Source organism: Ursus maritimus, unplaced genomic scaffold, assembly GCF_017311325.1.
Source record: "Ursus maritimus isolate PB19 unplaced genomic scaffold, ASM1731132v1 scaffold_2, whole genome shotgun sequence".
Lineage (NCBI taxonomy): Eukaryota > Metazoa > Chordata > Mammalia > Carnivora > Ursidae > Ursus > Ursus maritimus.
The window spans coordinates 102,578,209-102,639,156 of NW_024424452.1; the positions used below are offsets into that span (position 1 = coordinate 102,578,209).

Sequence of the window (60,948 nt, forward strand, 5' to 3'; positions counted from 1 at the left end):
TTGGATTAATCCTAGGAATGCAAGATGAACTTAACAGGGGAAAACTGATGAATATAATTCACTGTATTAACAGAATAAAAGCAAAAATCTATTATAAATAAAAGCCACTTGACAAAATTCACAGTCCCTCTTATGGAAACTCTCAGGAAACCAGGAATAGAAGCAAACTTTCTTAGTCTTATAAAAGTCATCTGTGAAAACCCTACAATAAATAGCATACTGAGCATTGAGATGTTGCAAACATCAACTTATAGGCCAGAAACAAGATAAAATGCCCATTATCCCTGCTTTTATTTACCACTGTATTGGGGATCTTAACTACCACAGTCAACTAGAAAAATAAACAAAGGCATAAGGTTTGGAATGGAAGAAACAAGACTTACTTGTGTAGTTCGTATTATCGTCTATATAGAACTCTGCAGAGTGATCATTACAATGAATAAGAGGGTTTGAAAAGTTTGCTGGACACAACACCAATATCCAAATGCGAACGATATTATTATCAGTTAACAACCATTAGCTAGAAAATTTAGTTTTAGAAAAGAGAAATTTATAAAGTAATCAAAAAATTTTAACATATAGAATAAATATAATTAAAAATGTATGAGATTTTTAAGAAGAAAGTCATAAACTTTTATGAAGATATATTTTAGAAGTATAAGTCAATAAAGGGATATACTACATTTATAGATCGGGAGACCATATCACAAAGATATCAATTCTCCCCAAATTGACCTATAGAGTCAATGAGACTCTTATCAGAACCTAAACAGAATTTTTTAATCGAACTTGGCAAGACAATTCTAATTAATGTACATGGAAAAGTAAGGGCCAGGAATAGCCAAAATGTTCCTACAACAGAGAGCATAGTACATAGAAGGATTGGCCCTACTGGATTTCAAGACTGATCATAAAGCTTTAGTAATTCAGTCAGTCAGTTCCGGGGGCAGGGATAGAAACATAGATCAAAGAACAGAAAAATGCCCATGCACATTCAGAAATCTATTTGTTAATATGAAAAAAATAGATTACTGAGGAAATAATGAAGGGAATTTCCAAATGGAAAAAAAAAAAGCAAATAGGATCCCACCTCACAGCATACTCAAATGTCAATTTCAGAAAGATTAAAGACTTAATGATAAAGAACTATAAAACTTTTAGATGGCAATTTAAGAAAAGATCTTTTGCTCTTTTTAAGATCTTTTTGATCTTAGACTAGAAAAGGATTTCTTTTTTGTTTTTTAAGTTTTTTTTTTTTCACCTAGTGTGGGGCTCAAACTCACACCCCTGAGATCAAGAGTCACATGCTCTTCCGACTGAGCCAGTCAGGCACCCCTAGAAGATTTCTTAAATAAGATGCAGGAAGCACAAACCATAAAGGATAAACGTAGTGAATTTAACTACATAGAATAATACTCAAGGAACGAAAAGCCAAACCTCAACCGGGAAAAGATATAGCGAAACCTGTAACTATCAAGGATCTGGGTTCAGAATATGTAAAGAACCCCTACATTTCAACAAGAGAAAGACAAACAACGCAACAGGAACATGGGCAAGCGACACAATAGATAATTCACAAAAGAACAAACATAAACAGCTTGCAGACATAGAAAGACACTGAAATAAGAAGTAATTAAGGTGATGGGGGTTTAAACCAAAGAGAGATGCCATTTTACACCTCTCAGATCGGCACAGAGGAGACGGTAGGAATGGTGAGCGGGGCTGCGCTAGGAACTCCGCAATGGTCTGGAAGAGTTGTATGTCCACTTTGGGAAAACATCTGCCCGCACCTAGTAAAGCTGACCTTGCACGGTCCTCAGATTCTACACATATGTACCAATCAACATGCTCAAAACTGTTCACAGTAATGTTGTCCACGTGAGCCCCAAACTGGAAAGAACACCGATGCCTCTTGATGGCAGAATGTGTAAGTCGTGGTTTAGGCACATGGTGGGATACTCTCTCTCCAGCAGTGAAAAGGAGTGGGTTCCAGCTAAGTGAAGATGAGAAGCCGCAGCAAACACCACGCAGTATGTTTCTACATATGTAAGGTCAAAGACAGTCTAGACTAAACAATATCTTGTTTAGGAATATACACACAGTAGGTAAAACTCAAAGAAAATGAGGGACTGAATAACCAAACTCTAGCTAGAGGGGTGTAGGATGAGGGAGGGGTGCATCAGGAGCTTGGAAAGTACTGGTAATGTTATGTTTCCTTACCCGGTGATGGATTCATGGGAGATACACAACATACCAACATACTCTTTTGTCTGCATGGTAGATTTCATAGCCAAAACAAAATAAGAACCATAGAGATTCAGCTCTCACTACCTAGGTATTCGGACATGGGTGCAGGTGGGGGCAGGGGACTATGGGCCTACCAGGAGAGCTGGTGTATCCGGCCCCCAGAAGGTAAAGGAAGGACAGAGAAGGGAAGAGGAAGGGGAGGCGTGAGTGCCCATCATGAAGAGGGGTTGACGCCACCTGACAGATGAGTTGGTGAGCTCTGTTCCTTTGCCTAAAGTCACATGCTAGTAGTGGAGCCAGAAGTCAGCTCTGCACTCCCCAAAAGGAAACTGCACGGATGTGGCGTATTTCCTTTGAGTTGAGACCCCGAAGGAAGGGAACGTGTGCGAGAGCGGACCTGTGCCCTGGGCTGAAGACGAACAGATTTGTGAAGGCCTGAGCACGGGCAGGGTGCAGAAGCAGAGAAGTCCCCCTTGACAGGGATCTGGGACTGGCTGTACTCGGGTGACCCATCCCCATCTCGAGCTGCCTGCCGGAGTGCCACCCCAAAACCCAGCTTGGGCGCGTGCAAGGCCAGATGGACCATTAGGTGATGCGTGGATTTTCTTCACGGGATGACCAAGCTTCAGCCCAAAGCTGCAAGGACCGTTTGGATGGCTCGGTCATCCAGGTCACTGCGCGCTCATGCTCTTCTGGCCCATCTCGGCCCCTGTAGGCCTCAGTTCTGTACTCAGAACTGGGTGAGAATCAGTCTTCGGCTTAAATTCCTGTATAATGAGGATACTATTGTCCCTGCCTTATCTGGCAAGTAGGAGCACTAGCTGACATAGGGCAAGGGAGGGGCCTGAAACAGGATTTAATCTCAAAGTGAGCCCTCAGTACCCACCTGGGATCTGATTCGCATTTTCACGCTGAGCAGCGAGGCAGAGCCCCGAAGAGCAAGAAAAGCTCTTCTCTGCTGCCATCCAGTGTGAATCTTGGGAATGACACCTGAGCAGAGGCCCGCGGGAAAAGCTCTCTGGTGAGGTGAGGTCACCTGGGACCCCCGAAAACTGCCCGCCAGAGTGTGGTGAGATGTGATGCAAGGCCTATCACGCCCCAGATGGGCCACCTTCTCACCTGGCTTGGACCTCTGCGTGCCTTATGTTACCCTCTCCTCCTAGCTTCCCGACCTCCCCAGTTTTGAACTAACAGTGTGCTTAGAAGACTCTGTAAGTAACCACACCCAGGGGCAGTGGGGTGCAAACCACAGATTTATTTTGCAAGTGAAAGAGGCAGCCCAGGAGGGCCCGAACAAAAGGAACCAAGGCTGAGAGCAGAATACTTGGCTATCGAAAGACCACAGAGAGGTCCGTGGACGGGAGCTGGGGAGGCAGGCCGTGGAGTGACCCCGGGCCCTGGCCTGGTGGCCGGGGCTCCACGGGCCTCAGGCGCTTAGCTCCACGTGCAGCATTTGCAGGAGGAGCTGAACACCAGGCTCGGTGGGCAGCTCTGCCGGAACAGCCTCCCTCCTGCACAGCTGTAGTAGCCGCCCTGGTCCTGGGGGTTAGGGTAGAGCCCGTCGGCTTTGCCCTGGCAGAAGGTGTCCTGTTCAAGGCTGGGGCCGTGCTCAGGTTCAGAAGGCTGGTCTGGTGTGGGGACTTCACTTTCTGGGGTGTCTAAAGGCATACAGGGAAACAGGGAAGGTTCAGCCAAGTCTCCCCCAAGAGATCCCCACCCACCGGCCAGGCACACAGGTGATGCCTACAGCAGAGAACAGCCCTACAACAGCCACACCCACAGCTGCGGTGCAGCTCAACAGGGACACGTGGGGCCACACGTGCAAGAGGCAGTCAACGGCATTCTACCATCTGCACAGACCAGCCATATACTGGCGAGGGCCACGGGGAGTGGGGGGGGGGGTCGCCCTGCAGGCTGAGTGTGCAAGCTTTCTCTGCAGAGAGGAGGGAGCTGCAGGCTGAGGGCCCCTAGAGGGAAGCCCCGGTTACCAACACCCCCCAAAGTCATTGCCACAATCAGAAAGGGGAAGAAGAGCCTGGAAAGACAATAGTTTCAACAGTTTCCTTAGCCCCTGGGGGCGCATGAAATTTGGGAAATCGCAGTGTTGGGACAAGGTTTATTTCCTCAGAAGGAGCCCGGACCTGCAGTTCAGGGAGGGGGTGTTCGTACCCTAGCCCCGAATTCTGCCTTTGGTCCCGGGCCCCTTACTCACTCAGCTGCAGCCGCAGCGCCTTGATGAGGGGGTAGTGGCCTTGGTTGCAGAAGAAGGCAGCAAAGTCGTCCATGTCCAGTGCCCAGACCATGGCCCCGCCCAGGCCCTTCTGCTTCAGGTAGCTGGCCTGCGAGGGGAGCGGAAGCAGGTGCAGGAGCCCAGGGCAGCCCGGCCAGGCCGCCCCAGAGCCCATCCTCTGGCTTCCTCATCGAGACAGGGCTCTTGTTTCCAGCACCCCCAGGCCATGAGTGGTCCAGGCTTCTGGACACAGCCTCGGGCTGGAAGCCCAGGTGACTGAGTCCTGATCCCTATCAGGCATAAGTCATTCTGGAATCTTCCTGCCTCAACAGGAGCATGGCCTGGGGTGGGGGGAGGGTGGAGGTGTGAGGAGTGGATGCGTGTGAACTTCCCTAGGTTGGAAGCTTGAACATCTCTGTCTTTTCTGGGCTGAGCTGCTGCGTTTGGGGGCACTGCCAGTTGTGATGAATCCAGTTACCATAGGGACAATGAATCTTCCCCAGAGATCTGAACAATTTCCTGTCTTTAGATCTTTGTCCTCCCTTGAGGGCCTTCTCTCCTCCACTAGATCCCCAAGTTGTCCCCAGGAAAGGGTAGTGTGTTCCCTTACGAGGGCCTCTCTGTCCCCTAAGCCTGCCAGGGGGCCCTGGCATGAGGCAGGGGTTGGAGGGTAGGGCCTGTCTGGGGCCCCGCCCACCTTCTCTGCTTTCAGACTTTCTCAAAGACCTTTCCACGGTGACCCCTTCTCCTGTCTCCCGTCTCCTCCAGCCGGGATCACACTCCCTGCTCAATTCTCCCAGAGCACTTGATCTGCCCCTCCAGGAAAACCTGCCACTGTCTGCCCTGCATCAGAAGGGGCGTGACCTGTTTAGACGAACAGGCGCGGGTGCCTCTGCAGGAGTTCACAATCTCATGGGGGAGAGAGGCATGGAAATACATAAATGCAGGGGAGGGGGTGGAGGGATGGGCTAACTGGGTGATAGACCTTGGGGAGGGTATGTGATATAAGGAGCATGGGTGTTTTATAAGACTGATGAATCACAGACCTGGACCTCTGAAACCAATAATACATTAGATGTTAATAAATTGAATTTAAATTTAAAAATTAAAAAAAAGAAATACATATATGCACGAGTTTTGAGCCACCAAAATCGGGTAAGAGCCAGAGGGGGGATGGTCACATAAGTAAATCGAAAGGTCTATAATTTGAACATGCACCAAATATGGTCAATGAGCTGAATAAAAGGGTACGTCTCGCTGTATTTCTCCTCTTCATATGTCTGTAGAATTTGCATTTCGTTAACTACAAATACAAGTATGTAATCAAATACAAATTCTTTCAAGAGTGGTACTCAGTGTAGAGCAACTTTCTGTGATTGTGTCTTTCCTTAATCAACTGGCGGTAAAAATACCAAATGCTATCGCAAGAAGATCTGGAACATACTGGGATATTTTAAAGGAGACTCCCCCTTGAAGAGGTTCTAATGTTATGGACAGGCTCGGGCCCAGCCAGGAGCACCCCCCTCCCGGCAGGGCTGGGCCTCACCTTGATTTTGAAGCTTTCCACATCATCGAAACCCACCCACTGGTTGCCCTGGAAGGCATAGGGCACCTTCTGGTCCTCGAGTCTGTGCTCAGCGGCCCCCTTCCAGGAGCAGACCTGTAGGAGCAGAGGGCAGAGCAAGTGGAGACTAGAATTGGAAAACTCCTGTTTAAGGGAGCTTGCAGGACCTAGGAGCTTCTAGACTGAGTGACCCAGAACGCTGTATTCAATGAGGCACTGGGGCTTAATGATAGTCCAGGATGACCGATACGGATGGAATTCACCAGGTCAGAACTCCCGATGCCTGGCATCCTCATTCTGAGACTATGGGAGAAGCAGCAACCCCCACCCCACTCCGTCCTACCTCATAGTAAGCCAGCAGCCCTCCCTCTCTGGTGAAGGGGCCAGGGGATCCAGGCCCCGTGGCTGGGGCCCCCACTCCAGTGTCTGATGGGGAGGCCAGGGTGAAGGATCGTCCGTAGGTGGGCATGCCAAGGATCAGTTTGTTGGCAGGGGTCCCCTTCTGCAGCCACAGCTGCACGGCAAAGTCCTGGTGAAGGACAAGGAGGGGCAGGGTTAATTCACTTTGCCTTTGGCCTGGTTCTGGTCGTTCAAATCTGGGGGCTTCAGAGGAACTTCACAGGCCTTAGTAGTGTTCCGACGCTGCCCTGTCTTAGATCCTGGAGCCCAGAGAGAGAGAAGCTGCACTGCACCCTAGCCAAGACCATGAGCTTTGGAGTCAGACAACCATTCATGCAGCCAGAATTTACTGACGGTCCACTGTGGGCCGGGCGAGATGCTTGGATGCATCCGTGAGCAAAGCAGCCGAGATCCCTGGCTGGCTCAGCAACGTACTACCTAACCTTGCTGAGCCCCGGGCTTCCTGTCTGTAACATAGAAACAACGAAAATTGCTAGAATTAAAGATATAATGCAGGTATAAGTTCCAGCAAAACGCAGTAACGAGTTGCTGTGATCACACTCCGCTCATCGTCGTTCGAAGTTTCACTGAGTACGGGAGCAGGGAACGCGGTCTGTTTCATTTATCTCTGGTCCCTGTGCCTGGAACAATGTTTGACACTCAGATGCTCAAACAGAAAGAACAAGTGAGCACACGGCATCCTCATGGGTCCCTGGCCAGGGCCTTGCCCTCACATATGACGTGACGTGACACCCCCAGCCCGCGACACGCAGAGGTACCCAATCTAAGGATACGGACTAAATGGACAAGGGAGACTCCTCCCTCAAGCCAGGACTACAGGCTCGCTTCCCCCAGGAAGCCGCCCTGTTCAAGTCCAAGTGCTCCCGTTACTCCGCACCCTCTTAGCCCTTAAGTAAGGAACACTTCTCACTAAAAGCATCAGTATTTATTTCCTTTTGTTGGTCTCCATGATTTATCTCTGATCAGACTGGAGCTTTCTGATGGCAGAGGGCGGGGCCCCCTGCTGAGCTCAATGGCACTTCTGGCCAAGTTTGGAAAAGTCACCCTCTGGCCAGAAGCAGTCCCAAGCACACAGGGCAGAGAGCGGAAGGCCTCTTTGTAAGAGGAGAAAGGCCTCCCTTCCCCCACGTGGATCCAGGGCACACAGCCTGGAGAACACAGTGCTGGTGGGATTTCAGGCCCCTCACCTCTCAGCTGAACGTCTCCGGGTATTTCCCGGCCGGGCTGACTTCCCCCCGGGACCCACCCAGCTTTCCAGATGGGGGTGCAGGGGCTGGGCTCAGTGTGAATGACGGATGCTGACTCAAGCGCCCAAAGATGTGTCCCTTATTTGTGAAAGAGCCCCAGAAATCTAAGATGTTCTGCCCCAGCTGGTACACTAAGATGCATGCTCCCCAAAATTAAAAAGCATTTTTATTTAGGGGTTTTTTTTGTTTGTTTATTTTATAAAGAAATAATAGGGTTGTTCTTAACTTTTAAAACTCAGCGTGGGCTTATAAAAAGCCTCTGGGCTGTTCCACCAGGGTGAGCCCGGCAGGAAACCCCCACCCAGACCAGCCTGAAACCAAACCTGCCCTTTCCAGGGGCTGGGGCGGGGGTGGAGGTGACCCTGCCCCGAGGGACATCCCCTGATGTGTTATCAGCTTGGGAAAGCTTCCGCCTCCGAAAGCACCTTCCAAAAAGTCCATCAGAGTGACCAGGAGGGAAAGTTTACCCATTGTCTGGAAGGAAATGGGGTGGGGGTATGAAGAAAGCAAGAAGTCCTGTTCGCCGGACGTTCAAGCTCAAAGACAGCCTCCCAATGAGCCACTGCTTTTTTGCTGTCGTCACACTGGTTTGCAGCGTCTAGTATCAGCCAAGGTGCTACACAGAAGTAAGGTTTCCCCTCAGCGCAGGCACAGGAGAAGAAAAGAAACTAGCAAAGAAACAAAAAGGTCTGGCTACTCGGCCCCGTGCTTGGTGATCCTGCTTTTCGTTTCCATTATTGCCTCAAGGCTCTAAAGAGGCTGCCTGGGGGTGCCTGGGGGCTCAGTCCGTGAAGCCTCCGCCTTCTGCTCAGGTCATGGTCTCAGGATCCTGGGATCAGACTCCCAGCTCAGCAGAAGAGTCTGCTTCTCTCTCTACTCCTTCCCCCCCCCCCAGCTCCTGCTCTCTCTCAAATAAATAAATAAAATCTTTAAAAAAAAAAAAAGGCCACCTGGGGATGGGGAGTCCTGCCTCACCCCTGTAGCCACTCACCACGTTCAATTCGGCTGCTGCCCCGCTCTCCCCCTGCCTCTTGTAGAGGGGGCTGTGATGTCCTGTGGTCCTCTCATAAGAGCCATGGAAGTCGTAGGCCATGAGGCTAATGAAGTCCAGGTTCCTGCAGGAGGCGTGGAGAGGGGCGTGGGGCTCGTGAGCAGCCCGTCCTCGCTCCTTCCTGCCCTCACTGTCGGGCCTAGGGCAGGCCCGCACGGTAAGAGGCAGGGGTGCAGGGTCACCCCCGGTCTGTAAGAGGTGATTAGACAGCACTCCCTAGTTCCCCCCAAGTCCCCAGTATTGAGGTCCTTGTCATTCAGCCTGTGGGGTTGGCAGCTCCCGTCTTTGGCACCCTTCCCACGGCAACCTCAGGATACCTCCCGCTCTTACCATTTTGGAGGGAAATCTAGCTCGTGTGCGCGTGAATCGGCTGGGAACCTCATTCAAACACATTCTCTAATTTAAGAAGCCTGTGGTAGGGCCTGAGCTCCCGCATCTCTAACAGGCACGCAGGTGCCAGTCCTCGGGTGCAGGACTCTAGACGACTCATCCTCTTGCCTTCACTCTTGCCCTCCCAGGGTACTTGATGTTAAGTCCGAGTTCCCAAGGAAAAGGGCAAGGATGCCGAAAGGGAGGATCTGAACACTGGAGTAGCAGACAAAGTGAGCAGATCCCTCCTGGATCTGCTGCTGGAGGGGCCTGGCTTTCCCAAAACGGTACCTCGCAGGTGAGCACCTGCTCTCCTCCCGGGGCAGCTCAGCCTGCCGTGGCCTCTCCCACCTTGGAGAACACTGGTTCTGTACTGTCTGCCTGAGACTCACTGAGTAATTTTGTCCACCTCGTAGCCAGCATCTATGTGCTTTCTCCCGGCCGGGACGGCTGCGCTCAAGAGGAGGCGTTCCTTCCCTGAAGTCTGGGCTTCCTGCTGGAAGGCGTTGGCCAGGTCCTGCAGGCGCAGCTCAGAGTGAGCACAGAGGCAGGGACCAGACAGACCCTTGGGGACCCCAAGCAGATGTTCACTCCCAGGAGTCTGAAAACCGACTGCAGGGCTGGTCTGTGCTATGCTAATACACGAAGCAGTGGCCCCGGGGACAGAGCAGCACCGACATGTCCCGTGAGGCCACCGATCTGGGCCCCCCTGGCCAGCTGGGTGACCCCCTACCCCACGCAGCCATACCTGCACCAGGGCTGTGAAGCGCTGCTTGTCTGAAGGAGGGCTCCCCCGGCTTCCTGGGTACTCCCAGTCCAGGTCAAGGCCATCAAAACCATAATCGCGCAGAAACTTAAGGGCTGAGTTGACAAAGATCTGACGGTTGCTGGCTGTAGCCACCATATCTGTGAACCTGCGGGGTGATGAAGGGCAGTGGGGGTCTGCCTTGCTGACAGGGGGTTCCTCTCTCCCTCAGATGCAAGCGAGAAAGTCCTCAGGATATTGGTGGCCGGCCGTCGGGGCCGGGAGGATGCTGGGAGGGCTGCTGCGATTTTGGCCTTGGAGTTACCAGCCTGGCCTCGGAAAAGAGACAGTCCAGAAGTGCGTCCTGCCCCCAGGGCACATTGACTTGCCTGGAGCTCTGCCTCCCAAAATTCCCTCCACCAGCCTACTGCCAAGTCCCTATTCTGGAATTGTCCTACCCTGCATCAGAGCTGGCTGTCACCCCAGCGTGGAGGTTTAGAAAAGAAGAAAAATCAGTTTCTAAAATGAACAGAGAGAAGTACAGCAAGGTTAGTGAGGATCCGGGTAACCCGAGAGTCTGCTGCTCTCATTCCCTGGTGGGTTAACACGGTCATTTTCTTCAAACTCACATTCGTAAAATGCTTCGCTATGACACTAGTCCAGAGCTCCTCGAAATCCCGAGCTGCCCGAGGAACCCCCTCCCCACCTCCTCCTGATTCCCAGGATCCCTCTAAGAAGTGTCTCAAGGTCTTTATAGACTGATCCTATTTTAATTAGTTTTCAATTGATTTATTACTTTAATTAATAGCAGCAGTTCTTAAGTGGGACCCTTGTGCTGGGATCCCCAGGAGAAGAACCCCTGTATTCCAATTAAAAATCTGCATATAAACAGTACGTGGGGAAGGTGGGTCATAAACTTCATCACCTGATGAAGTTCAAAAGGGCTCGTGATCCAAAAGTTTTAGAAATGGGACGTCTGGGTGACTCAGTTGGTTAAGTGTCTGCCTTCGGCTCAGGGCATGATCCCAGGGTCCTGGGATCGAGTTCTGCGTTGGGCTCCCTGCTCTCCAGGGGACCTGCTTCTCCCTCTGCCTGCAGCTCCCCCTGCTTGTGCTCTCTCTGTCTCTCTGACAAATAAATAAATAAAATCTTTAAAAAAAAAGTTTTAGAAAGAGTAGTTTAGAACTCTGGGAACCTTACGTTCTGGACTTTCTAGGAAAAGTCTATGTTCAAATATCTCATTCCATTATCTCCATAATTCCTCAAAAATGTCCTAGAAATGCCAATATTTTTGGCAGCCAAGCTCACTCTCACAGACTACCTTTGACACCCAGAAGTGGGACAAAAATTCTCAGATTAGAGAGCCTGTCTCAGAGCTCTGGAAATATAGACACTGTATGTTGTCTGGGATTAGTTGGGAGTCTCCCTCTACCCATTTCATGCAGGAAGAGACTGAGAACTGGAAAGAGGCCAGAATCTCTCCTGTGCTCCTGGCAAGACTGAATGTGTAACAGTCTGGAGCTAAGCCCCCTCCACGGTCCTCCCAAATAGCTACCAAGAGCCCAGGAGGAAGGTCAGTCCCCAGAGTCCAGGCCCCCTTCCGACCCCCTCACCCTGACTACGCTTCAGCCGGGTCTGATTCCCTGACCAGGGCTCTCTCTTGCCAGTGAGTCAGGTCCCCACCCAGTGGCTCTCCATACGGGTGCCCATGGCCAACTCACTTCTGGGTGCCGAAGTTCCAGCCCCCGACGGCCAGCAGCGTCTTCAGCTTGGGATTCCTAGGAAAGACAACACAAATGCTGGAATTTACAGAATTTAACGCCCTGCCAGCTCCCGGGGCTCACCTCACTGCTGGAGAAAGCAAGGGGTGGTGGGTGCCCCGATGGGCGCTGCTGGGGTGGGGGTTGTGTAAGTCTCTATGCACAAAGCCTGGTTGGGGGCAGCTCTAGACTGGGAAAGAAAAGGCACGCTCCTGCCTTCAAGGGCCTCCCCCCGGCTGGGAAGATATACACACAAAGAACTTAGGAAGTGAGAGATCAGGGTGAATCGCAGAGGGGCTTTGTCAAGGTGGTGATAACGCTAAAGGATGGATAGACTTTAGGAGGAAGAAGGGCGTGCATTCCCAGCAGAGGGAAACAGTTTCCCAACCCCGATCCCGCTTAGACCTAAACTAGAAGGGACCTTGAGGACTCCCTATCTACCCCTACCTCCTCCATATAAGCACGGGAAAGCCCAGAGAGGTGATGCGACTTGCCCAAAGCCACACAGCAGATCTGTAGCCGAATTACCGTGCTGGGGAAGATTTCTGGCTGTGAGAAGAGGTACCTGCCTTCTCTACCTCCCCTCCCCCTCCAGAGCTGCTCACATCTTCTTCAGGCCATTGAACTCCCGGTACAGCACGCTGTCGTCCCACTCCACAGGGCTGAGCTGGTGATTGTTCATGCCCGCAAACGCGTAGATGAGGTGCGTGCACAGGTTCGGGTCCACGTCCTTGGGCGAGAAGTGAGCGGCCCCCTGTCTGTACTGGGCCCAGTTGGTGAAGTAGCAGACGAGCTTTGCGGCAGAGCCTGACCATGAGGGGCCAAGGAAAGAAATGGCGGTCATAAGGGTCTGCTGAAGAGTGGCATCGCCCGCCCGGGGCAGGACCTACATAATGCCAGAGGGTGTTAAATATGACTCTTGACCTGCTGAGGCCAGGGAGGCAGGACTTTCAAAAAGCAGCCTGGAATACCTCAGAAGGTTAATTAAAACGCAAATACATGAAGTAGCAGAGAAGAGACCCCGGTTACATGCCTGCATTTATGTTTTGTCTTGCTTTAAAAAGTTTTATTTCTTGCAGAGAATCTATGTGTATTAATATCACTGATAAGTTTCTAATAAAGAGCTTGTTTCATCTAGGAAAAGGCAGCTTGTTTCTGGAATCCCCAGAAAGTTTGGGAACTTGGGGGGTCGTTTGTTCCTAGCAGGTTGATCTAGCAGTGAGGGCCCCTATGCTAGGTTGACCAGATAACCAGACAGCGAGAAGGCTGATTTTTATTCCTGCATCTGTCAGAAATGCACTTTGGGCCGATTGCCTCTTCAGCTCTGGCCCAGGGTCCTCATCTGAAAATGACTGTGCGGTCTCTGAGGTCTCTTCCAGAACTTGCGGTCTATGAGGGTGCAGTCTGCACGAGCCAACACTTTATGCCAGGGATTTGGCAGAATCGTGAGTTTGTACTGGAGTGCATCTATGACCAGTGTCTAGACCTTAGGACTTCCTTTAGGCCTGACAGTGTCTCTCTGCAGTTCCCTTTGGCTTCCATGTGGCCAGTGAGAGGTCAGGGGAGGGGGGGGGTGCAAAGTGGCTGCAGGTGGCTGTGTGGAAACCCAGAGCACGAGGGGGCTGTCTGGGACTCCCCTGGGCAGGCCGATGGTTCCGAAAGGAGAAGCTGGAGTCCTTGGGTTGTCGCTGGCTCTAGCCAGAGGCCACTCGGGAGTAGAACTTGCTACGGGGGGCTGGGAGTGTAGCCTGCAGTGATATAAGAGGATTGGTGAACTCCCCAAAGCAAAGGGTTAACCTGGGGAACAACACATCCTAGGACCATCTAGGAGGAAGCATGGAAGCTCTTCTTACATCGTATCCTCTTCTATCAAATATCATGCATGGATTTTTGTACTATGAGACAGTGAAGTGTGAGGGTCTCTGGAATTTTAACGCCTGGGTTGAAATCCCAACTCTGCCACTTTGCAGTCAGGTAACTCAGCTTCCTGCTCCACACCCTGAGAACGATCATCGTTCCTACCTCAAAGGACTGTTGTACGGATAAAGAGTTAGTATGTTAAATATCAGAACACTGCTAGCAGATAGCAAACTCTGTGCTAAGTGCTTTACATATACTAACTGTTACTTCATTCACACGAGACTCTGCTGATATATCTACCACACCGTACACCCAGGAGGAGCTTGGACTTAAGCTTTTAGGGAAATCTTCAACCTTTCTTCCCCATGTTTGTTATTTCTGTGGCCCCTGGCTGTTGCCTCCTGTGAGACCAAGAGGAGAACAATTTGTCTAATGTCACAGCCCAGCCTCAAGGTGCGGGTCTGAGGAGCCAGCACTCCTGGGGCCACTGATTCACACGGAGTGTGGCGTGGTGGGAAGGGACCCCAGAATCCAAGTTGCTGAGCATCCCCCAGAGAACTCTCTCCTGTCTGACACGGTAAGTCGCCCCTCCCGGCTCCCCCGAGCCCTACATGCCATCAGTCCAACAGAAACGGGAGTGAGTATGTTGCCCAGGCTGAACTAAGGGACTGGGACACGGAGCTGGGTAAGAGTTGGGCTCCTTCCCCCCAGTAGCTCTCCGCCTGGTCGGGGAGACCAGTAATTATGCCCAGAACTATGCCAATGATAAGCATCATTGACATACGTACTGGGAAGTGTGCTCAGCTCTGAGAGAACAGAGAGGTTGGAGCCAGTGACCTCAGGGAAGCCCTGAGAGAACTTGACAGTGAAGCCGGCCCCACAGACATGCAGTTCGGCTAGCGGGTAAGGCGGCAAGAACCTTCCCTGAAGGGGCGGCAGGGCTGTTTGTGGCACAAGGACACGTGCAGGGGGCTGAGCTTTGGAGGAGAGGCCCCACAGAAATCTGCCAAGAGCTCTTGATGTGGGGGTGGGGTAAGGTTGGGGCGTGAGCTGGGAGGGGAGCAGAGCCCAGGGAAGGGGCTGAGGGACTCTAGGGCTAACCTCAAAAAGGTGCCCCTTACCCTCCCCCTTCCCAAGAAAGGGCGCATCCAACTCTTGATCTCAGCTCAGGTCTTGATCTCAGGGTCATGAGTTCAAGCCCCCCGTTGGGCTCCATGTTGGATGTGGAGCCTACTTCAAACGAACAGTAAAACAACAAAACGAAAAAGAAAGGCTCCACCTACCCCACTGGATCGTCAGCAGCACTATCAGACCTAAAGCGGCACAAGAGAGAAGGCAGAGCTTGAGCGGTCATTCGTATTTTCCCCGGACCCCTGGGACGTAAAGGTGGTCAGAGAAGGGTAGGCCCAGGATGGTGTCCTCCAGATCGAACTTCTTCTGTCCAAAAGGGACCCAGCAGGACACTGCACCCATCCCTTCACCCCGGCCAGATGGCAGGGGCCCCTCTTTGGCCTGGACTAGTCCCAGAGCTGATGGAAGTTTCTGTGAGGCGAGGCTGCCCCTGTCCAGGGCGTCAGTGGAGGGCGGTGTGTATTTAGGAAGTTTCTAGGAAAACCCGCCCGACTCCTGAGGTTTCAGAGAGAACATTTCTCTTTTGCAACAAGCAGAAAACCTGTCCTGGGGCTGGAAAGAGCCAGTGTGGAAGGGCGAGGCCACAGACGCCATCTCTCGGTGAGGCCTCTGCGCCTCTGCTCACCTCCCCTAGTTCCCTCCTTCCTGCTGCTCTCCCGCCACACCTCACAGGAGCTTGGTTGAGTTACCAGCATCTTGGAGACCTAGGGCCCAGTGGGACTCCATTAAAAAGGTCTATTTCACCTTTCTGGTGACCTTGGATTTTCCTGTTAACCTAATAGGACCTGTGTGAACACTTGCAAGGACACCCAAGGTCATGGCCCCCAGGCTGCCCTCTTTCTTGCGGGACAACCCGCACAGGGTTGGGGAAGAATCTGTTGGCAGTGGGCATCCCTTGGAAAAGGCCAAAGGCAGAAGCCTAAGAACCTGGGGAAGATAAAACCACCTGCCCCAGCGGCGTTCCCTGACTCTGGGCTTGCAGGACAGGAGGAGGAAAAGTCCATTTCAGCCTGTTGAGAAAAGCCTTCCCTTGCAACACAAAGGCTCTTGGATTGAAAGAGCCTGGGGGGGCCCCACTGGAATGGAATGACCCTCTGAAGTTCTCCCAAATGTTCCTGCTTCTTTGCAGACAGCACCAAGAAGCCACCTAATAACCACATCCTCACCTCTTCACAGCTCCCAGGGCCCAGCCCACTCTCCTAGACGGTGCCCACTCACCTGCCCAGGCCACGGACCGTGCCATGGTGCTGGCTCAGCCTGTGCCACGGCCTCTCCAGACCTGCTCTCCTTTTATCAGGCTGCCCTGTTCCGCCGTAGCCTGCAGTGTTGAAATCAGGGGGTGGGGGGGGGGTGCTGGGGTATGGCGTGAAGGGCTAGGGTGTCACCCAGCATGGATCGGGCAAACCTAACACAATGGCCTTTAGCAATTCTTGGTTTTCTGGAACAATCACAGAGTGTAAACCGGGCCCTTGCCATGACCAAACTGGGAGGCAGAGAGAGGGAAGCAGGAAGTGTTTCTAAGCCTCCTACTGGACGAGCACGGTTCTGATTTCCTTGGTGGGGGGTGGTGAAGACCCTGAGTGACCTATAACTTAATGGGCTTGGGAGGGAGAGGAATGACTTACAAGTCAGGGGAGCTGGGCTCCTGACAGCCTGCTTGCTTGCTTGCTTCTCCACTGCCCCTTCTGAATTCACTTGCCCTCTCTGTAAGATGCTGGGGTTGCAAATAGAATATGTGTTTCCTGAAAGTCCTATTTTATTACTCTTCACATGATAGTAATACATTTTATACCCACTGATTGAGAAAATAATCTGATGACAAATAGCAACTATGAGCTCAGGTCATGATCCCGGCGTCCTGGGATCGAGCCCCACATTGGGGGGGGGGGTCGCTGCTCAGCGGGGAGTCTGCTCCTTCCTCTTCTTCTACCCCTCCCCCCCACTCGTGTTCTCTCTCTCTCAAATAAATAAATAAATAAATAAATAAATAAATAAAATCTTTTAAAAATGTCATTTCTCCTCAAGTTAAAACAAAATAGATAGTAATGATGTAATGATGAGGACATACCATACAGCACTTACTACAAACCCATTGGGATCGAAGCATGAAATTGGCACCAGAAGTAAGAGGTAGACCTGAGCATCTATGGAAAACATATGTCCAACAAAGGCAATGTTTCAATTGAGCAGGAAAAGGATGTTTCATAAAGGTCAGTGACTTACTTGTCTACCAAACGGAAAGAATCAAGGTTGGGTCCAGCACACTGTATGTCATAGTGAAGACGGGGGTAGGAGGAAGGGGTGCCCTGGAAGTAAAAGGGGGTGGCCAGAACCCAGCCAGAGAGGGCAAGGGGAGGCTCGGGGAGTGGTGCTTGTGCGGCGCTTTGGGAACTAGCAGTGTGGCAGGCGAAGAGAGACAGGCAGGATGGTTCTGGCAAGCAAACCGGGTAGTCACTGATGGGTCGTCGCAGACAAAACTGTCCATCCTGCTGCAGGGACAGTGGGACATCAATTGTGAAGCACTGACTGAGGAGAGCAGGCTGGGGTGACCTCTGCTAAGGGGCTCTGGGTGGGAGGCCCTGGACACGCTGGCAGGGGAGGAAGGGGTGCATTGCTTTCCCAACCTGGACTTCTTTTGCAATTATGTCTCAGGCTAGGTAGAGGACATCTGAGGCTGACCTGATAGGCCTGACCTAGACTGCAAAATATCGAAGAACAGAAAGCTGCAGGCTGGAGGTCAAGGCCTGGGAAGCAGAAGGCAGACCCATGTCCTGTGAAGCTGGGGAGGGACCTTCCCCAAGGACCGACCCAGAACACCCACCCTTGAATTTCTCACTCAAGTAAGCAGGTCTCGACCTCCAGTGCAGGTGGCCCATGTCTAAGCTGAAAGATCCCTGGTACCTTCAGCAAGTTCAAATCAACAGCACGCCATGCCTCTGCTCCTTGACCTTCTCCCTCTTGGGGCAGCCTTCCTGGCCCCTCACATCTTACAGGGATCCGTCTGAGTCAAGCCTTGCCTCCTCCCCAGTCATGCTGGTCCACACCAGCTCCTGCCACCCGGGAGCTATTCCTTCCAATGGGGGCAGGAACACACCCTGCTTGGAGACCTACGGTCCAGGGTGTGCCTCAGTGATCTCCCAAGAGATGACCTCAGGGACCTTTAAACTTTCCTTCCATCCCCTTGGCTTCTCTCACCCTCTCTTAGCCACACCCCCCCCCAAAAGCCAAATTCAGGTAAGACCAGTGTGCTCGATACACAATAAAACTTCAAGGTAAACCCCCAGTGCACCCCGCCCTGGAGCAGACGTCTGTAGAGAAATCCTGCCACCAGCTCTGGTTCCCATGCGCGGGGTGTCTGAGCCCGGCCAAGTTACAACCTCTCCCCGCCTCTGTTTCCTCATCTGCAGAATGGACATAACACTACCTATCTTCCTTGGGAAGTGAATCAAGTAGAGAATGTGTGGAAGGGCTTGTAAGTGACAGGCCACCAACCGGATCTCATCATGACACCACGATCACAATGGCCGGAGTCACGCGGTTCTGCCCTTGCCGCCCGCGGGCGTCCCATCTCGGTAGCTGCACGGTCCCCAGCCAGGTGGGTCTGGGCCTCTCCCCCGACACCCTGGGCCTCCCCGTGCTGAACCTGTGAGGAGCCTTCACATAAGTCCGTTAACTGCTTCTTCCCACATTCCAGCCAGTTCTTCCCCACCACCCAGCCAGTTCCTCCAGTCACCCAGGAAGTGTCCCCGATCTCCTCCCTTTTCCCCCACCCTCACATGATTGGGTGCTACGAGGAGTCCTCCCTCCTGTTCCATGTCCTCCGCCACCCCCAACCCCCGTCAGCTCTCGCCTTGTCCCCTGGAAGCCTCGTAACTGTCCTCCCTCCTTCCTTCTCTTGTCCCCTGCCCTCCATTCTCCACACAGCAACCAGGGCGGGCTTGGAGAAACTTCAATGCGATCCTGTCACTCTCCTGCTAAGACCCCCCCCTGTGGTTTCCAATGAACTCAGAATAAACTACAACCTCCTTAACTTGGTCTCTTGAAAATTCCAAGCCTGTTCTTTCATTAAGGCCTTTCCTCCTGCCATTGCTTCTGCCTGGAATGTTCTTCCCCGTGATCTTCACACGGCCGGCTGCCTATCCCCATTCAGGCGTCTCCTAAACACCAATAGAAAGTAGTGCCTCACTCTCAAGTCACTCTTCGTTCTGTTCTGTTGATCTGTTTTCCTCCAAGTACTTCCACAAGCTGAATCTGTCCATCTATCGTCTATCCAGCCACGTGTACGGTGTTTCCGACCGCTCGAGTTCGGGCTTTGTGACAGGAGGGACTTCATCCTGTTTATTCCTTTAACTCTAGTGCCTAGAACATTTCATAGCACGTAGTAGGTGCCTAATTCTTGTCTATTGAAAAAAAGAAAGTGGGGTGCCTGGGTGGCTCAGTCGGTTAAGCATCAGACTCTTGATAAGCGTCGGACTCATGGTTTCGGTTCAGGTCTTGATCTCAGGGTCACGAGATGGAGCCCCACGTCGTCAGGCTCTGTGCTGAGCGTGGAGCCCGCTTAAGATTCTCTCTCTGCCTTTCCTCCCTCTCCAGCTTGTGCTCTCTCTCTCTGTCACAAAAGAAAAGAAAAGAAAACTAGAGAAAAGAAAGAAAGAAAGAGAGGGAGGGAAAAGGAAGAGAGAGAAAGAAAGAAAGAAATTGAGAGCGAGAGACTGGCTTCCAGGGCGCTGCGTGATCCCCACCTTTCAGCCTCTCCTGGGCTGCCGCACCCCAAGCGTCTGGTCCTGCTTCATGAAATGAACATCATCAGCCCTCTCCCACCTCAGGGCCTTGGCACATCCTGTTCCCTCTGCCCGGAACGTGCTTTCTTCCCTCTTCTCGTCCTCCAGGTGTTGTCTCAACTGTCACCTGTTCAAGAGGCCTCCCCTGACTACCTGATTCCTGATACTCTCTCCTGAAGCAGCCTGCTCTTTCCCTTCCAAGCCCTTAGCCTAATTCGCAATTATATACTTATTTTGTGAGTTTGTGTATTTAATGTGTGTGTCTCTCACTAGACCGGAGGCTCCAAGAGAAGGGACAATGTCTGTTTGTCCACTACTGTGCACCAACAGCCCCAGGGGCGGGCATAGGGAACAGGAGGCCTCAATAAATGTCTGGTGAGTGAGCTCATTACTGAATGTTATTTCGTGGTACCCTTTATTTTTTTATTTTTATTTTTTAAAGATTTTATTTATTTATTTATTTATTTATTTATTTATTTGACAGAGACAGCCAGCGAGAGAGGGAACACAAGCAGGGGGAGTGGGAGAGGAAGAAGCAGGCTCATAGCGGAGGAGCCTGATGCGGGGCTCGATCCCAGAACGCTGGGATCACGCCCTGAGCCAAAGGCAGACGCTTAACGACTGCGCCACCCAAGCGCCCCTGCAGTACCCTTTAACACTCATCAATGTCAAGTGCTCAGTGAGTGGCTGCCTGACGTGAGAAATGCGAGCTTCCCCCTAAATATACAAATATACATATACAGTCTAAATATATAAATTGAAATCTCTTAATGTATTAGCAGAAGCCGTTCTCCCCAAAGTGTGGGTGAGGAAGGAGAGAGAAGTTGCAAACTTGTCCAAAGCTGGATAGAAGCGGAGCCAGAGTAGAAGGGAGACTCCCGAGCTCTTCCCTTTCCTGTCCGGGCACCTTGGGATGAGCCTGAGTCCCGGACACGAAGCTCATGGCTGCTGGCTGACGTGGCCTTCAGTCATGCTGAAACTCACGTCTGGAAGTCAGGGAACCCTCTGCGGACAAAGGACGCGTTGAGTCCACTCTGGCCAGGCTGACTGTGGCCTTGCCCGTCTAAATGTCAGCTTGTTTTCGGATCCGGGTGGACCACATCCCAGGGGAAGCTACTTCTCTTACAATAACAGGTTTGAGCCTGAGGCAGTTGGCACGCAGTGGGTACCAGAACTGAGAGAGAAGGATCAGGTCCAGCTGAGTGGGTCAACATGGGAAATACAGCCTGTTCACCCCCCAAGGCTCTCCCCCACCTGTCTGCTTCAGACACCAAACAGGGACACCGGCTCCTCTCCTTCTCTTTCCTTTTCTCTTTCTTTTTCTCTCTCTCCCTCTCTTCTTCCCTCCCTTGTATATTTCTACACATAATTATGGATATACAATAAGGTCCACTGCATTCTTGCAATATTCATTAAAGTTTGGAATTCTATGTCCCATTAAAAAGAGATAAAGGGGGCACCCACCTGGCTTAGTCGGTGGAGCATGAGACTCTTAATCTCGGGGTTGTAAGTTCAGGCCCCACGTTAGGGGTAGAGATTACTTAAAAATATAATCAAGAAAGAAAGGAATGAAGGATGGGGGCGCCTGGGTGGTGCAGTCGTTAAGCGTCTGCCTTCGGCTCAGGGCGTGATCCCAGCCTTCTGGGATCAAGCCCCACGTCAGGCTCTTCTGCTGGGAGCCTGCTTCTTCCTCTCCCACTCCCCCTGCTTGTGTTCCCTCTCTCGCTGGCTGTCTCTCTCTCTGTCAAATAAATAAATAAATAAAATCTTAAAAAAAAAAAAGAAATGAAGGATGGGAGGAAGGAAGGAAGGAAGGAAGGAAGGAAGGAAGGAAGGAAGGAGGGAAGGAAGGAAGAAAGAAAGAAAGAAAGAAAGAAAGAAAGAAAGAAAGAAAGAAAGAAATCCTCAATACATTGTTAAAGAGAAAAGGCAAGGTGTACCCATAGCACATGGCAGGTTGCACAAAGGTATTTATTTGCACTCTTCTGAAAACCCCCAAAATAGAGTTAAAGGAATAAAATGGTACAAATCAACGAAAACAAAGCAAATGGGAGAGGGGACCAAAATTGATGGGACATATCAACAAATGTTTTGAACACGTGTTCAAGTGTTCACACTTGATAATGGACAACGAGTGAACAAGTGGAACCAGCCTGGCAGACCTGAAGAAGCTGAGACCTCACGCTGCAGGTGGGGAGCCCTCGGGAAGCAAGGGACTCACGCCAAGGCACCCTGCAAAGCCACAGGAGTTGGCAGAATTTGCGAAGTGAGGCTGATAATAAGTGCAGGTGAACTGTTAGACCCCCAGATCCTCTTCTTTTTGTAGTCTTGCCTGTCCAAATGGGTTCTGCCCACCTTCTGGAGAGCCAGCCAGAAAATATGGATGGACCAGAGTGACTGTACACTTGGGAACACCTTGCCCAGCACAGGGGGTGAGGGTGGGGATGGGGGTATGCGTGCCAGACTGAAGACAGAGACTGATGATTGGGGGGATTACGTGCAAGTCTGCATGTGAGATGCTCGGACCCCAGCCCTTCCTTCCACAACAGCCCCAAGCAGAGCATTGAAAAGTTCCTCTCAGGGAAAACTGGCCAGACTGAAAGAAAAGTTACTGAAGCTCAGACCGCCAAAAACTCAAATGACGTCTGGGGGTCCCCAGTGGAATAGCCATGTCCTTGTCCCATCACCCCAAGGTGGGGCCCTGAGATAAGAAACCACTCAAGCCCCCAGAGCTTCCAGTAGTGATGACTCAGTATTGCACATGAAAGAAAAGCCAGGATCACCAGACACTTGACGAAAGAGTCCTCACATGAAAGATAGAGCAAAACCAACAGAAAAAAGGAACTTAAAGAAACCAGAGTGGGTGGCAGGAAGGGCTTCTGATTTTCTAACCTCAAACAGTTACGTTCTGCCTACTAGCAATGAGCATACATTACTCTTACTACTTCCAAAAATTTCTTTAATGCACCTGTTTGCTGTATACCATGTAGGTACAAGTCCTGAGCCAGGCACTGGGGACCCTGAGATGAATTCACAGCCCCTGTCTCTGTGGAGCTTACAGCCCGCAGGGTTCGGCACTGCTTTTTGCAGAGGTCATGTCTCAAAATACAAACCCCCCTGTGAGGTATAACCCTCCGAGTAATTCACACTCTGCCTCCTGTAGGGAGCATCTTCGGTCCCAATCGCAGGCTCTGAAGCTTTTCTTATCTTCCCCCAAACTTGAAGTCGAGACTCCTTATCATTCAAGATTTTTTAAAAAGATTTTATTTATTTATTTGTCAGAGGGAGAGAGAGAGTACAAGCAGGGGGAGTGGCAGGCAGAAGGAGAAGCGGGCTCCCTGCTGAGCAAGGAGCCCGATGTGGAACTCGATCCCAGGACCCTGGGATCATGACCTGAGCCAAAGGCAGATGCTTAACTGACTGAGCCGCCCAGCTGTTCCTATCATTCAAGATTCTAAACATGTGTGCAATGGTGGTGGCCTTTAGCTTGGGACCTTGGACCAGAACTTGCTGGTCCCCCTGAGATGGGTTCCACCCAGCCTCTGGGGAGCCAGGCAGGGATGACTGGCCAAAAAAGTCTCCTTGTGGGAGCATCTCAGCCCCAGAAGGGTTTCCTCAGCTCCCACTCAGGGTCTGTGCTCAGCCTTCTATTTTGGGGACTTTCACCCACTCCCTGCCCACTAAGTGACTCTAAGTATCAGCTTCCTCTCCCGTGAGCTCCCCCAAGATCATCATGGGGTGCTTTATCACATGTCCTGACCTGGGCTGGGCAGAGCCTGGCAGGATGCCCTTATATACTTGTTTATAATTCTCACTGTCAATTCTGGGCATCTGAGTTTTTCTTTTTTTAAAAAACACTAGCAAGCCGAAGCTTTGTGTATTTCATTCATCTTTTAAAGGACACAATCTCATATGTTTATTAACTGAAACTGGTAGGAACACTTAAAGAGCAATTGTAATGAATTGTTGGAGGCTGAGCTTGGGCTAGCTTGAGAATGAAAAGCTGCTGGGGGCCCAGTCTCTATAGCAGTGTCACGCTTTATAGACCTTACCTCCAGAAGCCCCATATGCTTCTCACATTAAAATTTAGAAAACAAATATCTTCCCATTCCCTTCATGGGGAGGGGGAAAGCAGCTATTTGGAAATACGCCTTGAGCATTATCCATAACAAAGGCTTGTCCTCTAAGGGAAGTTACTCTGCCAGAGCCTTATCTGAGCTTGAGAGAATCAGCTAGCAGCACCTCAGCCCCTCTAGCCTTGTCTTTTTTTTTTTTAAAGATTTTATTTATTTATTTGACAGAGACAGCCAGAGAGTGAGGGAACACAAGCAGGGGGAGTGGGAGAGGAAGAAGCAGGCTCATAGCGGAGGAGCCTGATGTGGGGCTCGATCCCAGAACACCGGGATCACGCCCTGAGCCGAAGGCAGACACTTAACGACTGTGCCACCCAGGCGCCCCTCCTCTAGCCTTGTCTTAAGGGGAGAAAACACAAAGGCTAAGAATTTCCTCGGAAAAACAGAGCCCAGAAACTCAGGTCCACCAAAAACTGAGATTTAATCATAAAATTATAGAATGCTTCACCTCCCTAATTTACCCCCATATCAACAAAACTCCAGTGTAATAACAGTGGGTTCCAACTGAGAGAGACTTGATGTGACACAGACATTGTGGAAACAAGAAGTTCTAAGGGAAAACCAAAGACAACGGGGGGGGGGGGGGGGGACTGGAACAACAACTAGGAAACTGAAGCCACTGGTACTTACAGTCACATCAAACACGAAGCCCAGGCCAGCTCCTTGCTTGATATTATGTTAAAAGCCTTATTATTTCAGTTTTTATGACCTCATACATCATCTCTAGCTTCCAACAAAAAAATTATAAGACATACTACAAAGCAAATAAAAACAGAGTGTGGGAAGGACCAAACTCAGATGGGACACAGATTTTGGAATGATCAGATATGGAAGTTCAAATTAATATGATTAATATGTGAAACACTCTAATGGAAAAGCAGACAACATGCAAGGTACGTTAGGTACCTATGTAATGTAAGCAGAAGGGGGAAACTCTAAGAAGGAAAAGGAAATGCTAGAAATCAAAAACACTGTAACAGAAATGAAGAATGCTTTTGATAAGGCTCAGAAGACTAGACACAGCCAAGAAAAGAATCAGTGAACTTGAAGACATGTCAATGGAAACTACCCAAATGGACAAACTAAGAGAAAAAAAGAATTCTAAGAAATGGAGTAGAATACCCAAGAAAAGTGGAACAATGACAAAAAATATAACATACATGGAATGGGAATATCGGAAAGAGAGGAAAGACAGGAGCAGAAGAAATAGAATTAACAGTGGCTGATAAATTCCAAAAGTAAAGTATATGTGAATGGTCTAATTAATACAAATCAAAAGATAAAGACTGTTAGCATGGATTAAAAAACAAGGCCCACCTAAGTTATTTATAAGAAATCCACTTTAAATATAAAGACATAGATTAAAAGTAAAAGGATGGAGAAAGATATTCTATGCTGATACTAATCAAAAGAAATCTGAAGTAGATGTTAATTTCAGAAAGCAGACTTCAGAATAAGAAAAATGATCAGAGATAAAGAGGGACATTACGTAATGATAAAAGTGTCAATTCTCCTAGAAGACAAGCAATCTCTAATGTGTGTCCACCGAACAACAGGGCATCAAAATATGTGAGGCAACAACTGAAAACTTCAAGCAGAAACAGAGAAATTCACTAGTAGAGTTGGAGACCTCAATGTCCCATCAGGTACTAATCCCATTCATGGGGGCTCCATCCTCCTTCCCAAAGTCTTCATTAAGTAACCCCCCAAAGCCTCCATCAAACTGGAGGTTAGGATTTCAACACATGATCTGGGGGGAGAAGGGACACAAACATTCAGTCTGTAACATCAGGATAAACACATAGCTGTGGAATGATAGGATCATTGAGTAGATATGTGTTTAACTTTATAAGAAACCTCCAAACAGCTTTTCAAAGTAGTTGTGCCATGTTACACATCTAAGAGCAATGTGTGAGAATTCCAATTATGCCAAATACTTGCCAACATGTGTTGCTGCCAGTTTAAAAAGTTTAAATATTCTGGTGGGCGTGCAGTGAGAGCTCACTGTGGTTTTTGTTTTTTCCTGCTGACTAATGATGTTGAGCACTTTCTCATGTGTTTACTGTCCGTTTGTATGTCTTCCTCGGTAAAGTGTCAGTCTGTCATTCACATTTTTATTGAGTTGTTTGGTTTTGTTAGTGAGTTACGGGAGTTTTCAATATATTCTGGATAGAAGTGCGTGTTCAGATATGTGTATTGTGACTGTTTTCTACCAGTTTGTGGTTTTGTCTATTTCTTTTCTTAGTTGAGTCTTTTGAGGAACAGTGGTCTTTAATTTTGAGTAAGTCATATTTAATTCCAAGACTTCATAAAAGAAGTCTGGTTTCTGGTTAATGATTTTTATATCTTATAGAGGACATCACTTGGCCATATGTGTGTGGGTCTGTTTCAGAACCCTATTCTGCTCTGCTGGGTGACTTCTTTTGACCTTCTTCAAATCCATATACTTCCATAGCTATTGACGTCTCCAACCCTAGATGAAAAATTTAACTTTGCTACTCCCCAGTTTTTGTCAAAGTAAATTGTTATGTAAAACCCCAGTTCATAATAATGAAATCTTTATTATATATAATTGTAAGAATTATCTTTATCTCATTTTCCTGGAGTTTTGCATCCTGCGAATTACTTAGTTTATGTAGTTTTATTTAGTTCTACTGATTTAATCGTTCTTTGCCTTTTCTTTTATAACTTCATTTTTTGAGTTCTTCATTATGATTCATTTCTTAGCCGGCAGGGATGTTTCCTAAAGTAAGATTTTTCCAAAAGGGTTTATGGAAGAGCCCTCGCCCCGCCCCGCCCCGCCCCGCCATGGAACCCGCTAACATCCGCATCAGTCATCACTGTACCGCCTTTCAGCTCCAAATCCACAGCTCTCCCTTGCCCGCTGGTACAGGTTAAGCTCCGTCAGTAGAGGGCGCAAGAGGGGAGGGGGGTGGGGAGAGGAAACTTCTGCTCCCCGGTCCATCGCACTTCCCTTCCTACGTGCTCCCGGGACTGCGGACTCTGGGGGAGTTCACTCCCAGCAAGTTTCTGCATCACTCCTGCTGGCGTCCTCATGGCTACTGCTGTGGGTGTCCCACCTGTTTCCCAATTCCACCGCACTCTCGTGGGTGCCTCCCGAAGAAGAGCAGGGGTGACTGAGCCAGTTTCCTGGGAAGTGCAGCACCAAGTGCTTTCCTGGGGCAGCTTCCCAAGGAGTTCTGCGTGAGCCCCAGGTGGCTTTGCCATGAGTTCATCAGCATCCCCCAAAAGCAGCTTCCCGAGGAATTCTGTGGGCACCCAACAGGAGGCTTCCAGCCAGCAGCCCCAGCCTGCCCTTCTCTGCCCACCAGCCTTGGCTCTCTGAGTGTGGACCAGCTTTGTCCAGAAACAACTCAGAAGGTTGGAAGGAAGGTTGGTCAGGAAGCTGCAACCACACTTTCACCAACAAAAGCTGGGTGCTCTCTCCCCGTTCAAGTGTGTTTCTTTTTTGCATACTTTTCATCAGCCTTAGGAGACTCTAACTGTCCCTTCTATTCTCACTGTGTAGTTAATTCCCTGAAAGTAGTTACTCTTTCTTCTATCAAACCTCCCCTGTTCAAATTACTGCGTGATTCCTCTCTCTTAGAGCAGAGGCTAGAAAGAGCTGTGGGTCATTTCCAGCCTTCTCTACTCAGAATGGAAGGAACCAGTGGAATCTTAATGCCATGAACGTGTCTGAATATTGCACTGGTTTCTGGAATCTACACAGAGCAGGAACCCTGTAAAATTATGGCTTGTTGGGAAGGTGCTATGTAGGGCGAGGTCACTGAGACACCGTAACAGGGCAGTCAAGCCAGTTGGAGAAGGTGCTGTCAGTGTGCCACAAAAATTACATCCTTTCTGACTTCTGCCCCTGGGTCCGTGGGCACATTGTTCTCTTATAACCCGTTGGCTGGAATCACAGTCCTGTTTCCCTCGTTGAGGTCCTTCGCACACTCCCATAGCCACCCTCACTGCCATGGCCCTGCCCAGGCCCTGATCTCCTAGCCTAGGCTGGTGGCTTCCCCTGGGGACATTATTTCCCATCACTCCATTTGCTCCTGAGTGTCCAGCTTAAGCTTCGCCTCCCAGGAAGCTTCCCCACCAGCTCGACTCAGTGTTTTTCCCTAATCTGTCCCCTCCTATTATCTGTGTTGGTCTTAAGGCATTTTCCTAAATCTCCTCTGCCATGTGACTGATCATCCTTACCAACCTGCGCTGCTTTGGTGAAACCTGGTCCAGATTAGCGGAGGAAACGCACTTATTTGTGTGGAAATGGCGCCCTCTGTTGGTAAATGTGTACAACGACTGAAATTTTTTTTCATTGGCTGCGTAAGGACCCTCGCTCAGGGCCCAAAGCAGAGAGAACCAGTGATAGCCAAGAAAATTCAGCTGCCCCTCTCTGTTCATCCCATTCCCTTAGCAGGTGAAATGCAATCCACTGACCAACCCATCAGATTTCCACGCCTCACTATCACACTAGAAGATTTCTGATACTCCGTTCTCCCAGATAACAATCTCTAACATTTATGGAACACTTGCTGTATACCAGGCATGGGACTAACATCTTTCTCTGTGTTATATCATTTTATCTTCATAGAAATTTTATAAGGTAGACACTTGGGTCAGGTTCCCTAAAAGCAGATTTCAGCACATGTGAGGAAAAACCTTCAGGAGAAAGAGAAGCAAGCAGGATAGGGTAGGGAGCAGGATGGAACTAAGCAAGGTTGTGGTCTCAGCTGTGGCCCAGCATCAGCTTGGTCCTGTGGGGAGCTCAGGAGCATGGGTTGCACCGGAGATAATCCTATCTTAAGGTAAGGGGGAGCTGGCCTTTCCTCCCCCTGTGTCAGGCAGTCACTGGCTGCAGGCTCCCCAGCAAGACAGCTTCCATCCAGCCAAGGGAATTCTCTGGAAAGGGAATAGCTGTGAGTTGTTAGCACCAGTCCTCGCACGGCTGGGGGGTGAGGGCACCAACCCAGAAAAGAGGATCTGGTTGGGTACAAAGTGCCCACGACAATATTATTATTTCTACTCTACAAGTGTGGGATCGCGGTCTTTCACGTTTGTAAATGCTTTACGAGGTCTGAGTGTTTTCATGTTCAGCATCTCGTTCGATATTGCTGTAACTCTGAGACGTAGTGATCGAAATTCCCGTCATAGGAACCAGGAAAGTGACAAGGTAGGAGACTTCCTCAAGATCACCCAGCCAGTTAAATGTCTTCTCTGTCTGTGAGTAGCGTCTTCTCAGACGTGTATCCAGCTGTTGTGGGTCCTACTTCAGACTCTCCTCGGCAACGTGGAGGTTCTGGTGGTTTTACAGCAGGACCTTAAAGCCCTTTGGACTCAGACCAAGTACTAACACCCCTTCTGAGATTGGGTAAGAGTAAATATACCTTCTTACTAAAAGGGGGCCATGCCTTGCCTGCGTGAAATTGTGCTGGGCTTACACAGCTCCTGCAAAATACCCCAATGGAAAGAGAATGTGCCTGGCGCATCGTTCACCTGTTTTAGCAGGTTTCCTTAGCAAAGTTTCCTTAGAGGTATCCCAAGTGACCAGAGTCTGTCAGAGGAGACTCAGGTGGGGGATGAGGGGGCTACGTGAATGCGCCTGTCACAAAACGTGGCTATGTGGCAAGTCCAATGGCAGAAGGATGAAGTTTCCTGGATCTTGGGGAAAAGGTTCCCTCCACCACCCTCTCAGGGTCCTGGGCTTTGGCCCCAAGGTGCCTCTGGACTCATCAAAGTTCCCTGGGCTGTCCTCGAATAAATGAGTGTGGAGGGTTACGTTAGAGAAGCTTCCCCCTTCTGCAACTCCCACACCATCGTAGTTCCAAGTAGTGCTTCACTCTAAGAGCTTCTGGCAGTACAGTGAGAGCACATACAGAGGCCCCAGAAACGTCCCATCGTAGTGGGAAAGCGTGGGTTTAAGATCTCATTGAGGGGCTCCTGGTCATGATCTCCGGGCTCCACACAGAGCATGGAGCCTGCTTGGGATTTTCTCTCTCCCTCTCCCTGTTCCCCACCCCTGCTTTCTCTCTCTAATTAAAAAAAAAAAAAACCTCATTGACTCAGGTTCAAATTCCCCGCTCCATCACTTACATCTCAGTTAGGATGAGGTACAAATGAAGGTAACAGAAAACCCACAACAACGTGGCTTTAACAAGGTAGATGTTTATTTCCCTCCCACATAAAAGCCTAGAGGTACCATGTCCCCGTCTTCTTCCAGCTCACTGTCCTGCGGTTGCTAGTGCGTGGCTCTCATCTCCGTGGTTCTAGGTGGCACCCACCTACCAAACAGCAAAATAGAAGAAGGGACAAAGAGGAAAAGTCAGAAAGCATAAATAGGAGCAGTGCCTTAAGGAAGGTTCCTTGAAACTGCCACAAGACACTCCCTTTGCTTCTCATTGAGCAGAACTCAGTCACGTGACCACACCTAGCCGCACAGGAGGCTGGGAAATGTAGTCTTCTTTCTAGGCAGCTCTGTTTCCATAACTGAGATGAAGTAGTAGACAATTATTGGGCAACTACTAATAGCTTCTACCACAGTAGGTGTGTGACCTCGGGCAAGTCTCGTGACCTCCCTGGGCATGGAGATAATGCTCTCTTACCCTGTACACATGGTTGTAGCACTTGAAACCTCACATGCAAATCGTCTAGCCCAGAGCCTGGAACAAACATCCCATGCACAACCTACGTTTTTATTCCTTTCTGATTCCAGGATTCTGGAATGTGCACTGATAGCTCTCACCCTCTCAAAGGTGGCCAGAGCCACTCTAGCTAGTTTCTGAGTGCTGTCCCCAACCAAGTTCCCCGAGCCAGCCTGAAATTTCCCAGGGCTTCAACATTGGGTCTCACAGTACTAGAGTAAGCCAGAGTGACTTGCTTTATCCCCACGCCTGCCATCCTGGACGCTGTGAAAACAGATTCGCCCCACCCACCTTTCTTAATCAGCTAGTCATTTTGCACAAGAGAACACCTGCCCCCGACTCTCAGGGAGCCTCAGACTCTTGTCCTGGTGCTGGTGGTTGAAGCCCAAGAAAGATCTCGAGTGTGCAAAACCCTGTACGAAGGCTCGGACGGCTCTGCTGAAGGGGTCTTGCTGTGTGTGAGCAGGGACCTCACACACACATCAGACTCTTCTACCAAAAGACTCCCGAAGGCTAAGAGAGTGCCTGTTAACCACCAACCCCTGAGCCCCAAGTTTAGAGCGTAACCCAAAGCAAGTGACCACAAGTAATAGCTCTTCAAATGCATTCAGGGGCACCTGGGGGGCTCAGTTGGTTGAGTGTCTGCCTTCGGTTCGGGTCATGATCCCAGGGTCCTGCCCCGTCGGGCTCTCTGCTCAGCACGCAGCCTGCTTCTCCCTCTCTCTTTCTCTCTGTCTCTCATGGATAAATAAATAAAATCTTTAAAAAAAATGCATTCAGACTTTACATTTTGCTGGTTTACTTCAAGATACATTTCCCTAAATTTTTCTAATAAAATTAACACTCCAGCAAGATATTCCATGTTTATCCTTTAGCTTCCCCTGTCCTTGGCCCAGCGTACATGCTCCTTCGAGCCACTGTGTTACCCTCTTCCATTCCTGCATAACCTCATGTCATACAAGCTATGGCTTGTTGGCCTTTGAAAACACAGGTTTGAATTGCAAGGGTCCACTTATATACAGATTTCTTCTGATAAATACAGTCCGGGACTGTAAATGTAGTTTCTCTTCCTTCTCACTTTCGTGATAACATTTGCTTCTCTCCAGCTTGCTCTAGTGTAAGAAAACAGTATATAGTACATACCACAAACAGAATCATCGCGATCGTTTAGGATATCGGTGAGACTGCCGGACAACAGTAGTAGGCTCTTCGTAGGTAAGTTTGGGGCAGTCAAACATTATACTTGAATTTCTGATTGTGTAGGGGTGTTGACACCACTAGCCCCCCAGTTGTTCAAAGGTCAGCTGTATTATCCTCGCTGACAGATTTGTAAACAGGTTATTCTGAGAGGATATGCGGATTGGCCAAGGTAACACAGAGTAACAGGCTGAGCTGGGATTTGGGTCCCAGTCTATCTGGTTCCAAATCCTCGTCCTGTCGTTACCTCGCTACAGTAAGTAGGGGTTACCCATGGCCCAGTAATGGAACCTGTTGCTAAGGGATTTTGGCCACACAGGAGAACGGGCGAAGAGGGAGGGCTATGAAGGAAGCTTCTCCCAGGTGAGGGGACTGAGCTTTGGGGACCGCGGGTCATTGACCCCAGTAGTTACCACCAAATCAACCTAGCAAGATGCCCAGAGGCTGGAGAGGTTCTCTGACTAATAGCATGGGGCCAGCTTGGGGCTTCCCCACACGCTCCTCATATTGTCCTGGCCTCAAGGGCAGAGAGCAAGGACCTGGTAGGAGTGAGAGCCCCTTGGATCCCTAGCCAGCAACTCTGAACAGAAAAAGCTCCTTTGCGAGCTGTAGTCAGTCCTGAGCACTTATTTCAGCCTGCAGTCCAGGGGAGTTCAGGAGAACTGACCCCAAGATGTCCTGGGCCCAAGAAAAGCAGGACATGGACACTGTCTCAACCTATATGTTCTCTAGAAGACAGAAGAGGGGCCCCTTGCTGGAAGGACAAGCGAGTGCCTGAGTGCCCGAGGACTGAGCTTGGAGGAGAGGATGAATCCGGAGACTCCGGACATGGCAGGAACAATCTAGGCCTGGCTCCCTACCAGAAACGCCCGCCTGGCGTCAGCCTCGGGAGCCCCCCCACTTCACCTCCATGTGTAAATCCAGTGCCACTCCCTGCTTCAGGGTGTGATTTCTTGGTAGTTCCACCGGGCCTGCCTTTCCCATGATTGAGAGCTCCCCCACAGGAGGGCCATGGCAGGCTCCTTCTCCTGGACCCCAGTTCCTACACCAGGACCCCCTACCTTCTAGGCACTTACTCCCCAGCTGTGGGTGCCTGTCTCACTGCCCCTGTCTGACTGCATCTCTGTTGAAACAACAGTGATTTCTTTGGCCTAGATGTTCACCAAGTGGGCCCAGAACGCAGAAATGGCTCCTTGCTCTCCTTCAAAGAAGGTTTCTGTGCCACACAGCACCACAGAGGGGCTGTTGTCCAGACAGGTCACCTGCAGCCCGATGGGGTCGGTGGTGCGGCGGTAACCACCGTCCAGCCAGAGAGAACGTGGTAAGGAGGAGGCCTTGGCTGATGGAGAGGAGAGGACACTGCGAGGTCTCCCTGTGGGGTCCGGTGGGCCGCGTGGCACACAATGGGCCGGTGTGCGTCCTCGCAGCTTCCGAAGTAGGAAGCTCCAACTTGCTGTGTTATCTGGGGAAAGTCACTTGAACTCTCTGAGCCTCACCTTTCCTTCCACACCACAGAGGTGAATCTGGCCTTTGGGAGAATGAATGGGAGTAAATCCGGCTGGTTCCGTGGAAGAAAAGGAGAGGGGAAGATGGAAACTCTTCTCGCTTGCTCCTGTCCGTATCCCCACAGAACCCAGGACGGACGGATTTTCCTGGTGTGTTTGCGATCACCCAACCCGGTGTGGGCACCCAGACTCACCAGCAGGGGGCGCTAAGTCTCTGTTTTGATCTGCGCGGCCCTGACTGGGAGCTGGGCAAGTTCCAACAGGTGTTGCTCTGGGCAAGGTGTGTCTGGCAGTCCAGAAAAGGCACCCCGTCCCCAGAGGTCTAATATAGCTGATTGTGTTTATTTAAAGCTAGTCACCATTTCTCACCGTCTGACTTCCTCTGGGTGTGTGTGTGGCTGGAAGTGCTTGAGTGGCTGAGTGTGGGGGAAATGCCTGTGTGGGCCTCTGGGCTTTGTCCTGAGTCGGGGGAAGGGGCTTCTCCTGTCAGCCATGCCCTGGGTTCCGGACAGTGGCCAGGCAGCACGTCTCCTAAGCTTGGAGAGGGAGCCCCTCCCCCCCCACCGACAACCAGTGCTTGACAAGAGTCCAGAAACACTGACCTCTGAGTTCAGCCCCGAAAGGAGTCACTCTGTAGGCCCTGCAGTGGGAAGGACCCACTTGGGTGGCCTCCGGAGGAAGCCCCTGGAGGCAGCACCTCCCCCCAACACCCCACCCTCGCTCCTGCTCTCCAGTCAGTTGGGCCCAGGATGAAGGAAGTCTCCCTTGTTTCTCTGGCCAGAGGAAAGAGGCAAATGGTTGCGAAATAGCTCTTAGGTTCCTGGACAGGAAGCCAAAACAAAACAAAACAAAACACAAAACGAAAAGCTCAGCGAGATCACTGTCTTACCCAGAGGGAAGTAATTGCTCAAGTCAAATCAGCCAGCCCGGGCTCTGTTGCCTGCTGAGCCCCGGGAGTGGGCCCTGCCCAGGGGGACCAGTCCGATGGGGACAGGAGCAGAAGCAGGGCCTCTGTCCTGGAGCTCCTGCCTTGGGGGGAGATGCCGTGCGCCCCTCGGGGAACTGCAGGACAGAGCAGCTTGCAGGATGCTATTCTACCAAGGACAAGTCAGGCTGTTTCGAGGAAAGCCTGAGGCCATATGGAGGCAGAGAAGGTGAACGCAGCCTGCCAAGTAGACAAAGTGCTAAGGCCCTTCCCGCTGCCCAGTCAGCAGCTGGCTCTCCTCTTGCTTCTGGACTCCTCAGACTGTCCCCTATTTTTAATTTTTTTAAAATATTTTATTTATTTATTTGACAGAGAGATAGACAGCACAAGTAGGCAAAGCGTCAGGCAGAGGGAGAAGGAGAAGCAGGCTCTCCGCTGAGCAGGGAGCCCCACAAGGGGTTCGATCCCGGGACCCTGGGATAGTGACCTGAGCCGAAAGTAGACACTTAACCGACTGAGCCACCCATGCATCCCTCAGAGTGTCCCCTTTTAAGCCCTCACTGAAGGGCCACCGTGTGACCATCCTTCCCAAGTTGGGGGCAGGGACAAGAAGCCTACAGAACAGGGTGGGTGCTGGACAATCACCACAGAGTGGCCAGCCCTGAAGAAGCCTCCTGACATGGAAGGTACCTGGGAGGACCAGCTACAAGGAAACCCGAAGGAAGCATTGTCTAGGCAGGTGACAGGGACAAGGCCCCAGCGATGCCTGTCCTGGAGGGACTGGGGACCAGTGGTGACTCAGGGCAGACCACAGAGCACTTCAGTCTCCTGAGTTACTTTACGTCCCTTTATGCTGTGAGGTAGACCAGAGGACAGAGCTTGGGTAAGTTAAGTAACTTACCACAGGACACGCAGCAGAGATCTCCATTTGCACACCCCAAGCCTTGACTGGGTCCCTAGGTAGCTCCTGCCTGACTGCCACCCCGACTGCCGGAGGCACGACCTCGGTGAAGACAGCAGCGCCTGGCTTAGCTTGACAGGTCTAGAACTCGGTCTTGCTCTATTTCTTAGGTACTGGAGTTGGTGAACGTCTGGAGGCCTGGCTCACGTCCCCAAACACACAGGAGGGGGATGGGCAAAAAGAAGGCCAGTGTGTCCGTTCACAGGGGGGGCGCGAGTTTTTGTCACTGAGGCTGGTGTTGGGCATTTGTGGGAGTCCCCCCGTCCCCCCTGGTGGTGCCCACGAGTGCAGGACCAGAACAAAGGGAGCCAGCCCAGCGAGCGTGAAGGACTTCCCTGTCTGTGAGACCGGCGGAGGGAGAGACATGCGACAGGCCGAGAAGTGTCGGGGGAAGGTGGCTCTGGAGCTGACCTGGGTTGGCATCTTAGCGCTACCCGTTCATGACCATGTGTCCCTGGGAGGTTACTTAAGCCGGAGCTTCTTCATCTGCCCGATGGAGATAATCACAGAACAATCCAGAATAGCTGGGAGGAGCGAGAGGGGTGCCACGGCTACAGCAACACAGAATAAACAGTGGCTCTGGCTGTCACAGGTGTCTGAGCGGCTTCCCTGTCCCCGCAGAAGGTGTCACCACCACCGGATCCACTCCTACGCTGTTGCGACTCCCCAAGGCCTCCTCCCACCCAGGGTCTCTCCAGGCAGGCCCCTGAACAATCCGCTAGGCCGGAGCTCCTGAGGGTGCTCTCCCCTCAACTTGATGGAGACATGCTCTGTTTTTCGGGGAGATCTGAAGACTTCACTTCCCTCAACTGTATGGCCTCCCTGGAGAGGTCAGTACCCAAGGACACAGGCTTCCAAGTCTGGGACCCGCATGACACTACCGTCTGGGACCTTAGCTGTGCGACTTCCTTTCGTGGGACCCCAGCTTCCTGGCCCCTCCGTTGGGGCGCACCCACCCATGGGCCTGTTGGGAGGACCGGACTCTAGCTGTCTGGGGTCTGACCCCTTGCCCAGCCTGCGGTCGGGACTCCGTAAATGCTAAGTGTTCTGTTATCATGCTGATGTGGGTTTTCTAAGTGTCAAGTTCAGAGATGTTGTTTATGTAACTATGGCCTCGCGAGGGTGTAAGATGACAAGACCTCATCAACGGATGGCTGTGCTAGCCCATGGGCAGGAAAGACCAACGTCACAAACAGGGCGATGCGGGAGGCTTCCTGCAGGCGTTGGAACCAGGTCTGCTTGCGCCTCTGCCCTCCTGGCTGGTCCCCCTTTCCGAGGGTCCACTCTGGGCGCTCCTGGTATGGGAGCCAGGGAATATGAGAGAGGGAGGGCACCCTGCAGAGTGGTCTGCTCCCTGACACTCCCTGGAGTGCTTCTTGCTTGAAGACCTGAGGGCCCCTGAGGAGTCTGGAGATTTGGGGGTGGCTGGGTAGGAATGAGACTGTGGGTAGCTTGGTTAGGCAGAGGGACCCAGGCCTTCCTAAAGAACTTTTTGTCTCCTCTCCAGCTGCTAACTCTACCCCACATTCTCAACACGAACCCCTGAGGGAGACAGGCAGTCCCTGGACAGGTCTTTTTGGGGGACACCCGATTCAGGCACAGCCTCTAAGAAAGCACACTCAAGCTAGCTCCCCATTCCTGCTGCAGTTTGGAGCCCACTGGGGCCAGGGAAGCATGCACCAGCCTGGAGCTCATGGGACAGAGCTTACAAAATCCCTCCAATGCTGTCACGGTAGTCCCTGCTCACAGTAGTCCTGCAGGGTGCGCAGAGCAGATGTTTGTTTCTTGTTTTTTTGCATTTCAGAAACTTTTATTAATAGTCCCTAAACCGCAAGAATCAGATGGGTTTTTTGAAGAGTGCTAAACGCATAATGATTTCTATCTGGAGCATTTAATTCAAATTCTGCCAAATTCTACATTGTATTCCACCGTCTCAGTTTGCTAAGGCTGTGAGTTTTACTGCCGTCTTTGTTTTCCCAGGTGCAGGGGAAGGGCAGTCCATACCGTGGTGGGGACCCTGCATGCGAACATTTGGGCAACCGAAAGATCTGCCCCACACCAGCCTCAACACGGACACGACCGCCTTCCAACCGAAGTCAGTGCAAATGAGGAACTGGAACTCAAGCTTAGAGTCGAAGTGGATGATCCTATCCAGACATTGAAGACCCACATGCTCGAACAAAAGCTTTCCCTGTGCCGCGGCAGGACTTCGGGGACGCTGGTGATGCAAGGAGCCAGCAAAGAAATGTGGCGAAAGGCACAGGATCTCAAGCCAGACTGCCTGGCCTGAATCCTGGGGAAGGCAGTGCCCTGGGCCAGTTACCTAACCTCTTTGTGTCTCGGCTTCATCAGCTGTAAAATGAGACAGCAGAGTTTTTAAAATTAAAAAAAAAATTTTTTTTATTGAAGTGTAATTGACATATAACATATTAGTGTCAAGCGTACGACATAATGATGTTGATATTTGTATATACCATGAAAGGATCAGCACAATACGTCTAGTTAACATCTGTCACCATATATAGTTGCAAAGAAATTATCTGTTTTAAGATTTTATTTATTTGAGAGAGAGTGAAGGGGAGAGAGAGAAAAAACACAAGCTGGGGGAGAAGCAGACTCCTTGCAGAACAGGGGGCCTAATGTGGGGCTCGATCCCAGGACGCTGGGATCATGGCCTGCGCCGAAGGCAGATGCTTCACTGACGGAGCCCCCCAGGCGCCCCCAGAAATTGTTTTTCTTATAACGAGGGCTCTTAAAATCCACTCTCTAAGCAGCTTTCAAATATGCAACGCAGTGTCGCTAGCTGTAGTCCCCATGCCGTACCTTACACCTCCACACCTTGTTTGTTGTGTAACTTGGAAGTACCTTTTGACTCTCTTCACCCAATTCCCTCACCCTCCACCCTCTTCCCCTCTGGCACCCGCCAGTCTGTTCTCTGTTATCTGTGAGCTTGGTGCTTTGCTGTTGTTCCACAGTAGCAAAAGTTTTCTTCCCATTTTCCAGATGAGGAGACTGGGGCCCAAGAGGGAAAAGACCAGATCCCTCACCTTAAAGTCACGAGGAGACCAGGACTCAGCTGTCTCCTGAGGTGAGTGAGTCTCCCAAGGTCCCTGCGGCCCCTGATGAACTGGGTGGCTCAGGAGGGCAGCCTGGCTGACACCCGGCTCCACTTAGCTGCCTGGTGAGCCTTGCCAAGTCCTGGTGCTCCAGAGGACAGGCGGGTACCTAGTGCCCTCCCTGACCCAGGCCCTGACCCCTGGCATGGGGCCCAGCCTCACAAAGAGCTGTCAAAACGTGCCCTCACCACCCCCCCAGCCTGGAACAGCAAGAGTTAGTAAGCCCTTGGGGAGGGAGCTTCTTTCTGCGAATTCCTGTGAGTCTGGGTTTTCCCTGTTTTGCTGATCCCCTGCCTGCTGTTTTGTCCAGAGCTGACAAGCAAGGGAGAAGCTGGTACACGTTTCTGAGCTGGGGATGTGGAAGGGGAACCAGGCTAGGCTCCACCGCATATCAACATCAATTCTGCCCGTTTTAGTAAGTTTAGCGCTGGTTGCGGCTTTGAGGATTGTCATGGTTGAAACGACATTTGGTTGCCCCATCTCTCTGTCTCTGTCTATCTATGTGTCCCTGTTCCTGTTTCCTGTGCCTTCTTTGTCTCTGTCTCCATATATAGACATTTGTGGGTATACATGTGTATATTTATACATATACTGGTGTACACCGTATCTACAGATACATGCTTATGTGTCTAGATACACACACGTACACATATATATTGTCTCTGTCTCTGTGCTCTCTCTTCATTAATCTAACTTGAAGGTCACGGAGCTTCCCATGGATGGGACGAGGGCCACAGGGCCACCTCCTCTACTCACTACCTCTGATCAGGATGGTCCCTGGGCCACTGGAGGTGGGTTAGGTTTTCAAACAGACTTCCCCTTCTCACACTTGCCACTGGGGAGTCAAACAGTCTCCCTATTTCCTCCTTTGGCCAAATGCACACCCTTCGTTCCGCAGTTCAGACACCGGCTTTGGTGTCCCAGGGGAGAAATGGTAAGACCGATCAGATCCCAGCCCAACCCGCTGCTTAATGAAATTTGGTGCTTTATAGGGCTGAGCCTTGCCAAGGGGGAGGACAACGGGTGGCAGAGGCAGCTCGGGGAGTGTGGCAAGATGCTGTCATGGCCCTGTGTGAGACTCCAGCCAAGCGCTGTGCAGGAGAATATTTATAGACACCCAGAGAGCCACGCATGCCCGGGAAAGTACTACTTGTTTCCTGGAAACGCGGGCTGGCTCTCATGGTCTTACCAGATACGGGGAGTGCGTCATCCCAAAACAGGGAAAGCTACGTCCTCAGCTCCCTGGCATCCACCCGCCGCATGAAGAGCCATCTGCCCCTAGAAGCCTGCAGTGATTTCTCCCCGCTCGCAGGAGAAGCTCTTTCCCAGACCTGCCCGAGGCCCCGTGAACCAGTACAGCTCGGCTCCCGCCTCCCAGGCCTCCCCGCACTCCTCCCAAACCGAAGCACCATAGGTGCCATCCTCCAGGGGCACCAGACCCCCTTCCACCTCTGAGCCTTGGCATGGGCGGGGCCCTCGGCCGGGGGTGTTTTCCTCATCCCCTGGTCTTCAGGCGGAACCCCGGCCACACACCGTGTCCGCCGAGTGTCTTCCCCACCCCCGGGCAAAGTTACCCGTTCCGCCGAGGGCTTAGGACTCTGCACACTTAGCTCTGATAACTAGTTACTTCTACTCCTATCTGTCTCCCCCTGCACACCATGCATCCTCCAAGGTTAAGAACTGTCGCTTACTCATTTTTGCATCCTCAACATCTAGTGCAGTGCCTGATGCGGAGCAGACGTGCAATGGAGAGTGGCCCGTGGGCCCGTGCGTCAGACTGTCACAGCGGAGCTGCTAAGGAAGGGCTCAGGGCTGGCGTGCAGTGGAAGACTGGGTTTAAACACCCGCTCGCCACTTGCTAGCCAACACACTTTTCCAGTTACTTAGCCTCTCCGTCAGTTTCCTCATCTGTAAAGTGCATAGAACAACAGAACCTGGGGCGCCTGGGGGGCTCAGTCGTTAAGCGTCTGCCTTCGGCTCAGGGCGTGATCCCAGCGTTCTGGGATCGAGCCCCACATCAGGCTCCTCCGCTGGGAGCCTGCTTCTTCCTCTCCCACTCCCCCTGCTTGTGTTCCCTCTCTCGCTGGCTGTCTCTGTCTGTCAAATAAATAAATAAAATCTTTAAAAAAAAAAAAAGAACAACAGAACCTCATGGGGCACCTGGGTGGCAGAACCAGTTAAGCGTCCGACTCTGGATTTTGATCGACTGAGATCAACTGAGATCGACCGACTCCGTTTGGCTCCGGTCATGATCTCAGGGTCCTGGGATGGGGCTCCCCTCCCCCACGTTGGGCTCGCTGCTTTTCTGAGAGTCTGCTTCTTTCCCTCTCCCTCTGCCCCTCCCCTTGTTTGCACTCTCTCTAAAATAAATAAATCTTAACACACACACACAATAGAACCTCACTTATATGATTGTTGCAAAATTCGAATGATTTGCATATAAAGGATTTCATGCAGCACCTGGCATATATACGCATGTAATTTTTTTCTTACAACCCCCGTTTTGCCTGTCAGCAAATCCGGTAGGCTCTTCCTTTAACATATCCAACCACTTGTTATCTTCCCAGTGCTCACAGTCCAATCCAAACCACCATCATTTCTCAGGGGCATATTTCGATGGCCACTGTCCTGGTCTTGCTTCCACTCTTGTCCCCCATCACCTATTTTCAACACAGCTGCCAGAGGTGATCCCTTAAAAGTGTTAGTCAAGTCAGGTCCTTCCTCTGCCAAAATTCTCCTTTGGCTTTCCTACCTCACTGAGAGTAAAAGCCCAAGTCCTCGGTAGGGCCTCCAGGGCTCTTTATGATCGGTCAGTGCTGCCTCTGAATCCATCTCCTTGCTTTCCCTCTTTCTCTCCTCACTCCAGCCACCCTGGCTGACATGCTGTAACTCAGCCTCGCCCCACACAGCCCTGCCCCGGTGCCTTTGCACCTGCCATTTCCTCAGCCTGGAATTCTATTCCCACAGAAATCCTCCTGACTTCCTTCCTTACTTAGAGTCTTCGCTCAAGTCACCTTCTCCAGAGGCCTTGCTGGGCATTCCATCTAAACTTCCGACATGCTTGCTATTGACTCCCTTCTCTCTTTCAGCCTTTATCATTACTAGAAAGATAGATTTTGTGTATTATCTCATTCAGTGTCTGTCTCCCCCAGTAGAATGTAAGCTCTAAGAGAGCAGGGATTTGCCTGTTTTGCTCACTGTTGTATCCTCAGCCCCTAGAACAGGGTCTGACACAAAGTAAGCACTCAGTAAGTACTTTGTGGAATACATAGATCATTCCAGGAAGTTCTGTGAGAGTCCATGTTCCCTCTGTTACCAGAGCTCAGTGTCCTGACCGCACAGTTGAGAACTGAGATTGCTGTAAAATACTGGGACAGCGGCATCTGGGCTGTGCCAGGGCCCTCCTCACTGCCCCAGGGCGTCAGAACTGACTCAGGAGGCAGAACCCCAAACTGTGCTTCTGTCCTCAGACTGGATTTTCCTCTTCCTCCAGCCCAACCCAGCTGTGTCTGGTAGAGGGTTTGGCTGGGAACTCCAAATGCATCCTTTTCTCTGGAGAGGCTGGGCATCGGGCCTCGGCCCCAGGAAGAGGGAGTGGCGTGTGAAGACCCCCCACCGATCAAAGCCACAGGTACTAACAGTGTTGTCACTGCCCCTGTCCAGTTTTCTTGGGGTGCCCACAGGGCCTTCCAAGGGGAAAAACCAGTGCCATCCTTCTTGGATGTGGTTTCCTAAGGAGCCAACACTCCTCAGAGTGGGTCCACGGCATCACATGTCTGGGCCCGATCCCAGGCCTGCTAAATCAGAGCCTCGGAGGTGAGGCCTGCCCCGGCATCTGCATTCTGCGGCTCTGCTAGGAGATTCTTCATAAAATTAAAACAAGAGCCGCCCATCAGATGTCGATGACCTCCTGGGGCAGGGACCGTGACCTTCTCACACTCCAGCCACCCTAGCTCCAATCTCACCACCCCCCCCCCCCCCCCCCCCCCCCCCCGCTTCATTTTCCTCCTTAGTACTTCTCACAATACGATCTGATATAGTACGTGTATGTTCCGTTTGCTTATCCTGTCTAGCATCTGACCTTCCCCCACCCCCACCCCGCACACTCCGACTGGACGTTTTTGTCTATTTCAGTCACTGTCGTATCTCCAGTGCCTAGAACAATGCAGAACACATAGTAAGTGCTTCAGCAAATAGTTGTTGAATGAACAAAGCCCTCCTTGATAAGAGCTCGCGGTGAGGGAGGGGGACTGCTGGGAGGGAGAGAGTGATCCTGTTGGGAGCCAGGAGATGGTCCCTACCCTCAGGGGACTCTCGGCGTCCCCAGGCAGACCAACACCCAACAATCCCACGTGAGCTCAGGCTGAGTCATCTTCTACGTGCTATCTGAATGTTGAACCACTTTGTAGAGCACAGGGATACGGGCCAACGGGGCTGGAGACATGCTGCACGCCTTTCCCCTCCCAAGACTCCCTCTCTTTTGCCGTCCTACCCCTCCTGTAGGCCCCTTCCGGCCGGCAGCCCTCCCTGAACGGCTCTGGGCCCCCTCTCGTCCTCCTTCTGGCTGTAAGGAGCTCCAGGGCCCCTCCCAGGCCACCTCCTGGCCTCCCCGTGAGCTCGCAGACAGCACAGACTCCCGTCTTACTCGCCTTCCTCAGCAAAAACCTAGAGCACAGTAGCTACTCAGTAAGTCAGGAGTCTGGGGCTTTAGGCAAGGAAAGCACAGGGAACACAGTTCTGTTCGGGGCTTGGTGGACGCCAGGGCCCAGGGCGGGCTCAGCCGAGGGGCTTTGCTTCTCTGTCTGTCGTACAGGGAGTGACGGTGGGGCAAGGGAGTCTGCGGCAACATGCCTCGATGCTGGCCCTGTCACCCACCTATTTCGTCCGACTGCTAGCTCTGGTAATAAGAGCTAACATTTATTGAGTGTTTACTGTGTGCAAAGCGCTGCTCTAAGCATTCCATAAGGATTATCTCATTTAATTCTCATAACATTCTGAGGCAGGGACTTTTTTTTTTTTTTTTTTTAAAGATTTTATTTATTTATTTATGTGACAGAGAGACAGCCAGCGAGAGAGGGAACACAGCAGGGGAAGTGGGAGAGGAAGAAGCAGGCTCCCAGCGGAGGAGCCCGATGTGGGACTCGATCCCGGCACGCCGGGTTCACGCCCTGAGCCGAAGGCAGATGCTTTTAACGACTGCGCCACCCAGGCGCCCCTGAGGCAGGGACTTTTAATTACAGATATCACATGTGGTCAGGGCCTGTGCCAGCTTGGGGTAAAGGCTGTGAAGCAGTTGGTGGGAACCCCAGCATGCTGTGTTGAGGGGGTAAAGGAAGAGATGGGGAGGAGGGACTCCATCAGCATTGAGACCTCCCCCACTGCCCATGAGGTCCCATGAGCTTTTCAGAGCGGAGAGGCCTAGCTCCATCTCTGTCGTGGCTTCCATCCTGGTACCACAGGGTCTCTGGAATGTCCTTCAGGGTTCCCCAGTCTCTACAAGCTCAGCCTTCAAAAACCCAACCCGGAAGTCAAGGGTCTAGGCTTGTGAATGTTTGCCTGATAGCTGGCCATTCTTAATCTGTTCAACCAGTGAGCTTCTTGTTTGCATTAGGAACGAAATAATTAGGAAATCTCCCTTCCCTCTCCCTAATCCCCACCACCCCCCACAGAGGTCTCCCACAGGGGGCAGGGCTAGGTCAGTGCCACTCAGAGGGACCTCTCCACCCTCCCTGCCTCGCCAGCACTATGACTAGGAACTTCTCTTGGTCATCTGGCCCTGGCGGTGGGCCCTCCACCCTGCTCCCAGGCCCGGCCTCTGTCCTGACAGCACTCTCCCCAGGCCCCCAGCTGTGAGTAACACATCACATATAGGGGCACCAGGCACTCCCGGCTAGAGCGAAGGTGGAAGGGAGAGGGATTGTGACAGGGTGTGAGAAAATCAGAGAGCAGGAGAAATTGGAGAAGGCGGCAAGGCCATGCCCTCCCTCCCAGCTTGGAGGCTGGGTCATTAGACAAGGTCTGTAAATAACATCTGAACGGTCTCGGGTGCTGTGTCTGAACCATGACGTTCTACTCCCCAAATAGACCTTGACTATGTGCTCCAGGCATTCCGTGGGCCCTGGGGGAGGCGCTAGAACCTGCCCCTCCCCCTCAGGGTACTCTAGAGCCAGGACCCAGGGCACGGGGACCCCAGCTCATGGGTTTATGGCAGGGCCCTGCTGAAGGTATTGGTAAGCCTCACCTCTGTTGCAGGCCCATGTCCCGGGAGCATTCAAAGTCCCTGTTTTCACCAGTTCATAAGAGTGACAAATACTGCTGTGTTTCCCCCTGAAAATAAGCGGAGATTCAGATGCTCACGGGCCACTACAGTGGGCTCAAAGGAAGTCCGTGTCTAAGCCCTCCAGACATTCATACCCTCCCGCCCCTGTGTTTTGGGTCCCCCAGGAAGGCTCTGAGGGCGTGCAGTGGGCAGACCCCCAGTGCTCGCTGCTGGAGGTGGCGGAGAAGAGGTAGGGTGGAGGAGAGCGAGGCAGGGTGGAGGAGGACATGGCCAGAGCCACACAAACACGCAGCTGGCTGTTCAGTCCCCATTGCAGGGTCTCCCCCTGCCACCCTCCATGTCTCCCGCCTTCTCCCCTTCTCGCTCCAGTAATCTCTCCTCCTCCCTCTGCAGGGCAGAGGGGTGACCCACGAATCTGCCATCTGTCACCTCCCCCGATGCCCAGGTCCCTGCCGGGGTAACCGAGATAAGCGTCTTGCTGCAATTAAACATTGACAGGCCTGAGCCTGGTGCTCAGCTGCAGAGAAACTCCCCGGGTTAGTGTGTAGGGAGGCAGGGAGACCACAGCAGCTGGGCCTTTAAAAATGGATGAAACCAGCCCCTTTCAGAGGGGCTGTGTCTCTTAAAGCGGCAGTTCTCCTGTTGGCCAGAGAGGCAGGATCCAGGAGGACTCAGAAGAGGCCAACAGCAGGGCCCAGATCCTGAGCCAGTTTCCAAGGCTCGGCTGTTCCTGCCCTTCCCCTTCTGTTGGGTGCAAAGAGCGTCATAGGCTCCAGCGTCAGGCAGCCTTGCTGTCTCAGCTCGACCCCATAGCATGGCTTTCCACACCCTGAACCTTCGTTTATTTATCTGTAAAATGGGCTTAACCCTTATCTAAAGGTTGTTACAAGGATGGAATGAAATAGCATATATAAGTTACCCAGCACAGTGTTTGGCCAAGAGAGGTGATTACTAAAGCTTAGTCCCCTCTCTCCTTCCTCCTGGAAGGGAGTGACTTTCTTTCCAGACTTAAGGGTCCTCAGGGAGACCCTCTCTGGCTGGGCAGGATCCTTTCCCTGCCCGCAGAGCTTCCAGAGACCCTGGCATCAGTATAGGTTTGCTTGTCTGTCTTCCCCACTAAACAGGAAGAACCCCGACAACAGCTATCTTGACCACTACTGATCTCCCAGCCTCCAGCTCAGTCTGGCATATTCTAGCTGCTTGGAGAATGCTGAATTGAATGAAATTGGAAAAAAGAAAAACCTTTAAAAGGACTCACATGAGATCAGCACACCAAAGGTTTGTTGACAAAATGACAGAAGATAGAAGGAACTGAGTGCCTTGTGCACAGAGAGGGTCATCACAGGCTGCCCGAGCTCACGGATGGTCCAACACCCTCACTTTATAGTGGAGGGGATGGAGGCCCAGCGAGTTGGTGGCAGAGCCCAACATTTCACGGGGCTCCTGACTCCTGGCTCCTTGCTGGAGAGCTGGGGCTGGGACCAGCAGGCTCTGCACCCCGTCCCCTGTTCCTTGCCCAGGGACCTGGAGGGGTTATGTGACTGGCCTCACGGAGTCACACAGTCAGCTCAGGGTGAACCTGGACTCAGGCAGCCCTCTGGCTGTCCCGGCCAGCACCGTGGCCCCCTGGGTACCCAGAATGCCTTGTTTGCAGGATAGAAGGGTACTGGGCTCTTCAATCTTGGTTCTAGCAACAGCACCACGTACTCCCTGGACTCTGGGAGGTCAGGGGTTAAGTGGGAGTGTTTGAAGAGGGGAGAGTATGAGCCCTTTCCCTACGCATTGCCCCAAAGAACCCACTGACTCCATCTGTTTTTGAGTCGCCCTGTTGCTGTGGGACCCTGAACTCTCGCAGCCTCCGTGGCCCAGGGGCCCGGCTGGCTGGGCCACTCCTCAGCCCTGAGCAGCCTGCTAGAGCAGAGGTCAGGAGAGGGAGATCCAGTCCCAGCCAGCCTCTTGATAAGTTCTGTACAGCCTATCCTCTGGGATCACCATCATGAAGATTACGTAACACCATAAATGTGAAAGTTCTGGGAGATAAACACTATCAATGTAAAAAAATATTTGGCTGGTGAGGGACTGAATGAATCAAGTCGGGGCACTTGGCCAGCCAGGTTTCTTACACTGAACAAAATCCTCAGACCATCTAACCTCCCAGTCCCCCGGAGTGGCTGTTCTCACCCCACTGTTGGTAGGGGACACTCCTGTGGTCTCCATAGTCCATAGGAAAGGGCTGAGCGTTTTCCTCTTGCTGAACCTGGAGTTCAGAGGCCAGAAGAAATACCCACATAAATGCTGGCCTGATTCAAGGGCATCAGAATTAGGGAGAGAACTTCATTTCATAATAGCAGAGAAATAGATTAGTAGGCCTCTTGAGTAAGGTCCTATAATGACAGTATTTATTGAGCCCTGAGTGTTATTGAGTGCTATTACCTCATTAGCCACAAATACTCTTATATGATACTCCTGTAATTCCCACCTTACAGTTGAGGAAACTGAGGCACAGAGAATATTAGGTAACTTGTTCAAGCTAAGGTTTGAACCCAGGCAGTCTGACACAGCAGCCCAAATCCCTGACTCCTCATCACACAATTTTGATTCTATTGGACCACTCCGGGGAGCCTGCTGGGTGAGGGGCAATTCTTGTTACAATGATCAACCCCAAAGAAATTATTCTGGACCTTTGCAGGGAGGTTGAAAACACTCCTCCATCCCACCCAGTTCTAGGTCTGCTTGATAAGCTAGGAATAAAGCTATCTTCTGTATCTTCTAGAAACTTCTGTTCCCTGGGGTGGTAGGGTATTTATTTGAACAGGGCTTCTTCTCACCTCAAAGGCGCATCTGCCCCAGCAACACGGGCAGCTCATGGACACAGGCAGTGACAGCTTTCAGACAGGGAGCTGCTGGGGCGCCTGCCCTCTGCCATACCTCCGAGAGGCAAGATCAGCTGGGCAGGACAGCCCACTGAACGCTGAAAACCTGAGTCCTTTGTCCTTCTCCAGGAGGAAAGATTTCCCCAGCCCCTCTCCTGAAGGCCTGGCTCTGCTTGGTTGTCTGGGCTCCTCAGGCAGGCAGCTGCCTTCTTGAATGCCCAGTGAATCCCAAATTAGCTTAATTCATGAGGAAAATAAATACACAAAACCCCTCCATAGCCAGAGAGTGATTCGTCTACAAAGTCCTAAGTAGTAGAAATAAAGTTTCGCCCCAAGGAGCTGTCTGGCTGTGTGCCCTCTCCAAACTACACGCTTGGACTCACTACACTTACTGTGGGCAGAACAAGGAGGTACCGGCCAGCCGCGGATCAGCAAGGAACACGCTTTTATTCTCCTGACCCTAGGACCGGGCACGAGCAGGTAAGACAAGCACACAAACCATGGAACCAACCTGAGGGTATTTCCCGCACCCCACAAGCAACAGGTGTACCTGTCAGTGGCTCGATTCGAGTACGTGAGCCCTGAGGAGATGGAGTGCGATGCGCTCAGCTGCCCAAGGAAGGGAGACTTTATTTGGGTTTCAGGGAAGGAGGGCCCCTTCTACAGATGGCCGCTGGCCATGACCGGGCCTCTGGGTGGCGGCTGGGGGCAGGGGCTATGTGAGGGGGGTGACAGGCAGAAATAAGGCATGTGCCCACATGGTCACGAGGCACCGTCACAGACACATCTCTGCTCTGCTGGCCACTGTAAGCAGGTTTGTCGCCCTCAGAGGCGACGGAGGCTCAGACAGGCTTCTGAGAGGCAGTGGACCCAGGGCTTCTCTGACTCACATCGTCTCCCCTACGAGGAAGGCCACTCCCGGAGCGTGAATGCTTGGCTTCTACAGAAGCAGCTTCCTTGGGGCCTTGGGCAGGAGCCCTGCAGATGCTAAGAAGCGAGTGTGCAGGGGGCCACACCGATGAGGGCTGGCGACCAGCCACCACTGGAGTGGCCCTGAGCACTGAGGGGCTGAGCAGGGAGCTGATCGCCCAGGGAGGACGGGTCTGGCTCAGAGCGCCCCGGGGGGAAGGGCGGGGAGACAGCTAGCCCAGGGGCAACCAGGGCAGGGTCTAGCCCGAGGGAAGCGGGCTGTGCCAAGGTCTTTGGAGGCCAGAGGTAAGGGTGAGATAAAGCCAATTTCACTTTAAACTGATCAGCGGGAGGACAGGTGCTGCAGCTGTGAGGAAGTGCAACCTGTCGCCCAAGCACTTCCCCAAGAGGAGTGGAGTGACGGGCAGACGTTTCTCGGAGGCCTCGGAACCTAGAGTAAAAGCAGTCCGCGCCATGATGATGACGACATGGCCCTGGGCTGATGGCAGTGATCCTCGGCTTTGGGAGGGGCAGGTATTCTTGAGTCCGGATGGTGCCTTCCCTCTGTCCTCCTCTCTTCCCCAACCCCTCCGTCCCAGAGGACAGAAGCCTGCTTCCCCAAATTCTGGGGCGGGGGCGCACCTCCCTCGGCCTCCTTCCCTGCTACCCATTTGCTGATAGACAAAAGGACACTAGCTTTTACTGAGTGCCTACTGTGTGCCCTGCCCTGCCCTGGGCTGGGCACTGTGTCACCAAATGAAACAAAGAAGACCCACCTCCTGCCCTATGGGGAGGTCAGGAGCAAGCAACTGTGAGCACTCTGAGGTCTGAAGGCAAACCCATCCAAAGGGCGGTACTCAACATGGCCGAGGCTGTGGAAAGAGCGAGACTTAGGTGTGGAGGAACAGGAAGAGAGCGGGAGCTGAGGCCGGGGAGGGAGAAGTCACCAAGTGGAGAATTGGTCAGTGGGGACAGTCTTTCAAAGTACGTGCACACACTTTGACTCCCTTGACTCTCACAAGAAGAGAAGCGTCCAGAATGTATACTCCCTATTTCAGGGATAAGGAAGTTGAGGCACAGCCTGGACGTGAATGCCTATGGTGTTTCCATGCTCACGGCTCTTTCTTCAAGGCCAGGCTGGGACCTGGATGGAGGAAGAGGTGGCCCAGGTGATGGGGTACTGGAGGGAAAAGACAGATGAGGGACGGGGGACTCGGGAACTTTCCCTGTCGGCACGTAGAGAGGCCTTCTTCAGTCACTGCTGCGGCCTCTAACAGTAATAACAGCTACTATATATTGTTTTCTCTCTCTCAGACGCACAAACACTGCACAAGGGATTGATATGTGTGACTGCTTGCTAACCACCATCACTTTTAATCCGCAAAAGAACCAATAAGATAGATACTCGTATTCTTATGTTTCAGACAACCCCTTGTCTTGATTTGGGGAGGTTAGGACCACCAGGACCTCACGGCGAGTGGCAGAGCTGCGACTTGAAAGCTCACCCTCATGACCAGGACACCTTGGTATGATCCAGCCCCGGGATGCTGGCCCCCCAAGGAAGCAAGACCTCTGCTCTGCAGTCTCTTCAGTTCCCTAAACCATTTTCGACTAACCACCCTGAGCCTAGGCCTGGGCAGTCGAGGCAAACTGGCTGAATCCTGGGCACATCCCCCAGAGGAGGGCCACTGTCTCTGCCCCTGCCCTGACCGCCGTTTTCTCTCTGTGCTGGGGGCTTGGAGCCTGGGAATCTCCCCCAGCCTCTCTCTACCAGAGGAAGTGAAGAGAGGAAGTAGGCCTTAGATAGGGGAGGGAGAGTGGGTGGGTGAGCACTGTGGGTGTGAAGGGACAGTTTGGGAGGCCCTGGGGACTTTCCCCTATGCCTGAGCCCCACCCCCAGAAGGGCCAGCCAAGTTACTCAACCACAGGCTGAGCCTCTGCTCCAGTTTCTGGCTCTTCCCATCTGCGTCCTACTTCTCTTATACCCTCTCTGCACCGCATCCCCCCCCCCTCCTTGGAATCCTTACTCATCACTGTCCCCCAACGCCCCCTCACAGCTTCAGGTGACACAGGCAGACAAGACACAGACTACAAGAGCCACACTCCAACAGGCTTCAGCTGAACACAGCTGGACTTAGAAACGACCCTCCCCGCCCCCCTCCAAGGCTCCACAAAGAAGCCTGGTGGAAATGTGAGCCCTGAATCTCTCTCCTTTGGATTCTCTTCCGTTTCCAGGCCTTCGCCTGGCACTACGCATCCCGAAAACTTCCTTTTTAAGGCTTCTCCTCACTCAGCCACTAAGCCAGATTTTTTTGTATATTTTACTTGGCTGGGGCAGGGGTGGGTAGGAGGCGGCTCGGTAAAAGGGAAGACCGTCCCTTACAGGAGCGCCCGTAGGCAGACTTTCGGGGGGTCTCCGGGAGCACAAGGGCCGCGAGTCATTTTGTTTGTTTAACGAGGAAAAAGATGGAAACGGGGCGGTCTCCAAATAGCCCACGGCAGAGCTCCGCGTCCGTCTCCCGGAGTCAGAACGCGCACGGTTGCGGTCAGTGAAACACACATCCCGACGTTTGCATGCACGACACGCCGCAGACGCCCTTGGCCGTGCCGAGCCCAGGGGACCCGCGCCACCCGGGCACAGAAAGCGCCCAGGCGCGCGACCGCCGCGTAGCACCCGCGTTTACCCCGACGGCGCTCCCCTCCCCCTTCCCCTCTCCCCCTCCCCCACCCCGCGACCGGTCCCGCGCGGCGTCACTTGTTTTCGTGCCGCGGCGCCCGCCCCTCTCCGCCGCCCGCTGACGTGGTTCCCGGCGCGTCACTGCCCGGCCGACGGGAAGCGCTGCCCTTATATGGGCGCAGACTCCGGAGGGGCCGGGCGACAGCTGTCCGCGTCCCCAGCCCCGCGCTCGTCTTCCAAGCAGCTCCCAGGAAGGGGCAAAGGTGAGCCAGTTTGGGGAGAGGATCTGGCTTTTCCATCTTGTTCGAGAGCCGAGGCCGGAGTGCCCGGGCGGGCCGCCTTCCCTCCCAGATGTTATCTCCCTGCATCCTCCCTCCTGTGCAGAGCGAGATTGAAATGCAGATGAGGACTTGGCCTGTAATGGATGCCCTCTGTTCCTTAATTCCCCCTGGGTCCCTAAAGTCCAAGGCTGTGATGTGGAGGCCAGTGTGCAGTAGTGGGAAGGACCTCCTTGCCTCCGCTGGCGGACCTTAAGCCTCCTAATGCCTTTGGGCCTCAGTTTCCCTACTCATAAAGTACAGAGGATACTTGCCTCATGGATCAGATGAACCTTCCACTTGTGGGTGCAAAACAGCTTGGTCAACTGTGAAGCGTTGTGCAAAATCACGGGTCGTCACTTTGTGCCCTGGAAGAACCTGTTCGGGTGTCCCTTTGGAAGAAGGGAGCAGCAGGGGCCCACATGCTGACTCAGCCTCCAGAGCCTGCCTCTCTGGGGCCTCCCCCTGCTGCTCTGGGAATGCCCTTTGACCCTGTTGAAAAGTTGAAGCTTTGTAAACAGTCATCTGGTGTTTGCCTCCTGGCTCCCTAGGCTGTGAACCGCTGCTTTGGGCCTCTGGTCAGTAAGCAAGTGGTGAGCCTGCTGGAGATGACCCCTCCAGTTAAACCCAGGAGGGAAACCAGCATTGCCAAGAGCCAGCAGGCCAGTAGCCATTGTGTGAATGCCTCGTATAGTGCTCGACAGTGTACAGGATTGGCCTGTCTGACCTCCGAATCCAGTTCAGGCTCAGAATTGCCAGCTGTTTCCTGCTGGACACCAGCTGACTGCTGGCGCCTCCACTCCATCCCCTTCCGTTTAATTTCAGGCTGGGTTTGTGCAGTGCTCGTCTTGCCCACATGTCTCTGTCCACTGGCTGCTTGGCATGCAGTGTCCTCCGTGTGCATGCTTCCTCATCCTCAGGAACTCGGAGTTTCCTGAGGGCAGGAGCCATGTCTCCCCAAACCAGACAGAAGAGCCCCACTCTCCAGCCCTGAGAGTGGGCACCACGTCTCCTTCCTTTGATCGCTCGCTCTAAGACAAAAAGAACAAAAGGTGTTCGGATCCTGGAGTCAAGGGGTTGATTTATGACCCATACGTAAATGGCAGTGAGTCATGGTGAGAGCCAGACAGAGCGAATGGATCTCTGCAGTGCTTACTCTCCCACTCTTCCTCACCACCCCCTGCCTTCTGTGATCCCCGTGGAACCCGCTCCCTGCCAAGGAGGACCACGCTGGGTTTCTGAGAAGTAGATTGCACAGTGGGCAGGGAGGAACCCTCTTTTGGCTGTGGTTGTCCTCATTAAAGTCAAGACACTTGGGGGCAACACCTATGGCCACGCTCCCAATGGGTGAGCTGTGTCAGCTGAGGTCAACTGCTCTTTAGGTGCTGGCTAAGAGTTGCTCAAAGATGCATTCCAAGATCTATGGAAGATCCAATGCTCTTCCTCAAAATATTCCAGATTCCTCTGGGAGTGGGGATGGAGAGTGGGGAAGACTTTCCTTCTGTCATTGCCTCTGGCTTTGAGCTCCTATTTTCCTCCCATCAGATCAGGTTAAGAATCATCTTGTTGATCCACGGGTGTTCTCGCTGTTGTGAGCTGTAGGTTTCAGCCCATTTCCTTGCATATTCCTCCTGTTATCCTTTGCAGAGTAATTCAGCCGTTCCTAACCCCTACCCACATCTCTGAGCCACTTTGTGAATTCAGTGAGATACGTTCAAAGCCTTTATGTGTTTCAGTTCTTAAGCGGAGTCCCTCCTTCTAAGCCAGGCCAGGCTGGAGGGGGTGAGGGCCTTCCTGGACTTGCACGGATTTTTACATAAGGATGCTTACTTACTGTAGATTCTTCTTTGAATTCAGAACCTGGGGAGCAGGGACTTGTTATCTTGCTAGGAGCTTACCCATTCCCACTAAGATCATCATCCTGCTCAAATTTGGGGGTTCCCCCTTCTCGAAATGCTCTAAGCCCTATCTCATAGCATTCCTCTCACCGCTCACCTCGGGAGCCGCTGCCAGGGGACCCACCTCGCTTCACACAACTCCAGTGCTGGGGGGAGGCAGCAGAAAACACCTGCGGCCACCTGGCCACTTGCGTGACTCAGAGGACTCAACCCCTGACCTCAAGGGAGTTTCCTGAGCCAAGAGGGCGGGCGGGAGGGAAGGAATCCATGAGCTGAGCATAGAAGGAAACATGGAAAGGATGTTGATTGCTATTTTCCCGGCCATTTATCCTGACTCTGATTACTCCCGCTGTCATCATGGGCTCTCATTAAAGCCCAATTGAGAATGATACTAAATGCCAACTGAGAATAACCTCAGATCCCTTGGCTCCAATATTCCAACACAGGGATTCATACCATAAATTCCTTCTTGAGTTCAGTGTGCGTGTGCGTGTGCGTGTGCGTGTGCGTGTGCGTGTGTGTGTGTGTGTGTGTGTGTGTGTTGGGGGGGTTGTTACTTTAACAGCCTAATTTGAATGCTTTCTTACATTTCACAATGAAAACTATATAATGCATATATTCCTTTCTTGCCTTGGCTTTCTGGAATCTCACAGATAATTAAGGGGTCAATAAAGGAACTAATTCAGACACATTAGCAAAAACTAGCTTTATCTCTCTCCCTCATACTACTAATTGGTTTCTGATCTTTAATATAATGTAAATATATACATATAATTATCCTCTTTTATATGTGTGGTTCGATATGTTAAGGTGCCTCAAATTCTTCTTGGAAGGAAACAAAATATAAATTATAAGTAATAATAATTAACACGTACTGACCACTATCACATGTCAGGCACAAATCTAAGTACTGTAAACGCATTTAAGGCAACAGCTGTATGAGGTAAGAACTGTTAGCCTCATATTATAGATAAAGAAACTGAAAAAAAAAAAAAAGAAGAGAAACTGAGCACAGAGAGGTTTAGTAACTTGCTTAAGATTGCACAGCTAGGCTCTGGGGAGTGTGGCTCCAGGGCATGGCCTCTAACCACCACACTAGAATAAATAAATTACAAGCTAGTTCAGAAGTTTAATTATGACCATCATTGTCAGTCTTCATCAGAACTGGGCTGATAGCCTAAGCAGCTGGGACCACCCATTCTTAATCTGCAGAGATTCCTCCCCACAGATCTTATTCTTGGTGCTGGGGTGGGGGGAGGCAGTAAGATTTAGAATCTCTTCCCACCCCTTCCCAGGCCCACCCCCCCACCCCAGCCCCTTTTAGTCTTTTCTGATATGTCCATCATCCTATCTGTGTGTGCTTTTTCCTTCACTAATATGGGAAGAATAATGTTCTCTATCACGTGCATGGAGGTAGGAATTCAACCAGATTCACCGAGTCTCTACCGTGCCCTGAAGGCCAAGGGGTGTGCCTGGCATTGAAGTCCGAATTTATAAGCCAGACCCCACCTTCAAGGAATTGAATTCAGAACCTCACAGGGCTACACAAGGAACTGTAACACCAGCCTATGAGCTCTGGAGTTATAAAGAAAGGAGGAAGTGACTAATTGCAATAGGGAGTTGGAGGTTGTGGTGAATCCAGGAAGGCTTCACATAGGAGGTGACATAGAAGCCAGGTCTTGAAAGAATGAATAGCCTTTTTGATGGGCAAAGATATGAACAGAGGATTCGAGGCTGAGCACAATATGAACAAAGAAAGGCACAGTGGGATCAAAGTACAAGCGCGTGTTTAAGAAACACTAAAAATGAGGTTAACTGAACTTAGAGGTTGGCCCAGATTATAAAGGCCTTGAAGGCCCAGCTACGAATTTGAACTTCCTGTAAGGAGAAGAGAGACAAGCTAAATCTGTGGTCAGAAGGAGTTCTTACAGCAGAGGATAGACTGAGAACGGGGCGTGAAGGGGAGCACTCCAGGCAGACAGACCCTGTAGGAAACTTGTGATTGTCGGGGGGAGATCTGATGGCAGAAGCTCTAGTGATGCGGATGGAGTAGAAACTGTTTCAAAAGGATGATCGACAGGGCTGGGTCCCTAACTGGTTATGGGGTATCAGCTCAGCAGGTAGGTCCCCTGGATACCTGTCACCGAATCCGGAGATCCCGTGATCACATATTCTACTGGGCCCCAAGGAGTCAGCAATGTGGAGCACAGATCAAAGATTAAGGAGGAGACAGGTGGATCCCCTGGCCACGTTCTCTTACGAGAGATAAGCAGACTGAGGCTCAGGGCAGTGACTCCCAGTCTGGCCACCAGGCCCCTTCCCCTGAACCACATGGATCAAATGCTTGGCCTCCCCCGGCGGTGAGCCACAGGACTGTTGACAAACACCCTGGGCCCAGAGCCAGGAGGCCAGAGGCGGGAAGCTGCAGGGCCTCTTCTTCAAAATCTTCCTTGTGTCCCTCACTTCTTGAGTCTGTCTCTCTCCACACTTCAGGCCCCACCCCAGGGGGGTCTCTGGCTGTCACAGCTGTGATGTCAGCTTCCTGCCTGCCCCAGACACTCAGCCCCGGGAGGCCCGGCCCCATTATGGTTCTGCCCAAACAACATCTGGGGGAGCTCTGACCGTCTCAGGGCCTCTTGTTTTCTGTCTGGAGATGAAGGGAGTTTATCCTGGGCCCCCGGGAGTGAGGATGAGGAGGGTTTACAACGTGTCTGTCCTCTAAGTTTGGGAAAGAGGCAATAAATTCAGCTTCAGATCTGCCTCTGCCCCCAAGTCCATGTGTTCCCCTGGCGAGTTTCCGGCACTTTCAGTCACACCTTCTAGTCCCATTGGAGAAGGCCCAGAGGGTGAAGGTGTGGGAGGTCACATTCTTGGGGGGCCTCCGGGATAATAGACTTTTAACAGATAGTTTCCATCCTTTTGCTCTGATGATACAGCTAGGGGGTCACAGAAGCAAAAACACATCACTGGGGACCTTTCCAGCCCAATGCTGGTCTGGCCATCTGTCCACATCTCCCCCACCCCACCCCCACCAGCCCCTACCTCGTCTCTTAGGCACTCTCTCTCTCTCTCATACACTCTCAGCCATCCCGCCTTGCCTTGCCCTTCCCCTGCCCCAGGCCAGGCTGGTGAAGGAGGGAAGGAAGCAGAGCGTTCGTTAGTCCGCCTGTGGATGCTAGTGGGTCAGTAGGGCACAGCAGCTGAGGAGCAGGCCTCAGGGAAAAGGCTGTCTTTGGGGGAGCAGATTCCCTCCCTACATGGGGCCTGGCATACCAGCAGCCTCAGTTACAAGTTTGATGAATTAATAACACTTTCCAGCTCTCTCCCAGAGGGAGGCGAGTGAGTCTGCAGGGGCCAGTGTGATGCACGATGACATGGGGGGTGGGGATGAAGGGGTGGGTTTGGGGAGCACAAAGCAGGCCTGAAGAGCCTGAGTCCAAGACCCTGGCGGCCTCACCCCTCCAAGCCACTGAGGTCACCCTGTGGTCTCCCAGGTGCTCCCCCCTCCTCTACCCCCCACCCCCAGAGCAGAAATGGCAGTTCCCTGGGTTCGCTTTTCTCCCAAAGCCCAGTCGGGATAAATCCCCACTCCTTCTCCTGGCCTGGCCACTGTCCGAAGGGCAAACACTGTCCTCCACACCCCATTATGTACGTGCTCTCCAGTACTCTGACTCCCACAGCCTCCCCTTTGGATCCTCTCACCAGGCCCTCTTTGGTCCAGCAAGTTCCCCCATGTCCTCAACCCCTCTGAACATTTTCGTTACCTCTTGGCCTTAACTGAAGCCAGCTATACCCCGAAGGCCCGCTCCAGGGAGCTTGTCTCTGTGTCACACCCACACCCCGCAGGCTCACGCAGGGGGCAGAGGCCTCCTCACTCTGCATTACCTCTTCCAGGCCATCGTTCCCCATCGCCTTCTCTGAGGCCCGGTCTATCCCCCTGGAACATCGTCTTTGCCCTCCTGCTCACTCCTCATTGACCCAAGATCTTGCACCTATAAGCCTCCGAGTGTTTCTCTCCACCCCAAACTCCCGCCACCGCCTAAGGAAGCTTCAATGTCTGCGCGAGCAGCTGAACTCACTCTGGCCCTGGGCTCTCACTCTCCTGACTGCGTGTTGCCAAGTGACTGTGTCCTGCTGTCAGCCTCCGACACCCACCACTCCCCTGAATCTCCAGAGCCTGGCACCCAGGCGTACCTGCTAGGTACTCCCTGAGTAAGTGAATGAATGAATGAGTGAATGAATGAAGCGTGTGTCACAAGACAGAAGTCTGGAAAATGGAAAGAGCACGGACCAGGTGGGAGATTCAGGTTCTAGTCCACGACGTTGTTTCATGACTTCGGGCATCTTTCCCCATCTCGTGGCCTTCTTTCCTTCATCTGGAAGAGTAGACATTTTGCATAGATGGTCTCTGAAGCCCTTGCTTCTTCAAGAGTAAGAGCTACGGTTTATTGAACATCAGGATATTTAAGTGTGGTGCTAAGCACTTTCCACAGATTATTCGCACGTACCCAATAACTCGGTGAACATCTATTGTTCCCATTTTATTTTATTTTAAAGATTTTATTTATTTATTTGACAGAGACAGCGAGAGAGAAACACAAGCAAGGGGAGTGCGAGAGGGAGAAGCAGGCTTCCCACTGAGCAGGGAGCCCGATGTGGGGTCGATCCCAGGACCCTGGGATCCTGGCCTGAGCCGAAGGCAGACACTTAACGGCTGAGCCACCCAGGCGCCCTATTGTTCCCATTTTAAAGAGGAGAAAATTAAGGATAAGAGAGATTCCATATTTGCCTTGTCATAAGATAGTAGGTGGCAGATGCAGGATTTGAGTCCAGGATGGGCAACAACAGCAAGTACGTCTGGGGGCGCCTGGCTGGCTCAGTGAGTAAAGCACGCTGCTCTTGATCTCGGGGCCATGAGTTCAGGCCCCATGCTGAGCGTAGAGCTTACTTAAAAAAAAAAAAGCAAGTATGTCTAAATGAGTTTCGTATCTCGAGATCAAAGAAGTCTCACATTCTGAAGGCCTACTGTTGGCTCTTCTAAGCAAGGTCGCTGCTTGTTGAAGGTCTCTCTGAGGTGGCAGGGGGCTGCCGTCAGAAATCTGGCTGGGGTTGAAGACCTAGCTTTCACCCTTTGCAGGGGCCTGCTCCACACGCACTCGGCTCAGCCAACAGTTGTGGGTCAGATCCTGGGGCAGGAGAGGCTGGCTGGGGGTGGGGTGGGGATGGTCATTGCAGGGGCTATGTGGGGAGGGAGCAGTTCATGGTGTCTGGGCAGACACATTGGATAACTCTGGGCTTGATGCTCTAAGACAGGGTGTGCTGAGGGGGGTCCACAGGCCACTGCATCAGAATGGCCTGGGTTCTCATTACCAATACAGATGCCCGGGCCCTGCATCCCATTGCTGAATCAAAATCTCAGGGAGAGGCTGCTTCATCTGAATTTTTACAAAATTCCCCAGGTGATCTGAATTACAATCCTAGGAAGTCTCACAGTCTAGGGACTCAAAGGCCAGACGAGAGATTTGTAATTAATTCTGTAGGCAACGGGAAGCCATTGGAGGTCTTTAAAGCCCGAAAGTGGCATGATATTATTCAAGGAAACTGAGTCTGGCAAGCAGTGCTCAGCATGGATTGGAGTGAGGAGGGTCAGGAGAGTAGACTATAAGCACTAGGCCTCTGGCAATGGTCTGGAGGGGACAGAAGGACCGGGAGGGTGGGCAATGCCCACGAGCAGGGGCAAAAACAGGAAAGACGGTGCTGATAGAGACTTACTAGCCCTTGGCAACTGATTATCCAGGGCTAGGTTCAAGATGTCTGCCAGACTGTGAGCCTGGTGACCAGGAAAAGAATCATAATGTCACCGAGAGAGAGAAAGAAATCAGAGGTGGGGAAGAAGGGAGAGAAGGGTCTTGATTTGTTACGTGCTGAGATTAAAATGCTGGATAAGTATTTCAGAGACGTCCAGCTCTCAACTGGAAAAAAACAGTAGGCGGGAGCTCAGCTGTCAAGTTGGGGTTAGAGATGATGGTTTGGGATTTATTCTATATCAGGAGACAGTATAATTTTTAAAAACCCAGCATACCTGCTTAAGAAATGGTAACCAGCCTCAGAAGGGGCGCGACAGCGAGGGCCAGGGACCACAGCGAACTGGTCTTAGGTGCCAGTCACCGCTGAGCAGGAATGTGGGACCAGTGTTAACAGAGTCAGGTTTTTTTGTTTTTTGTTTTTAAGATTTTATTTATTTATTTAACAGAGAGAGAGAGACAGCCAGCGAGAGAGGGAACACAAGTAGGGGGAGTGGGAGCGGAAGAAGAAGGCTCCCAGTGGAGCAGGGAGCCCGATGTGGGGCTCAATCCCAGGACCCTGGGATCACGCCCTGAGCCGAAGGCAGATGCTTAATGACTGAGCCACCCAGGCACCCAAACAGAGTCAGGTTTTTAAAGAGAAATCGTAATTCTAGGGTTTAAAAAAATAAGACACTTCCAAATAGTTAAATGTTGACAACTAACTTTTAAAACACTTAAGTACTCTACAGGCCAGTGTATCTCTGTGGTCAGCTCTGCCCCAGGGCCCAGTCTGTGGCTTCTAAGCCACCCAGGTGGCATTTGGGAGAGAGAGTTGAGGAAACTGGGAAGAAATCAGGGACTGTGCTATGGGGAACATGAGCCTCCCAGGCTCCCAGGCTCACCCATGGGTGTGCCCGGGGTTAGAGAGGCCCCGAAGTTTTTAGCCACTGGGCGTCTGGTGGGCTCCCAGCTTTGCGGCAGGAAACTGAAGCTGGTATCTGCCACGGATGTCTCTATTCATCACCTGGACGTCGGGGGGCAGCCACTGACGTTCTGATACTTTCCAGCTTAGATGCCACTTTGGGGAGGAGCCGGCAGCTTTCGCCCTGCTACCCCCCCTGGCCACCTCAGCCCTCCCTGGAAAGACGCCCCGTACCCCAGAGCATGCGGGTCCTGGCCAGAGCAGGCGGCTTGCCGAGCACGTCCGAGATGAGGCTTACCTTCCTATAGGAAGGGACTCTGTTGCCTAAGTTAGCTGCTTTTGGTATTGTTAAGTCTTCTTCTGCTTCTGTCTTCAGAGCAGGTGGTGGAAGGTTTCCTTTTTAGCTTTCGGACTCTTCTCCACTTCTCCACAGGTTCTCAGAAACGGTCCAGAGGGATTTGGAAATCGTTGCGACCCAGGGATTAGGAAGCCCTGCGTATATTTATATTTTACCAAGCCTTCCCTCAGTCCAGAGGGGTGGTTTTCCACTTGACCCTCGACCCTAGTCATCTTTGCATTAGCTATTTCTGTTCCTATTTTCGGTTCACTTTGGGGCAGGTGAAGGGGTTTAAAGACAAATTTTTGAAAGAGCTGAATCCTCAGTTTCATACAGTCGTCATGAGCAGGTCTGAAGGACAATGTCATCTTCTTCTGTCTTTGAGTCCTGTTTCTGATGGTAAAGAGTAACCCCCAGACAGGCTGGCCTGGGGCTGCTCCCGAGAGGTACGACTTCGTGAGATGACGGGGAGCCCAAAAGCTGTCCTAGACATGACCCCGCGATGCTGGCAAAGAGTGATGACTATATTTGGCAGTATTTCCAGCCTGATTAGGAAGTGAGGAAGAGGCGTCTGGTCCTCCTGGGGTGGCGTTTCTTATCAGCTCTGGGCAGCAGAGCGAGGCTGTCACCAGGAAGGTCTGAAAAGAGGAAAGATCAAATTAGCATCTCTAGCAGCCGCATTCAGACATACCCCGCCAAATCCACTCTCCCCGCCAAAACACACACTCCACCAGAACATCCAAACTTCATGAAATGACATTTCTCAATATATACTCGTATAAGTACATCTTAACCTCTACAAACACACGGCTCTATTCCCTCCTACCCTCGAACATCAGAGCACGCAACACACTGAAGTGTGTACTCACTCGGATGTATATATGGCCCTCCCCCCCACGCTGACACGCACATGCACACACAGAGATCCACAAGAACTACACGCCACACAGTGTGGGAGTGAGCCGACGTTATCCTCCTAGAATACCTCAGCCCAGCCTCTGCCAGCAGATCGGCTTCACTCCACCTCACGGCTCCACATGTGGTCAGGAAACTGAGAGGT

At 51.9% G+C, this 60,948-nt stretch overlaps 1 protein-coding gene and 1 long non-coding RNA gene across 3 annotated transcripts; one reads left to right on the forward strand and one right to left on the reverse strand.

Moving 5' to 3' along the window:
* Positions 1-3,652: 3,652 nt before the first annotated feature.
* On the reverse strand, positions 3,653-15,867 carry CHIT1 (chitinase 1). Of its 2 annotated transcripts, XM_040636481.1 has the most exons (11): positions 15,843-15,867; positions 14,777-14,806; positions 12,239-12,440; positions 11,595-11,651; positions 9,877-10,042; positions 9,521-9,645; positions 8,700-8,823; positions 6,385-6,570; positions 6,024-6,137; positions 4,460-4,586; positions 3,653-3,944 (listed from the first exon to the last, which is right to left on the reverse strand). In XM_040636481.1, exons 1-11 carry the CDS (start codon positions 15,865-15,867, stop codon positions 3,682-3,684), a joined length of 1,419 nt encoding a protein of 472 aa, XP_040492415.1. In that variant the 3' UTR covers positions 3,653-3,681. The 2 variants fall into 2 exon arrangements, with proteins under 2 accessions (XP_040492415.1, XP_040492416.1); XM_040636482.1 differs by lacking the exon at positions 11,595-11,651.
* Positions 15,868-33,981: 18,114 nt separating this feature from the next.
* Positions 33,982-36,875, forward strand: LOC103657728. The gene is made up of 3 exons (XR_566949.2): positions 33,982-34,041; positions 35,366-35,603; positions 36,754-36,875. It is a non-coding gene; the product is annotated as an uncharacterized LOC103657728 (long non-coding RNA).
* Positions 36,876-60,948: the final 24,073 nt, after the last annotated feature.

Bases quoted from the DNA above. Each gene is read 5' to 3' on its own strand.
- CHIT1 (XM_040636481.1), bottom strand. From the start codon at position 15,867: ATGGCACGGTCCGTGGCCTGGGCAG. The intron at 9,646-9,876 runs GTATGGCTGCGT...CTGCGCCTGCAG, and splicing joins GCTTCACAGCCCTGGTGCAG to GACCTGGCCAACGCCTTCCA. The intron at 3,945-4,459 runs GTGAGTAAGGGG...CTCTTGGGGGAG, and splicing joins GGCGCTGCGGCTGCAGCTGA to ACTTGGCTGAACCTTCCCTG.